At 36.6% G+C, this 72,089-nt stretch overlaps 2 protein-coding genes across 2 annotated transcripts; both read left to right on the forward strand.

Annotated features, from left to right (window-relative positions):
* The first annotated feature begins 7,231 nt into the window (after positions 1-7,231).
* Positions 7,232-26,628, forward strand: LOC135156647 (peroxisome assembly protein 10-B-like). The gene is made up of 5 exons (XM_064109508.1): positions 7,232-7,320; positions 14,472-14,597; positions 22,053-22,133; positions 22,913-22,989; positions 23,997-26,628. Exons 2-5 carry the CDS (start codon positions 14,483-14,485, stop codon positions 24,063-24,065), a joined length of 342 nt encoding a protein of 113 aa, XP_063965578.1. The 5' UTR covers positions 7,232-7,320; positions 14,472-14,482; the 3' UTR covers positions 24,066-26,628.
* A 7,037-nt stretch (positions 26,629-33,665) lies between these two features.
* On the forward strand, positions 33,666-42,235 carry LOC129276759 (peroxisome assembly protein 10-A-like). Its single transcript, XM_054913166.2, has 4 exons — positions 33,666-33,965; positions 34,703-34,866; positions 35,336-35,474; positions 37,381-42,235. The coding sequence occupies exons 1-4, from the start codon at positions 33,666-33,668 to the stop codon at positions 37,453-37,455; spliced, it is 678 nt and encodes a 225-aa protein (XP_054769141.2). The 3' UTR covers positions 37,456-42,235.
* The last annotated feature ends 29,854 nt before the right edge of the window (positions 42,236-72,089 follow it).

Below are 72,089 nucleotides of genomic sequence, written 5' to 3' on the forward strand. Positions count from 1 at the left end.
ATCAAAGAAACATATTGTTGAAAGTTTGAGGAAGATTGAATGAATAATAAGAAAGTTATGAGCATTTGAATATTGAGATCACTAATGCCATGTTGATCTTCCCATTGGCAATGCGACCAAGATCTGTGATATGTCACACACGTACAACTCCCTCATTACTTTAGTACTTATTTCACTTATTCTCACTTTTATAGTATATCACAAGGTGAGGTGTTCTCTTTATGAGAGGACAAGTCCGGGGACAAGTACAGAGGTTTCACAACATTATATCATTGATGAATCGTTTGTCATATGATGAGAATGATCGAGCAAAAAGAGATGTTTTGGGGTATATTTTCAGTGTCCAAAAGGGGAGAGTTGTTCATCTGTGACATCATAGATCTTGGTCGCATTGCCAATTGGAGGATCTCCATAGCATTAGTGATCTCGACATTCAAATGCTCATAACTCTTCTATTGCTAGTCCTATTTTACTCAAACTTTTGTTGATCTTATTCTTTGATTTTACTGCTTTCACAAAAGCTAACTTGCTCCAAGAGTTTCATTCTCCTTTAAGAAAGTTATGACATTTTAAAGTTTTGCTTATTTGTCATAAGACAGTGAAATGCACAACTCAAAGAGGCAGACGATGGTGTCCCTCACTCACTATTTCTTTTGGGTTTTTTTTGTTTGAATTATACAATATTTCATTTTGTATAGATTTGACAGTGAGGACCAACTTGACTGAATCATACAATATTTAAAGGTCAAGTCCACCTCAGAAAAATGTTGATTTGAATCAATAGAGAAAAATCAGACAAGCACAATGCTGAAAATTTCATCAAAATCGGATGTAAAATAAGAAAGTTATGACATTTCAAAGTTTCGCTTATTTTTAACAAAATAGTTATATGAACGAGCCAGTTACATCCAAATGAGAGAGTCGATGACGTCACTCACTCACTATTTCTTTTGTTTTTTATTGTTTGAATTATACAATATTTCAATTTTTACGAATTTGATGATTAGGACCTCCTTGCCTGAAGCACATGCAAAATGTTAAAATAATGGAATTCCACGTGTTCAGGGAGGAATGAAACTTCATTTCACATGACAATGACAAGAAAATCAAAATATTTCATATTTCATATAATAAAATACAAAAGAAATAGTGAGTGAGTGATGTCATCGACTCCCCCATTTGGATGTAACTGGCTCGTTCATAAAACTATTTTGTTAAAGATAAGCGAAACTTTGAAATGTCATAACTTTCTTATTTTACATCCGATTTTGATGAAATTTTCAGTGTTATGCTTGTTGAATTTTTCTCTTTTTATTCAAATCAAGTTTTTGTTGGGGTGGACTTGTCCTTTAAACAATGCTCATTCCACATGTTCAGGGAGGAATTAATCGTTGTTTCACTTGACAATGAGGAGAAAAATAGAATATTCCCTATTTCATATAATAAAATACAAAAGAAATAGTGAGTGGATGACGTCATCAGTTTCCTTATTTGCATACCGACCAGGATGTGCATAATAACTGTTTTATGAAATTAAGCAAAACTTTAAAATGTCATAACTTTCTTATTTTACATCCGATTTTGATTAAATTTTCAGTGTATGCTTGTTGTTATTGTTGTTGTTGCTTTTTTCTTCTCCTTATTCTTTTTCTTCCGTGATTCTTCTCTTTCGTATATATATATATATAGGCCTATCCCGGGGGGGCCACTTACATTGACGAGTGGATACCATGCGCGACCAAAAAAACACGTAAAAAGGATGTCTTTTTCACGATAGGGCACGTTACGTACGTAACGTGATAAGGGTGTCAAAAACACAAAAATAATGAAAAAAGGGTATCTATTTCGCTAGGAAAATTACGTGTTTAGGGTCGAATTCGCGGGGATGATAAAACAAAATTAAAATGTTTTATAAAGGATGTCCTTTTTGCCCCAAAACTTCGTGTTTAGAGTCCGATTTGCGCGAGGTGTAGAAGGTGGGGTCGTACTAAACCAAATAAGGTAAAGTCGACGACCGAAGGACCCGTAACAATAAAACATTCCTGTACTTGTTTAGGGGTTCATTTCAGGGAACATTTGCCAAGAGTATCATTTTGTTACCGATACTTGTTAAGGGTAGGGTTTCACACGCCAATACTTGTTAAGGGGCGCATTTTCAGAATAAGGAAATTACGTGTTTAGGGTGCTTTTCGAGACCCCATGGTCGCGCATGGTATCCACTCGTGAATGGAAGTGGCCCCCCCGGGAGGCCTATATATACAATTGAGGCCATACACCCATGGAATTCAGTGAAATTTGTTCGCTTGCCAAACATCATAAAATTTAATATATATTTAGAAATATAAAATACTACCATAACGAATTTGGTTTCAAATGAAAGAGCGTATTATGCTCTTTCTCCTGATTTGAATGCCGTTGGGATTAAAGTATATTTCAGGTGGAATTTTCTTTAAAGAAAAAAAGTAATATTCGTGCCAAATGTATTCTATTGTTTGTCATTATGTTTTCAAACTTCGTTTCATAGAAATATATAAATGTCATATGTATGATTTAGATTACATTTTCTATCACTATATGTCACCACTGAAAAAAGGTGTAATCTGATATGTTTGTGTAGAGAAGTAACTAGCACAAATATGAAATGTTTTTGTCAAGTTTTTATTTTTGAAAATATGAAGATTTTTGGGGAAAAAAGACACCTTATTATTTTTCAGCTCCTAATGACAAAGCAATGTGATAAAGGGGCTTGACATACTCATTTTTTTAATATCAAATTCGTCATGATAGCACAAATATTTTATAAGATACAGTAAATTGTATGATGTGTGGCAAGTGTCAACGTACCTTTCTTTGAATTTCTTGGGTTTGTGTAAACTTCTGGCCTCAACTGTATATACATATATATATATATATATCATTATCCATTTCTTTACAATATATATATATATATATATATATATAGAGGCATCTGGATAAGACTAGACCGTCCTATAAGTGGACACTGATGACACCTATCATCATGAAAAGGAGTCTTCCCGCGAACTTTGGGAGGACAAATATGCAGTTTATGCTAAGATTGCATTAAAAATCAATTGAATTTCTAAAGTCCAGTGGTCACGTTCAATAGTGGGGGACCGGTCGTGATTTCGTATATAAACACGACCCACTTAACGAAAGAAAAAATAAAATTTTTATCTCATAGGCTTTCGGTAAGGGACTAAGGGTAAGTGGTCACTTTTTTTTTCGTAGTGGGTTAGTGGAGAGCGGGGCGAGTCCGCCCCATTTTTTCACGCTCTAGCTTCTAGAATATCGTCATTTCTGTAGTAGGCCGTGCTTTAGGCCCGGGGGGGGGGGGGCCACTTACATTGTCGAGTGGATACCATGCGCGACCAAAAAAACACGTAAAAATGATGTCTTTTTCAAGATAGGGCACGTTACGTACGTAACGTGATAAGGGTGTCAAAAACACAAAAATATTGAAAAAAGGGTATCTATTTTGCCCGGAAAAATATACGTGTTTAGGGTCAAATGTGCGGGGATGATAAAACAAAATCAAAATGTTTTATAAAGGATGTCCTTTTTGCCCCAACACTACGTGTTTAGAGTCCGATTTGCGCGAGGTGTGGAAGATGGGGCCGTACTTAACCAAAATAATGGTGTCTAAAGGTAAAACCGACGACCGACGGACGCGTGACATAAAAATAAAATATATCTGTACTTGTTTATTAGGGGTTCATTTCAGGGAATACTTGCTAAGAGTATCGTTTTGTTTCCAATACTTGTTAAGGGGTGCATTTTCAGAATATGGAAAATACATCGCTGTACTTGTTTAGGGGCTCAGTTCTGGGAACAAGTTGCCAATAGTATTTGTTTCCAATACTTGTTAAGGGTAGGGTTTCACACGCCAATACTTGTTAAGGGGTGCATTTTCAGAATATGGAAAATACGTGTTTAGGGTGCTTCTCAAGACCCCGTGGTCGCGCATGGTATCCACTCGTCAATGGAAGTGCCCCCCCCCCCCCCCGGGGCTTTAGGATGTATAGAAGTAATACATTGTATTAGTTTCGGCGAGGACATGCATACTGGACCATGGGTATAAAGAAAAAAAATTCGCTGCTGGGTGAACCTGCCCTACCCTGGGACAACTTCGCCGGTGGCGAGTTACAGAGATAAAATGAAAAAAAAAATGATGTGTCAAGACACCAAACATGTTACACATATATAATCTATATTTGAACAACAACGACTACTAAAGTTCGATAATCTATGACAAGTTATATGATTAAGCACATATACCGACATATACTTGCATGTCATGTCATGTTTATGAGGTTATTTTTGTAGGCCTATAACGGGGCCTGTAGGGCGGATCGACCTGCCCCGTCACAAAAGGAGCGAACTTGCCCCAAGGGTAGCCATTTATTTTCGCTTGTTCTTTGCAAAGTGTACAACATATTATGTTGATTATCAAAAGGCCCGTGGCGGGCTCATTTTTACAAGGCATATTTAAGTAAGCAAATCACACCTTTCTAACAAAAAACAAAAAAATTATAATTACATTTATTGTCGGCTATAATATTAAAACAAATGATTTTTTTTAATGGCCTCGAAATAAACGATCGAGTCGCTGTAATTTTCTGGAATTCCGAGCAGATGACCTCTCGTCAAAGAGTAATTAGTTAATTGCTACCTTTGAGTGACATTACATGATCAACAAAACTTAAATCCAATCACAGTAAAGATGCACGTGGTGCAACGGACTCATTTGCACTCACTTTTAAAAATCAATTTGTAATATTCAAACAAAGCAATGTAAGCTTAATTAATGTCCAAGCTGAAATATATGGTTTGTACATTTACTTTAGATTATCATATTTTAAGCTCCATAAGCTATTAAGCAACCGTTAAGCGTATTTTTTGTGGCATGAAATGATTTTTTTCCCCAAGTCTACCCCTCACCTTATTTTATTCAGTTGTCTTGCTCCTCTTCTTTTTTCCTTTTCTTTTTTCCCCCTCTTTTTTTTCTTCTTTTTTTCTTCCCTTTTTTTGGCTCTGCCAATCGGGGGGGGGGGGGGGGCTAGCCCCTGGATACGCCTATCATTGTATTCATGTCATTATTTGTTTTCTTGTATAGGCCTATAATTATGTTTATTTATTCAAGTTCATATTTGTATTTTCATTTAAACAGAATAACATTGTCAGTTTCAGAACGACTTTCCCTATTATAATAGCTAGCCCTGTACGCACAACATATAATTTGTTATAATTGAATCAGGAATCTTTACATAATCAATAGCACAATTAAGTATTCACATATACATATCTATATAAATATTGAACCCCCCCAAAAAAAAAACACTAGCGTACCTAAGGGGGGGGGGCAGACTGCCCCCTGACGAGTCACAACTCATGCAGATGATGCAGGGGATGTCCCTCCCCCCTGACGAGTTACAACTACTAAAGTTCGATAATCTATGACAAGTTATATGATTAAGCACATATACCGACATATACTTGCATGTCATGTCATGTTTATGAGGTTATTTTTGTAGGCCTATAACGGGGCCTGTAGGGCGGATCGACCTGCCCCGTCACAAAAGGAGCGAACTTGCCCCAAGGGTAGCCATTTATTTTCGCTTGTTCTTTGCAAAGTGTACAACATATTATGTTGATTATCAAAAGGCCCGTGGCGGGCTCATTTTTACAAGGCATATTTAAGTAAGCAAATCACACCTTTCTAACAAAAAACAAAAAAATTATAATTACATTTATTGTCGGCTATAATATTAAAACAAATGATTTTTTTTAATGGCCTCGAAATAAACGATCGAGTCGCTGTAATTTTCTGGAATTCCGAGCAGATGACCTCTCGTCAAAGAGTAATTAGTTAATTGCTACCTTTGAGTGACATTACATGATCAACAAAACTTAAATCCAATCACAGTAAAGATGCACGTGGTGCAACGGACTCATTTGCACTCACTTTTAAAAATCAATTTGTAATATTCAAACAAAGCAATGTAAGCTTAATTAATGTCCAAGCTGAAATATATGGTTTGTACATTTACTTTAGATTATCATATTTTAAGCTCCATAAGCTATTAAGCAACCGTTAAGCGTATTTTTTGTGGCATGAAATGATTTTTTTCCCCAAGTCTACCCCTCACCTTATTTTATTCAGTTGTCTTGCTCCTCTTCTTTTTTCCTTTTCTTTTTTCCCCCTCTTTTTTTTTCTTCTTTTTTTCTTCCCTTTTTTTGGCTCTGCCAATCGGGGGGGGGGGGGGGGGCTAGCCCCTGGATACGCCTATCATTGTATTCATGTCATTATTTGTTTTCTTGTATAGGCCTATAATTATGTTTATTTATTCAAGTTCATATTTGTATTTTCATTTAAACAGAATAACATTGTCAGTTTCAGAACGACTTTCCCTATTATAATAGCTAGCCCTGTACGCACAACATATAATTTGTTATAATTGAATCAGGAATCTTTACATAATCAATAGCACAATTAAGTATTCACATATACATATCTATATAAATATTGAACCCCCCCAAAAAAAAACACTAGCGTACCTAAGGGGGGGGGCAGACTGCCCCCTGACGAGTCACAACTCATGCAGATGATGCAGGGGATGTCCCTCCCCCCTGACGAGTTACAACTGATACAGGGGACGGGGGCCCCCCTTTTGAGAAGCCAAATTAATAATTTGTAATGTAAAAATCCTTTTTTCTTTGGTTGAATACCTTTTTTTTTTGCTTGTCAATTTTTTTCTGGTATGAAATCCTTTTTTTGGGGGGTTGAAGACCTTTTTTTTTATTGCTTGTCAATTTCTTTTCTGGTATGAAATCCTTTTTGGGGGGTTGAAGACCTTCTTTTGCTTGTCAAATTTTTTTCTGGTAAGAAATCCTTTTTTTTTTTGGTTGAAGACCCTTTTTTTTTTTTTTTTTGCTTGTCAATTTTTTTCGCGGACGAAAAATTTGCCCCGGCCCCTTCTGGAAACAATAATGGTTTCAAAATAAACGAAACCCCCAAAACAAAACCAAAAGCCGAATTCGAAAAAAAAATCTAATGAAGTTCGTCGTAAATAACATGCTTGTATTTGATTGTGCTTTTTTAAAGAGGCGAATTTAGAAGCTACTAGTATATATTATTATCATCAAAATAATGGTTTCATAATTATCAGCTTGGACTTTTCCTTTTTTGATTTGTGTCTTCAATTCGCTTGTAGAAGTTAACAATTTGGCGGTTGTTCGTAACTTAGGAAATGAGAGGTGTCAGATGATTTGATGATTTACTCTTTTTAAAAGACAATATAGGTAATTTAACGCTTGAAAATTGTTAATGTAGTAATCTCATCGATGTTTTACACGTTTGAGTGACGATGTAGTGGATATTATACTTCATTTTACACCTTTTTTGGGTGTCTTTTTTTTCCCCGAAGTCTAGAAGCTCAGTCATGATCACGCAAACGGCGTCGCACGAGTGACTGCCGGCTCACTGCGAGGCATATCATGCGTTCAGCGCCCGCGCCCGTCGGCTGAGCTGAAGTGATGAGCTCGGAGACGGAGTCGGAGAGCTCCGCGCTGGCGACTGGACAAATCATGATGAAGACAGTGAAGATAAAACGGTGGGTTGGGTAGGCGCAGATAGCCAGGAGGCTTCTAGAGAGTAAAAAAATAATTTACTAATGTATGTGCTTATTCTCCACGAAGCCAGGGATTCCATTCCATTCATCTGCATGTACCCGGTACCGGTAGTACGGTACTGCCAAAAAACCTGAGTGAAAGTGAAACTGCCCACGGGCCGAGATTTTTAATTCTACTTGAATTCTAAAAGATCTAGCCCTACCCTAAAAATAAATTATGTAAATGGGATAAAACTTCATTTCCGACATTTCTACGCTATCAATTTCAGTAATAAAATGCCCAAATATATCAGACACTTATGTCCCAACACTAACAGACTAACATAACAGTAAGTGAGTAACAGTAGGCCTAGAGGCTAGACCACTCACACAACATGCGAGGTTAGTAAATTAGTATACTAACCTCGCACAACACATGTGATTTCATAGTGCATTTTGACGTTTTCATTCATCACACGAATGTGAGGGACTAAACTACGCCAAGCCTTTCAATATTTGTCCACTGTTAATCTTGATCGTATGATTTAAGTATATTTGAAAAAGGAATTATAAATTAAATATTAAGGTGTTTTTATCGCTTACCTCCAAATCTCAACCAGGATACTTTGTTTGATCCGTCCTTGGTGTGTGTGTGTGTGTGTATTTGAGTTTTGTCAGACGTGTATCAATCATAGTCATCCTCATACTGCGGTGGAAATTACGCAAACAACAATCGAAATGCGAAATTTTCCTATCGAACATTCTCGATTCAAGTCGTAGGGGAGGGAGAAAGGAAAGAAAAGAAGAGAAAGGAAAAAGCGAGAAAGGGAATGGAGGGGGCGGGAAAGGGAAGGAGAGACAAGAAAAGACAGATCAGGGGAGGGGGAAAGGTAAAGGAGAGAGAGGGAAAAGGAGACCATAAAATAGAAAGAAAACAAAAGAAAGGAAGAGGGGAAGGGAGAGGGAAAGAAAAATGGAAAGAGCGAGAAAAGAGTAGGGGAGGGAGAAAGGAAATAAAAGAAGGGAAAGGAAAAGGAAAAGCGAAAAAGGGAAGGGAAAGGGAGAGAAGAAAAGAAGGGAGAACGAAAATGGGGAAAGGGAGAAGGAGAGGGGATGATGAAGGGGATAGGAAAATGTCAAATTTGAAGATCTGAATATTAACACTAAAACAAAATTAGACTTCCATGTTTTATTTATAAAAATACCATCTTTTTCATGATTATAAAGGTTCAACGTCCCTGTTCTAGGTCTAAACTTCAACATAAATCTACTGGCGCTTCGCGCTTGAATTCTGGAGGTCATTCCTCTTTTAAAAGTATAGGTAATCTGTCGGACTTTTCAAATCCCAAATTTAAATCTTAAGCGCAAATACCCTCGCATTATTTTTCATTTAGATACAGTCCTGTCATCAATATCAAAAACTCTAAGCGCGAGCTTCGCGCTGGCATCATTTTTGTAAGTGACATTTATGATGTTCATATTTTAAAAATGTCCATTTGTTGAGGTTTAAATGTCCAAAAGTTCAGCGCTCGCATAATTTGTAAGGTAAATAGGCCTACCCTTTTAATTGTTATACAAAGGCGCTTATACAACGTCCAGAATGCAGTTCGGAATATTGAAAATAACTATTGGTCCCGCTATTTCTGCCCGTGCGACAAGCATTTATCATTTTGAATCATGAGATTCACCTTTAAAATATGATGAAAAAGTATCGTTAAGACTGAATTAAGAAAAAAAGAAGCTCACGTTTCACGCTTGCATTTTGATCCGTTAGCTTGTGATAATAATGGTGACTTCGTTAATATATCTTAGCGGACATGTCCACCTTTTGGTGCTTCAAGAAAAATAAACACAACACACAAATAATAATAGAAAACGAACAAGAATAAAATAGATAGTTACCTATCCCACTCATGAATTCTTATTTAACAGTCCCCAAAACGTCTTTTTTTCGTGTTAGCTTATTTCATATACATATATATATAGGTCTCCTCATCATGGTTATAAAAAGTGCTCAGAATGTTTTATTTTCAAGTCCTTGTATCAGAATTTTCAGCTCGGGCAGCTCTATCGCATTTTGATTACTATCCTGTTGATTTATTTACTTGAACAAAATATTTAAAATGTCCAGCTTTTAGAACAGATATCAAAAAAAGGTATTCACCTTTGATCATAGATGAGGAAGAAGAAAAAAGTGCAAAAAAATAGGAAACAAACTAACGAATTAATGTGACATAATTTTTCTTCATTTCAAGGCGTGTGTGTGTGTGTGTGTGTTTGAGTTTTGTCAGACGTGTATCAATCGGATATGATTTTTTACGTCTGGGACCGACCTTTAACGTCACCATCCGAAAGACGTGACCAGGGCTCGAACCTCGAACCTTTGCATCAATTTGTAACTTCTCCGCATAGCTTGGATTACAGGCGCATGCCACAACGCCCAGTCAAGGCGACTCTTTACATTTCATCATCGCTGATGGCGCTACAATAGAAAATACCGCTTGACAGCAAAAAAAAAAACAGAAAGAGGAAAATAATGCTGAGCGTCTAAAATGCAGCTAGCAGTACAAGCTGCAGAACCGTAAACAAACATCTTGTGAATAATATCGCGCGCCCTCTTTAAGCAAAAGTTTACAACCACGATGACCCTGCGGTATCTACTTGAAGATCACGAGAAAATGCTTTTTTTTCCTTAAAAACACACCAAAGAGAAGACAAGAAACGATCCACATGGTTCGGTAAGTGTCATAGCACAATTAGAAACATTATTTTAAAAGGAATGGCATAGTTATTTTAGTAAAAAGGGTGTGAAAAATTTGCGTGCACCATGTGCATATGAATCCTTCGCACGCGAGATGCATTGATCCCATGAGTGGGCCTAGACAGTAGAGGCGCACGGCCAATATTGGAGACTGTCTCCAATGTGGGAGATTATCTCCAATATCAGAGACTTTTGTAAAGAATTTGGGTATCCAATTTCAGAGACAGTCTCCAGTTTTGGAGACCAATTTCCTTTGTTTACATTTGCTGCAAAAGGATTACCTTGGCGGAACAATGTGATAAGCAGATTCCTCGTGAAAAATTACCCCTTTTCACCGTCTACTTTAAAAATTCACCGTCTACTTTTGTTTTGATAAGGATTTTTGTTGTCAATCACACACAAAACAAATGGGCTTCTGACCTCAGTGAGACAAAATTTTGGGTGGAAAAAATCATGCTTTTGTTGGTGTTGTTTCTTTTGTCCTTTTGCAAAGCAAATCTCCAATGTGGGAGATTGTCTCCCCTATTGGAGAGAGTCTCCCATATTGGCCGTGCGCCTCTACTGCTAGAGGCGTTTTTTTCATTACCAACATCATAATCATCCGCTTCGATCCTCATCATCACCACCCTCATCATCACCATAAAAAACCGTGTCTTTATTAAAGGAGAAATATATTGATCATGAATATGGCCTTATTATATATCAGTGGAAAGGTAATGATGTGAGGATTACCATTAGGTCATTCAAAAATAACGAAAATAATACATAAGGTGGAAATCGCCAATTAAAAAGCGCTAAAATGCCTCTCCGAAATATGCCTCGCATCGGTCTCTGAATTGACTCGAATTTGATGACGTCACTGTCTGTACATGAGGCGTGATTGGCTCTCCCACGTCAAGCTCCACTTGCATGCAAAACCTGTTGCGAGGGTACGTTTTCTCCACACTGACACTGAATACTTCGATCATGAAATGAAAGAAAACCCAGAAATTTATCTAGATTTGGATTTTCAAATTGATGATTATGAAGATGAAGAGAATAATGATAAAGTTTCTAACTCTAGAAAAACAAAGTGACGTGGATGGTGGTAAATTAAGGGAATTACGCCAGTGATGATGAGTAAGACAATTCAACTTGCAAGCCGATTCGCTACCAACGCATGCAGCTGCTAGCTGCACCGCGGGTCAAATCCATGAAAATGAATTCCATGCAGCATGACCACATCCAGACAGAGTCTCTTTCCTCTATCAACAGCATAATGAGAAGGAAAATAATAAAATAACTGTACTTACAAATAAGTGAATATATCCGAACCTAGGCTGAAGGTAAATCAACTCAAGGAATAGCAGCAGACGATATGCACCGACGATGAATTTCACGTGGCTGGAATAGATTGTCACTCGTTCTGTTAGATAAAATTTCTATCTCATTATTTTGACTAAATTACGAAACTCAGAGAATTAGTATTCTACATAAAAATTAAGTTACACCTGGTACTATTTTTTGAATTACGATAAAATATTTTTGAAGCAAAGAAATTGAGGTAAATTAAAATAAGATATAAAGGATCATCCACTTAGCCGCATGCGATTGTAAACAAACAATCAAAAGCACATGGCCAGCTTGCTCCACTGAACTGAAAATACGTATTTTCAGTTCAGTGGCTTGCTCGCCCATAGAGTTGGAGCGTAGCTTTATCCAACTCTATGTGCTCGCCTTGCTGATTGTTCACAATCGAATGCGCGAGCTAGGCGGATGATCTTTTATATCTAATTTTAATTTACCTCATTTTCTTTGCTTCAAAAAGGTTTTATCGTAATTCAAAAAATAGTACCAGGTGTTACTTAATTTTTATGTAGAATACTAATTCTCCGAGTTTCGTAATTTAGTCAAAATAATGAGATAGAAATTTTATCTAACAGAACGAGTGACAATCTCCCAGCCACGTGAAATTCATCGTCGGTGCATATCGTCTGCTGTTATTCCTTGAGTTGATTTACCTTCAGCCTAGGTTCGGATATATTCACTTGTTTGTAAGTACAGTTATATCAATATATTTTCATTCTCATTATGTTGTTGATAGAAGAAAGAGACTCTGTCTGGATGTGGTCGTGATGGAATTCATTTTCATTGATTTGACCCGCGGAGCAGCTATCAGCTGCATGTGTTGGTAGCGAATCGGCTTGCAAGTTGAATTGTCTTACTCATCATCACCGGCGTAATTCCCTTAATTTACCACCATCCACGTCACTTTGTTTTTCTAGAGCTAGAAACTTCATCATCATTCTCTTCATCTTCATAATCATCAATTTGAAAATCCAAATCTAGATAAAATTCTGGGTTTTCTTTCATTTCGGGATCGAAGTATTCAGTGACAATGTGGAGAAAACGTACCCTCGCAACAGGTTTTGCATGCAAGTGGAGCTTCACGTTGGAGAGCCAATCACGCCTCTCGTACAGAAAGTGACGTCATAAAAAATCCCCAATTTCGCGGACGTAATTCTGCGTGTTTGAAGCATTCAGAGAGAGAACTTTAAACTATCAATTAACTGAGTTCCATCGGTCTCCATGATAAATGATTTACACCATCGTGTTCTCCTTATTTTCTCCTTTAATTTGATATATGATTATCAATTTTTACGATTTTCAATATAGTTCTACTTTAAATAGACTCTACGGACATTTCTTTTTAAAAAATGACGTTACCCTTATCTTTTTATCGATGTCAATATCTTATCATTTCAAAGGACAAAGGCAACATTAGTCAAGAGTCTATGTAATAATTGCTAATTTTACAGGAATGTTTTTTTTTTCTTCAATTTTCATTTCACAATTTGGAGATAATTCACCTAGAAATATTGCTGAATGAACGTTGCAGAGATTTAGCACCCACCCTATTTTAAGGTTTTTTTTGTTTAAAGTGACATTGGCGCGACCACATCATTCGCGTTGCAGTGGTTATTACGCATGGATATGTAGCGAATCGTTTTTGCTTCAGTTCAGGCCTAGATATATGCAAGATAAAATTTTATCACAGATAAGATTTTAAATCTCATCTTAGAGATAAAATGTCACCTCAGAATACCAATTCATTTTTAAGAGATGAAACAAAATATTTTGAAGATAAAATGACCTCAGAATACCACCCCTGGACATACATTCCTACTGTAACTCCATATGGCATGGTGGTGAATGGTATTAAAACTATTACCAACCACTTTTTATAAAGTCAATCATCAAAATTACAACAAAAAAACCCTGTGCCTATGCCACGGCATGCATGTCAGTAAGTTTGTATGGGGATGATAACAACAATATGAAATCAAAAGTAGGTCCCTAGACGGCGATTTATTTTTGTAAGTAAGATTTTTGGGGGGGTCTAGACCTACACAGTGCATGGAGAGGGGACATTTTTAATGAGGAATTCACTTACAAATCTATCACATTTTTGTTTATCTGCCAAGGCAAGATAATGCTACTGCCGCCAACGTAAATAAAAGAAATGTGTCATGTTCATCAGGAGACTGTCTTTGAAATTAGATGTAGTTCTACCAAAGTAATACTGGAGTTTGTAGGCTACATCGTTTACTTTCCATCAATAGAGGGCCTCAAAAATATAAAATTGAGCATGTGATGCAAGCTAGTGAACATAAGCGGGACAATTTGCCTTCATGCCTGAACACTTATTGTTGCTGAGCTTTGTCTGACAATGAGATCTATTTCCATGTCACCTGTAATAATAATAAAGGAGCATTTATATTGCGCAGCTACTATATTCTGCTACGCATAACAAAATGAATAATGCAAATTATAGAGTATTACGGAAAAGAAAAGTCTTCAGATGCATTTTAAACATACTAACTGCGGATGATTCCCTTATAGAGTGTGGGAGTATATTCCATAAATTGGGAGCCGCGTATGCAAATGCTCTATCACCAAGGGTAGGTGTTGATCTTCCAGAAGAATATTTCGAGAGAGTGTTATCTTTCGAGCTGATGACTTCAATTGTAAGAGTGCAAGGCTGTCTTCTTCTAGTGTGTAGGCCTAATGATATTCAACTATTATTTTCATTCATTTTGTAGGCTTTCCTGGCATGGCAACCTTCCAGTCAGCAGGTCAGGCCGAGATCATCAGAAGCAGTCAGAAAGATGAAGTTTATCAGACACAGCTGAGAGGCAGTATCCATGATGTCGTCCAGTCACTAATAGGTACATCACTATATAAAGCCGCCCCTCCCCCATCACACTTGTTCAGAATCGGCAGGAATCAAGCAGAATCTTTCGTGCATCTTATATAATCTTACCAGTTCATTGGGTCAATCCATGTCAAATCAACCAATGCTTGTCACCCGACCCCCTTCGATTTTCTTTAAACTCGCACCAAATGTTCCCCCAAGTGTCTGACGGAAAAATCTGAAATATTTTGCCCCAAGGTCAAACGGTTGCTAAGATACGGCCTCCCTTAGCAACCAATGCGTGGCCAAACAACCAAATTTCAAAAAAATTTACTATTTTTGATTGACTGCTGCAACCAAGTTTGATGAGGTAGAGTGCTTATTTTCTGTAAATTGGAAGAACGTATTAGTCTTAACATGCACAGTATATTACGGCACGGATCTGACCAGCCGTTATTGCGCACGAGGTCACCGAAAATGGTGTTAAGCGTCCAAGTCAGTGATTTTGGGTGCATGTTTGGAAGCTCATAACTTCCAAATTCAATTAGCTTAGAGCCCAATATTATGCATATTTGAAGACTACCACTTGCTCAACAGACCTACAAAAAATTGGCCTAAACGTGCGCGTCGATCTCTTGTAGGGCGCCCTCAAAGTTGGATTTTTTCTAAAAGTTGCCAAGTTCAAGGTCACGGATCACCCCTCGTCCCATCAAGGAGCAACACCAATTTCTGTATACTGATAGACAATTACCTATATTTTCACAGGATACTTAAAATTTTTTGTGACCGAAATGTTCAATAGCTGGTTTACGCATTCGAAAATGGTCGTAAACACCCCCAAACCAATGTAAAACGATACATCCAGGTTTATCAGCACATTTCAAATTGCAATAAATCAGAAATGAAAAGCCAACAAATACTGGTATTGTCTGTAATGGTAGTCTGTAATTAGTACTAAAAGGATATGCATCACAAATAGTTTGACAAATTGGCAATGACCTTGAAAAATACAGCTGAAAATCATCAAAAACAATAAATCAGGTCGATTTTCTGTGATTATAGGGCGCTAAACTGTATTTACAGGTACTTTCACTTGTGTGTCATTTCAACACAAATGATGATTTTAAGCTGATATTTTCAAATCTTGTTCCTTTTAGGTTCTTCATTAATATCCAAATAATACATAAAGCAATATCTTTACCTTTTGACCTTGACATTGATCTAAAAATAGCTGTAAATGCCTTAAAATTAGCATATTCACAACACCCGTGAGCTTGACAACACACTTCAGAATTGATTTTCTCATAGACTAAAATCCTGATTATGTTGATATTTGCAGTGTTGGTAGTCCATAATGAGCACTTGGGTGATCTAGTATTAATTCATTTGTTTTACAAGACAATGACCTTGAAAAGATGGCTGAAATTCACCCAAAATTGTTAATATGCCAATATCTCATCGTTAGAGGTTGTTTATACCGACTTTCACTTTTGTGTCATTTTAACACAAATGATGATTTTAAGCTGATAATTGCAAATCATGTTCCTTTCAGCTTGAATTTTAATATCCAAATAATACATAAATTCATTTCTTTATCTTTTGAACTTGACATTGATCTAAAAAAAGCTGAAAATGCCTTAAAATTAGCATATTCACAACACCCGTGAGTTTACAACACATTTCACAATTGATTTTCTCACAGACTGAATGCCTGATCATGTTGATATTTGCAGTATTGGTAGTCCATAATGAGTACTTGGATGATCTAGTATAAATTAATTTGTTTTACAAGACAATGACCTTGAAAATATGGCTGAAATTCACCCAAAATCTTTAATCCGCCAATTTCCCATCATTAGAGGTTGTTTACACCGACTTTCACTTATGTGTCATTTTAACACAAATGATGATTTTAAGCTGATAATTGCAAATCATGTTCCTTTCAGGTTGTATTTCAATATCCAAATAATACATAAAGTCACATCTTTATCTTTTGACCTTGAAATTGATCTAAAAATAGCTGAAAATGCCTTAAAATTAGTGAATTTTATGCTATTTTTAGATCAATTTCAAGGTCAAATGATAAAGATGTGACTTTATGTATTATTTGGATATTAAAATACAACCTGAAGGAACATGATTTGCAATTTACAGCTTAAAATCATCATTATTTAGTGTTGAAATGACACATATGTGAAAGTCAGTGTAAACAACCTTTAACGATGGGATATTGGGGGATTAAAGATTTTGGGTGAATTTCAGCCATCTTTTCAAGGTCATTGTGTTGAAAAAAAAGGAATTAATACTAGATCATCCAAGTACTTATTATGGACTACCAATACTGCAAATATCAACATGATCAGGCTTTTAGTCTGTGACAAAATCAATTCTGAAATGTGTTGTAAAACTCATGGGTCTTGTGAATATGCTTATTTTAAGCATTTTCAGCTATTTTTAGATCAATGTCAAGGTCAAATGATAAAGATGTGACTTTATGTATTATTTGGATATTAAAATACAACCTGAAAGGAACATGATTTGCAATTATCAGCTTAAAATCAACATTTGTGTTAAAATGACACATAATTGAAAGTCGGTGTAAAACTGTAAACAACCTCTAACGATGAGATATTGGCGTATTAACAATTTTTGGTGAATTTCAGCCATCTTTTCAAGGTCATTGTCTTGTAAAACAAATGAATTAATACTAGATCCTGTAAGTACTCATTATGGACTACCAATACTGCAAATATCAACATGATCAGGCTTTTAGTCTATGAGAAAATCAATTCTGAAATGTGTTGTAAAGCTCACGGATGTTGTGAATATGCTAATTTCAAGGCATTTACAGCTATTTTTAGATCAATGTCAAGGTCAAAAGGTAAAGATATTGCTTTATGTATTATTTGGATATTAACGAAGAACCTGAAAGGAACAAGATTTGCAATTATCAGCTTAAAATCATCATTTGTGTTGAAATGACACACAAGTGAAAGTACCTGTAAATACAATTTAGCGCCCTATAATCACAGAAAATCGACCTGATTTATTGTTTTTGATGATTTTCAGCTGTATTTTTCAAGGTCATTGCCAATTTGTCAAACTATTTGTGATGCATATCCTTTTAGTACTAATTACAGACTACCATTACAGACAATACCAGTATTTGTTGGCTTTTCATTTCTGATTTATTGCAATTTGAAATGTGCTGATAAACCTGTATGTATCGTTTTACATTGGTTTGGGGGTGTTTACGACCATTTTCGAATGCGTAAACCAGCTATTAAACATTTCGGTCACAAATAATTTCAAATATCCTGTGAAAATATAGGTAATTGTCTATCAGTATACAGAAATTGGTGTTGCTCCTTGATGGGACGAGGGGTGATCCGTGACCTTGAACTTGGCAACTTTTAGAAAAAATCCAACTTTGAGGGCGCCCTACAAGAGATCGACGCGCACGTTTAGGCCAATTTTTTGTAGGTCTGTTGAGCAAGTGGTAGTCTTCAAATATGCATAATATTGGGCTCTAAGCTAATTGAATTTGGAAGTTATGAGCTTCCAAACATGCACCCAAAATCACTGACTTGGACGCTTAACACCATTTTCGGTGACCTTGTGCGCAATAACGGCTGGTCAGATCCGTGCCGTAATATACTGTGCATGTTAAGACTAAAAAGTTCTTCCAATTTACAGAAAATAAGCACTCTACCTCATCAAACTTGGTTGCAGCAGTCAATCAAAAATAGTAAATTTTTTTAAAATTTGGTTGTCTGGCCACGCATTGGTTGCTAAGGGAGGGCGTATCTTAGCAACCGTTTGACCTTGGGGCAAAATATTTCAGATTTTTCCGTCAGACACTTGGGGGAACATTTGGTGCGAGTTTAAAGAAAATCAAAGGGGGTCGGGTGACAAATTGTCTGAAAATTGGTTGATTTGACGTGGATTGACCCCATTGACAACAAAGGGCTTACAGGAAAGGCTGACTGGGGCCCGTAACAGAAAACTTCAATCATCGTAGAACATATTTTACAAGAGATAGCATTGACTACAAGGTACAATTAATCATGAAATCGAGCATATAATTAGGACTAATTGCTAATCTTTATGTTCTGGGCTCCTGGTGTTTTGAGAGGAGGATTCCTGCTATAATACATGATAAAGACACTCTTGTCCTCTGCCATTATAGTGTGTGAGTAAAAATAAACTTGACACCTCAAAAATCCCTTATTTAAGAAAAAAAAAATATGTCATAAACACATTGCCTCAAAGAGTTTGTTCTCCCAAATAATTTGATACCATATTTACATGGTATGTGTTAACACTTGGATGATCAGGAGGTATTTTTTGCAGTGATGTAAATTTTGATTGGCACCAAAGTAAGGCATGACTGCAATGAATCAATCCAGATGTCAATGATGTCATAATCCTACAAGAGTTGCATTAAAATCCATTTCGAAACACTTTTTTGGTAATTTACATTATAATTGTTTGATATTCACTTTTGAGTACCTGGTATCAATTCTCAAGTTAATTTCATGGAAAAGGGATTTGCAAATATGTTTATTAACTCGTGTAGGATTATGACATAAGTGGCATCTGGAGTTCATTCATTGCAGTCATTGCAGTCACTTTGGTGCAAATCAAAATTTACATCACTGCCAAGAGTACCTACTGATAATCCAAGTGTGAAGACATACCACTTCACTATGGTATCATATTATTCAGAAGGAAAATACTCTTTCCAGCCACATATAATGATTACCCGGTATGCATTCATGACATATTTTTATATTGAACTGAGGATTTGTGAGGTGTCAAGTTTTTATTATTTTTTTTTACTCACATGGTATGAGTAAAATATGTCGGACAATTCTTTTTTGTGAGTTTTTACATTCGGCCAATGCTAAATTTTACTGTACAATCACCTCAGACTACAGTTTTTAATCATGGGCCACATAAAGGCCTTTAATTGTTCAAGTTTACTTCTTCAAGCAAAAACAAAAAGTTTGTTAATGACAATCTTGATTTCCATCTGTAGAGACGAAATTGTGAAAAACTTTGCCCAGTGTACAGGTATTGACTGAGAGTGCAGTGGTGAAAAAAAAACCAAAAGTAGTCTTTTCCATTCTAAAGACAAATTCCCAAAGAAGAAATACCAGTCATTTCTACAGCCATACCAGCGCATACATGTACATGTATAACCACATTGTTTTTTTTGGGGGGGGGATATGCAAAACGTTTTTTTGAGAGATTAAAAGAACACCAAAGAACTCTATTAAAGATTGAAGAGACCGTTCCATTCACCCAAATGCTAAACATGCCCTCCATTCAGGACATGATATGGGACAATGGGACAATACCTTGTATTTGACTTTAAAATTAACAGCTGGCAAATTAAAGTGAATCTGTATGGATAAAAGTGAATTTATCCAGCTCTCAATATGGACTAAAGCTATTCATTGTTGCTCATCTTGATAGTAACATCTGGTGAATAAAGATCAGGGGTCTATGTAGATAAAAAAAAAGGATTAATTAATCCAGCTCTAAAATGTACTTAAGGTATTCATGGTCACCTTTATTGAAAGGTCAGAGGTCTATGTGGATAAGAGAGGATTAATCCACCTAAACAGGGAATCTGTGTACACATTGGTGCACCTCTCTTTTGTCCAGTGATCACAAGATAACAGGGAGCGTGCAGTCAGTCCGCAAGCCCCTGTGTTAATGAGCAAATGAGCAAGATTTATCCAAGTCCTCTCGTGGCTGAATTCATGTCCCTGCAAAATCTCGTGAATTGTGAGACTTTCTTTCTCAAAGAATTTAACCACTTTCTCCTTGAGTAATATTGATTATTTTTGTACCATGGGCAAGAGTAAATGTTACCCTTTTATATTGGTCATTTCTTTTGAATGAAATATTTTGATAAATAAGTGAATTTTTTACCTGGAAAGATGCATCAAACAGAATTTTCTTCCTCTGTTTTCACTTGCAAATTGTGCAACATTTTGTGTTTTAGGCACCAACATTATTTATATCATCAGAAAGCTCAAACTCTATACATTCTTACAATGTCACTCTTGATATGTGGCATCTTTTAGATGGGTCAGCAGCCAGTTATTTCCATCAAGATGCAAGACGAGATTTCTGAAATTTCTGAGTAACATAAAATCCAGAGTTCTGATTGGCTGAATACTGTTTTCAAAACAAACAGGCGCGGGTAATTTGAAGAGATTACCACATGGTGGGTGTGACCTTGCAGAGGCCCAGTGTGGGGAACATTGGAATTTGCGTGGGTAAGTGGTCTGTATGACCAATCATAGCGCAGTATTCTTGTTTTTGAGCTGCAAAATGTACTTGGCCTATGAAAAGCTGGCTGCTGACCCATCTAAAATACATCTTCTTATAAAAATTATATCATATTAAAGCATAGATCTTCAGCTTTATCATGATTTAAAAATCATTTGTGCCCAAACAGAAATTAAGTGTGAAAACAACAACTTTTGTTGCATGAAAAAAATATTTTGTTTCATGTTTTAGATCAAAAGTTTTTCCTATATTACAACATTCTTTTAAAAATCCAAACACATGACCTAAAAGAATGATTCTTCTTCTTTACAAAGATACCAAAAACATGAAATTTTGTCAATATTTAGAGCAGCAATGGCCGAATAAAAAGATGTGTTTTGGTTCGCACCAAGCTCATTAACTATGCAAAAACCCTCTTGTCATGAATATCACTTGGATAAAAGAAGCTACTTTTTCAGGGCTTGCGGACTGACTGCGTGTAGGAAATATGTGACTGGTCACTTTGGTTGAGAGAGTACTCAGGAGAGGATGGACGCTTGTTTTGTACTTGTAGATTTCCTTCCTCTGGTCTTGGAGATAGGCGGCAAGCCGCAGAGTGATAAAGGATTCAGGTCCTCTCTAGATGGTGCTGTCAACATAGGTGGATTTTTAATCAGCGACATGTCAACGAGGAAGCAGAGGAGGAGGGCAGGGAGTGTGAGAGGATGCGAGGATGAGGGGGTCATTTCTAGTGAAATCATTTAAGACGAATGCAGGCAAGTCAACGTTCTCAATATGATGTAGTACATGTAGGTCCAAACACTGCCAAGAAGACTGGACATGAGGCAAGAGCAAGGACATGAGGCTTTAATACATAAGAAGTAGGATGGTACAAGTTTGAGCTGGTCCTGCACAGTGGCTGCCAGGCCCACAATCAATTGGGCAAAACAAATATTTGGACAATTTTTGTTTCTGATTTCTTTTTCGAACTATAAAATATGAATTCTTGATTTTGTTTTTTGAACATTTCATTATTCTTACAGTTCGAATACTACTTCAAGTTGCTGAAAGTAAAAGCAGCGTGCTAATATGCAAAGATTTCACACGATCCTGCTATTCCAGCATTATTTGATCATCCCCAGACATTGAAACTGTTATGTATTTATTTGTGTCTCCATTATTTGTACTTTTTTTCTGTGTTTAGGTGCAAGATTTTGGGTGAGATGGAGAAAGGAGCTGGATGTTGTCTCTGATGTGTTGTACTTTGGACTAACCACAGTAGCAGGTATTTTTTCTTTTCTTATTTATCCCACACAAGCTGAAGGAAAATATGTTTACTATGGGCGCATTATACCTTAATGCCCCCCCCCCCCCCCAGGAAAAAAAATATACATATATATATTATTTTTGTCAGTTGATATGACTTAAAATTACCTACAGTTTAGTCAGTGCATTTACTGGTATATGATAGAATATTTCCTTTTATTTTTTTATGAGTGTTATCTTAAGCATGAGCTTCTTTATGTGCAATACTTATATTTTTGGGGGATAATAATAATATGGATGATAAAAATAATAGTAATATATTGATAATGATAATGATGAAAATGTAAGATTATATGGTCATAATAATAATTATAAAAATACAGTACATTGGTGATTGTCTTCATTAAAACTTATAATATATAATTTACCTCAAGCATGTGATTACTATTTTTATGTACTTTGAAATATTTAATGATTTTGATTTCAGTTAATATTCTTTCATTTTTAATTATGTTGCATATTGCATTTGTATACAATGTAATTCCTTTTATGTTTGAAAATCTATGATTCGGTCTTTGGGCCGCAAATGATTTTTTTTTTCAATAAACCATTTCTACTCAACTTCTACATTTGGCACTGAAAGCAAATTATAATTTCAAGCTTGTAATAGCTTTACCCCATGCACAGACAGTGGTTCGAATAAAATCTGTGTTTGGTAGGTATGAGTTTGGATGAAGTGTTAATGCAGCATTTTCATTTTGCTGATCCCCAAATATTTCACTCTTTTCTTTGTTCTAGGCTTTCAAACCCTTGGTGAAGAGTATGTGAATATACTTCAAGTGGATAATACTAGGAGAGCCATTCCATCATTGCAGGTGAGTAGTGTTGTTTATTATTATATAATCAAGCTTCAATACAAATTTTTATCCAAGGGGGGGGGGGACAAAAGGGGGTTAATTATTGGGAAGGGAGAAGTAGTTCTTTGTTATATGATTAGGGGCTGTCATTACTATTAACAATAAAGGTTTTATTAGTTGAGATTAAATCAGTGAATAGGGTTCTTAGAAGGTGGGTATGAAATACATTTTCTTTTCTTAGCAGAAGTATCCGATTAGCATAACAATGCTTGCGTGAGGAGTGTCTGAATTCCTAAACGATTCGGAATTCACTGACCGAGTTCGACACAGCACAGTACGGACGTCTTATTTTCAACGCTTCTTCCACGTGTTAAACTCTATAGGCCTTATCGTAATAGATCTACGTTTGGATTCGATGTTAAATATAAAATAATGGCGAATCAAGAAATTAACCTCGGGTTATGCCACAAATTAAAGGCAGTTTCAGAAAATTTTACTCAATAATCTGGAGTCTCTTCGCCTTCTTGTAAGCAATGCTACAAAGGAAGCATTGGCTCGTTTAAAGATTGGGCTGGCTGTTTGATTATGTTGATTCTCGATACATTGCCCGGGTCAGCGGAGCTTCTACAACTAAAAAAGGGCGTCGGAGATGTCTTTCGAAAGGTAATAAGGTTCAATATGAATATAATTCTAGAGGCCAGGAGGAGTTGGATAAGAAATTTGCCTTATTAGAGTAAGGTAAGCAGCGGGCGCAGCCCTTGCTTTGCTGAAGTAAGGTATTGCAGATATAATTAAAAGGAAGAAACATATCAGAAAAGCAGATGAATCTGAAGCAGGTTAGTGAGATAAAGATGAATGAAAATTCCAAACTAGGCTATTGCTTTTGAAATTTATGAACGGTTGTACATAATAGATATGGCCTTATGTTGTTAATGGAAGCTGTTCGTTTTTCAGCGGAATTACTTTATGACTTAATTATGGGAGATTAATCAAATAAATATATAGAGATCATTTTTATATTTTAGGTTGGTCCGCATTGGATGAATACTGATGAGGGAGAAAAGAATGAGGCAAGCTCAGGCTTGTGTAAATAGAAAGCGTAAGTTATTTCGTTCAACAAACAAAGGTTATATTGGGCAAGAATGTTGGAAATTTTCAAGGTTCTTCTACTACTTCCGACAACTTATTTCGTATACCCTTTGGGTCAAGAAATCGATATTCGCTTGGCAGTGTCGCCAACTTATATGTACAAAATAGTTGGCGCGGGTATGCAAGTTGCCTCAGACCACCGACGAACGTTTTGCCTGTGGTAGACATGGGCACTGGAGAAGTTGCCCAGGTATCAGGAAGCAAGATCCCAGCAAGATTCATCCTTCAGAGATAACAATGCTCAACAGAGTTAAATGATCCATTGATCATGGTCAAACTGAGCAAGGTAAATGTCAGTTTTGTTCTGTATTTGACGAAGTGTGGTATTTGAGAACTGAAGAGTAGAATGATCAGAAGGGCGTAGCAAAGGAATCTATTCTTGATTCTACCTAGTCCATAATTATATGTTAAGAAAAGATGTGTTATTTTGGTTGAATTCCACCTCTTACTAATGAACCTAGACATAGATATGACACAGATCAAACAATCTGGAATATATTGACTACTCCTGGTCCGTCAGCGGGCCCTTCTAAATTAAGAAATATAGAAACAGAGCATTGTTGAATTTGTTTCGGTTGGGAAACATCGAGTAACGTTAGTGTTGATTCGACAAGATGTGCAGGGTAGGAGGAAGAATTTTATTTGAGAAATTATGAGTATGATCAATGAAATTCAGAACCTTTGGTTAAAGGTAGATTGAATGCTTCCTTACAATTTGGAAATCAACTGATGCATCTCAATTTGTTGTAGATGTCAATGAACATGGTTACAAATTACCTTACAATAAGATGATAAGTCAGCATTGACATCGATCCCGATTTCGTTTCTGAAGCCATTAACGAATTATTATTAAAAAGGGTTTGGTTGTTGAATCCACCACTACACCCCATGATGTTACCCCCTTTCAGATTCAATTCAGAGTTCAGATATAAAAAGAGACTGATTCTTGGTTAACGTTATGTCAACTAACACTTGTGGAAGAACACTATTATACTTGAAGACTGGAATGTAGTCATGTCTTATTTAAAACAGGGAGATTTTATGCTTTCCTTTGAACTTAAGCAAGGTTATCATCATTATTACATTTTTCAAGTGCATGAAAAATTGTAGGCTTTAGTTGGGATTTTGGTAGTGGTACAAGGTTTTTCTCCTATTTAGGTGTTGTCATTGGGTTGGCAACAGCTACCTTTGTTTTCATTACACGATTTAAGCCTATCGTTAATCATTGGCGTATAGAAATGGTATTTTCATTTTTTTTTGTATATAGATGATTGGGTCGTGCTGCTTCCTTTGATTCGTATGATACTATGGTCAAGACGGTGAAAAATGACTTACTTGAAGCAGGTTTGATACCAAATGTTGAGAAATATCTCAATGGACTCCTGTCCAGTGTTTGGATTGGTTAGGAATACCACGGGAAAGCAGAGTAGCTTATATAAAGATTACTGAAAGAAGGATGAAGGATCTTGAGTTATGTTCAGATTCATTTCAAGCAGAATTGCCTGAGGTTTCAGCACGAAAGATCGTAGTTATAGTTGGAAAGATACATTGTATCCAGTGTTTGGCACAGTTACTCAAATTAAAAACCAGATTTATGCATCACGAAATCATCCGGAGGGTACATTGGGATAGGACATAATGTGATCAATAGTGATGAATTAATATTCGTGTTCTTCTTCTGGAGAAGAATTTGCATATTCTTAACGTAAACATTATTTCTGCTTATTCAGTTCCACAGACTTTCATCTATTCTGATGCAAGTCCATCAGGCTGCGGGGCCTGGGTTTCTGAGTGCGCAGGCATGAAATGGGATGAGATTGGTTTGAGTTTGAAATGGTTAAAAACTCCACTTGGAGAGAACTCAAGTCAGTAAGTATGACACTGCAAACAGTTGTATCTCACATGAGACATAAAACTGTCAAGGTCCTCTGTGATAATAAAGGAGTAGGATCGATTGTAAATAAAGGAAGTATGATTGCAGAATTGCATGAGATGAGTTTACACATCTTTGAGTTGTGTAAAAGAAACAACATTAGTCTTCACGTTCATTGGGCTCCCAGAGAGGAGAACTGTTTTGCAGATGCATTAAGTCGCATGATAGATTTTGATGATTGGGGTGTGTCAGATGAATTTGTCGGATTTTTGGACAAAATCTGGGGCCCTCACACTGTGGACAGACTTGCGGACGATTTTAATTTCAAAATTAAGAAGTTCAATTCTAAATATTGGTGTCCCCTAATAGATCATGTTGATCCCTTCTCATGTGATTGGTCGGGCGAGAATAATTGGTTGGTTCCACCTATCGAATGTATAGCATGTATATAGGGCAAGTACTTAAGCATCTGAAGGTTTTGTTCTGCTAGGGGGACTTTGGTTGTTCCCTTCTGGCCGTCTGCACCCTTCTGGCCGATTCTTTTCTCTGAACAAAGTGATTTTCGTTCCTTATTCTCTGAATACTTCAAAATTGATAATCCTCAAGGAATTTTCGTTCAAGGCAGAAATAATAATTAAAAAAAAAAAAAAAAAAAAAAAACGGTTTGTGAGAGATGGCTGACATGAATGCTGGTATGTAATAAATCCATTTGATGGAGGTTAATTCAAAATTATACTGTTGGAATGCAACATGTAATTTTTACACGGCCGCATGGCAGATAGCTGCATAGCTAGGATCCACTTATGCTGCAGAGCAAATAAGTGGTGATGGAAATTGGAGAATGTTATGATTATGTAAAAGGATAACCATCGTAAAGGTTGATAAGGAATTGATATGAGATTTCATTCTCAAATTAGTTATAATTTACTGGCGGCGGAGCTCAGAATGAAGAAATTGGTGATGATTGAAAACATTCAAAGTCTCAAAATTACAGAATTCTTGTGAATGAAATGTTTCAGAAAGTTTTTTGCAAGTGTTTTAAGGCAAAAATAAATATTTTCGCAAAGGAAATGAATCCCAAAGCTATTGTTTTGCTAAGCCTTCAAGACGATTGAAACGAATTATGATATGGAATTGTGATCTAATGAATTTCATACTGAAATTTTAGTGAAAATATAAAACCACCTGGTTTGAGGATAGCTGCATAGTTAATGTTTAATTTTGCTGTCATGGCTGTAAAACGTATTAGAAGTGATTAAATTTTGAGAATTTGATAAGAATGACTGAACTTGAGAATTTATCACAATTTGAATATATTGTGTTGAGATAAATATATACCAGCTTATAAGTTTTGTTTAATTTTTCTTAAATCCAGAAATTCTCTTCAGGAAGGATATGATATAACTTTGAACAAGGTCTTGACAGCTTCGAGAGCTGATAACACTATGAGTAAATACAACAGAGCGTTGAATACCTGGAGAGATTAGTGTAAGCAAAATAAAGTAAATTCTGACACAGCAGAACCAGAAGATATTAGTCGCTATCTTATTCATTTGTATCAAAGAGAAGCTCCTTATTCGAGGATAGAATCGGCTTTTTACGCCATTAAGTGGCATTTTGACTGCAAGCCAAGGATGAATGTTAATCCCTGTGATCGCAAGTTCATACATATTGTTTTACAATGTTTAAAGAAATTACTAAACAAACCGATCGTTAAGAAAGAAGTTATAACCCCAGACATTTTGAAAGCAGTTGTTGAGAAGTATGGATCTTCAACGAGTCTATTAGATATTCGATTATGTGCTATGATTTTGATTTCCTACGCAGGCATTCTACGATTTGATGAAATGATACATATTCGTAAATGTGATTTAGACTTGTATTTGTCTCATGTGAATACTTTCATCATGAAAAGTAAAACCGATATTTACAGGCAAGGAGCATGGGTTCTTATAGGTGCTACAAATTCCCCACCTGCCCCGTATTAGCTTTGAGGAAATATTTGATTGCAGCGGGGCTTAACGATGCCTCTGATGAAGTATTTCTTTTTAGGCCTCTAAATTACTGTAAATCCAGTAATAGTTACAAGTTAAGACGTGGACAGTTGTCTTATACTAGATGTTTAGAATTATTGAGAGAGGCGTTGGCGAAAGTAGGGTTGAATCCAAAGAGTTTTGGCATGCATAGCCTCCGAAGTGGCGGAGCCACAGCAGCAGCGAACTTTGGTGTTCCAGACAGGTTGTTTAAGAAACATGGTAGGTGGAGGTCGGAGACTGCTAAGGATGGATATATTAAAGACAATATGAAGGATTGTCTTTCAATTTCTATGAATTTGGGGCTTTAGAATTATTTTTATACCGGGTAAATTAGCCTCAGCCTAGTATGATTATACGTATAACTTTGTTAAAGATGGATTGTAGGCGTTCGATGAGATTGTTGAATGAGACATGTATTATTATCATTATACATTTAAAGTTGGTTAAATTGAAATGATTGCGTCGTGTAACTCATTTTCTTGTTTACCCGTTCTTTGATTGACTGAGAGGGGGAGCTATAAGTTTAGCTTGTCTTGCCGTCGAAGCTTGGTGCTCCCCTCGAAACAGGTATGTTTTTTGGAAAGTATATAAATGTTTTCTATTTCAGGTGTTGATGTTGTTGCACTGGTTGTGCTTAAGGATAGTGAGGCGTGACTGAAAATAATTTATTCACGATTGAGAGTCGAATTAGGGAATAACATAAAATGAATGGTTCTTGGGGCCTTTTCACATGAGAATCTTGAATCATCATTGTAATGATGAATGCAATTTGTCTTTAGAATCATTGTTCCATTCACATGTTCACTCAAACTGTGATTTGAATTCAAATTCCTGAGCAAAGGTGGTATTGTGTCCTTGATGACTTGTAAATCAAACCCAATCAAAGCACTGCATTGCAAAAAAGAAACTATGATGAGTGCAGAGATGCCAACCGTTCCGGATTCGCCGTATTTGTTCCGATTTTATTCCTCCAATTACGGTGTTACGGCAACAATAAAAAGGTTACGGAAAAAACAACTACAATACATGTGTATTGTGTATTGCTTTGCTGTGCATGTGTATATATGCGTGTATTGTGTATTGTGCATGTATATGCGTGTATTGTGTATACATGTATCGTGCATGCAGCGTGTGTGTGGCCAACGGTAAACCAACGGGAGTTTCTCTACTATAATTTATAAACGCGCGCACTGCCTATAGTAGAGCGGATTAGCTCCAAAAATCACAACAATTGTGCAAATTTTGACTAAAGCATGAAACTTTCACAAGTATTAGTATATGCCATAAGATTTATTTTAAAGATGGGAGGTAAATTTATAAATGCCATTTTCGGCCGTTGCCATGGCAACGGATTAATTTCTCCAAAACAACATACATTCCCATATAAATGGTAAATAAACATGATATAGATGACCAAAATGATAATTTTCAGGATCCCAATTGAATACATATGAAATTTAGAAATATTCAAGATCATCAAGATAGTTCCAATTGGTCCGTTGCCATGGCAACGGCTTGTTTTTCCCCAGAAAAATAAACATTTTGATTAAAAAAAGTTGTAGAATATGATATATCTTTAATTTCCCCTAATTTTACAGTGCTTAACAAAGATATTTTGGTTGCTAAATGTGTAAATTACATCTCAAGCCATTGCCATGGCAACCAAATAACATCTAATTTACACAAATAACATGGTTGTCAAGACAATGGATAGGTGGAAAATACAATTGGAATTGACTTAATCTGTATGCTTAAGTTTTGACCCCCTCATTTGAACAAAAAATACAAAATTGTTCTGCAGGAGTTCTTTATAAAGATAAAATATTATGTTGCTTTGGAAATGCTTGAATAGAATTTAAAAAGGAACAATTTTACAAAGGGCCCGTTGCCATGGCAACAGCTTATTTCCCTCTAGAAAGGTAAAAATATTGATAAAAATGTAGAATACATGTACGGTATGATCATCATTCCATTTTCCCCAATTTCAAGGTACTAATCGAGATATGTTTGTGACTAAATTTATAAATATAACATCTTAAGCCATTGCCATGGCAACCAAATAACATCTATTTTTTTTTAAAAGTGGATGATAAGGTTAAAAACAGGTGAAAGATACAATGAATATTAACTTAATGTGCATTCGTAAGGTCTGACCTACTCAACTAATTTAGGGGAAAATAATACAGTCAGTGTTCTGCTTGAACTAATTAAAATAATAAACATTGATGTTGCCTTGGTAATACTTGAATTCAACGATAAATATCAATGTTCCAAATGGCCTGTTGCCATAGCAACGGATCATTTACCCAAGAACAGTAGCAGTTTTGATTTTTAAAAAGGACTGTATAATCTGATTTTTCTTTCATTTCCCTTAACTTTAGGGTAAGAATAGATATGTTTGCTGTTAACATGCAAATAACATATAAATCCATTGTCATGGCAACCAAGTAACATCTAATTTGAAAAAAAAATTAACATGGTTGACATGATAATGGACAGGTGGAAACTGCAATTTATAACAATTAACTCAAGGTTTGACCCAGTCATTTAATTTTGAACAAAGATTACAATGTTTCGCATTAGTTCATTAGAATGATGAAATTTGAGGTTGCCCATGTTATTTTTGTAAATTAGATGTTATTTGGTTGCCATGGCAATGGCTTGAGATGTAATTTACACATTTAGCAACCAAAATATCTTCGATAAGCACTGTAAAGTTAGGGGAAATTAAAGATAAATCATATTCTACAACGTTTTTTTAATCAAAATTTTTACTTTTTTGGGGAAAAACAAGCCGTTGCCATGGCAACGGACCAATTGGAACTATCTTGATGATCTTGAATATTTCTAAATTTCATATGCATTCAATTGGGAGCCTGAAAATTATCATTTTGGTCATCTATATCATGTTTATTTACCATTTACATGGGAATGCATGTTATTTTGGAGAAATTAATCCGTTGCCATGGCAACGGCCGAAAATGGCATTTATAAATTTACCTCCCATCTTTAAAATAAATCTTACGGCATATACTAATACTTGTGAAAGTTTCATGCTTTAGTCAAAATTTGCACAATTGTTCGGCTAATCCGCTCTACTACTACTACGTTCATTGAGTTATGCTTTTATCAAGGCTTTCTGATTAGAATTATCGATATCCTGGCCAATCAATGCGAGCGACAAGTTCCGAACGCACGCACATAGACAAGCACAAATCAGCGGCACGAATCGCGGTATAATAGCGACTGGTAAATACGACTGTAAAGATGATGACGTCATCCAAGATGGCAACTTACGATGACCAACGAAGGAATCGAGGATGACTAAGTTTTGATCATCATTTGAAAGGAATTAGCGGTAACTGCGGTCTAAGGTACGATGTTTCTGAATTTTATATATTTTCTCGTAAGTTTGGATGTAATTATTTTTTCATAATGTGACATTTGATGTACCAAAAACGATCCGAAAATCGGGTTTCCGCCGAATGTTAGATCTAACGTTACTGCTGCATGCTGATACGGAACTCAGGGAGCTCCGGCCCGAAAAGCGGGCCGGAGCTCCTTGGGTTACGTACGTATCAGCTAGCCCAGAGCTCCCTGGGTTAGCTGATACGTTGTCTTAATGTACGGGCCAACAACTCTTCAGTCTATGTATTGGTGAGTGGAGCCAACGCGGTTCAGCTGAACAACCAAAATACAGAGACTGAAGCTTTTGGTCTAGCGTTCTATGAGAAACACACAACTAACTACCGTCAGTTTTTCAAACCTAATTGACTTCAAAGTCATCGTTCACAACAAGGTAAGAAGCCACTTGGTCCTCCCCCCTCCCCCCTCCCCCCTCCCCTAAATTTGAGGTGGGGGCAGACCCCCCCTCCTAATTTTTTTTTTTTTTTTTTTTTTTTTTTGTTGCTTGTCCAATTTTTTACCTGTGACATGTGTCCATCCCAAAATTAAAGGTGGACCCCCTAAATTTTTGTTTCTTGGACACTGTCCCGGCCCGCGATGAGTTTCAGTATTTTTGGAGGACACCTAGTGGCATCCCTGTATAAACGATGCTACTTCGCGGGATGTTCCTGAGAAACTCCCATTTGTTCCTGACAAATATGGTAAATATTCCTGACAACCATTCCTTTAGGTTGGCATCTCTGTGAGTGCATGACAATTGTATTATCTACGGAAGTGCTTGAAAGGTCACGTAAGCTCTGCCCCTCAAAAGATGTTTTGGAGGTCAACCCTTCCAGACATAACATTTTTACTGTAATTTGAGTGAAACTTAACTGGGATTCACCTCCGGAGTAGAATTTGAACTCGTGATTAGCGTTTGTGATTCTAGTTAGGTTTCACACGTGCTAAAAATTCGGCATTAGAATTATTTTTCGCTGGAATCATCATTCAAATTACGATTTTGGTACCATATGAAAGGGCGGTTAGAAGGGGGTTCTTGACATAAAAGTTATGGTTCTTATATAAGCCTGTTCACGGTTGTAAACTGCGCACGAGCAGAAAAAGGTCATTGGAGACAACCATGAAGGTGGCTTTCAAATTCACTGACATAGGCATTTGTGATTTGATGATTATTCATGTATTCCTTTAAAAATATTTATCACATCCAAGCTGAAGAGTAATAAATAGAGCCTTCATAATCACTGGTATTTGACAGTAGCCTAAACAATAGTCAAATGTGCCAAAGGCAGACAATAAAACAGATTTCCAAACTTTATCCCTGATGTACTGTTCTAGTCACCTGGTCTATACAATGCCTTTTGTGCTTAGAATTTGAATACTCTACCGATAAAGCTTACGCAACATCTACATTTGAAAATGATAGTGCTTATCCTAATGAAAAATCACAAAGGTCATTTGAGAAAAGTTGATCATGAGCTAACCGTGAACTGGCTTATTGGGGCTATATACATTATGAAGTCTAGACTATGTAGTGATTTATGCAATCGCTACTTGACAGTAGAGTGACCAACCATTTCTCTCCCTGTTCTCTTTCTTTCTATATCGTTTTGTTTGTCTCTCTCTGGGTATTTGTATTTATCTGCAAACTTCCACTTTTTTATTAATATTTAATGAAAATGCTTTGAAATTTTTCATGGAACTTTTAAAAAAATGTAAGTTTATGTAGCTGTATTTTTTTTTTCTCTAATGATGTAAGACTCTCTCTGACTTTGACCTCTCCTTAAAAAATTGAACCAGGCAAATCTCTTGCATAGCAATGACCAGGATATGCTTTCTTAATACTGCAACTTTGGGGTAATTTGATGACTCCTTTCAGCAAAATTCTGTATTGCGGTAGTGCTTCAATACTCTAACTGTAATCCTGTAATTCTAAGAAATAAACATTCTTCATAGTAAATACCCTTCTCTTTGTGTTTGAGTAGGATCATATAATGTTAATGAGCTACATGTGTGCATCACTTTGAAGCAGAGAATATAAGCTAAGATGTTTTTAACTATCTAAAAACTATCTAAGAATCAATTTATGTATAGCGAGCCCTGGTATTTTTCTGATGGTCTGGACCCATTATCCTAAAGCTTAGCAATGGATCATGGAGCTTATTTGTGTTGCATACTTGTGGCAAAATTTGACTATGGTACTCAACAATAAAAAAAAAAGATATATATTTCTAATGTCTTTTTCAATTGCTGAATTGAATTCCATCTGGCCGTCCTTACAGAGACGTTTAGGTCTAGTAGCTCTTCACATCGGTGCCCCCTATCTCCTGGACAAGAGCTTGACCCGGCTCTCCTACCACCTTGAAGCAGGCTACAGGATACCCAACCTCTCTGATGATGTCAACAACCGGCTACGTCTTTGGTTGCCCTCCGTCAGGCGTGCATTGACCTTCGTCAATCGTATCCACATGGCTGTTTTCTACCTACGAGGGCTCTTCTATCACATTGCCAAGAGATTTTCCGGAGTGCAATATGTGAGTTTTTGTTTTGTTTCATACTGCCCTAAGTCACCTTGGATTTTTGTTTTAAACAGATGAGGTCTTTGATCTACAAATGCTGTGGATTTTCATTGCAATAGCAATTGCTCAAGTTGAAAAGATAGGACATTAATGCTGCATTGACTGGCCATAGATCCTAGTTGTACAGATGTAGAATAAATGAAATATTCCCATATCTGATATTTTGCAAACTGATAACAAATGATTGCAAATGTAACAAATTGCTGTGCTTAAATTTATTGAAGATAAATAATTTGATACTTTTATATTGATATTATTCATGCTGCCACCATTGTACATTGGCTTCATGGTATTACTTTGGCAATGGAGTATCATTACATCTTCTAATTTAAAGGACAACAGTGTTTGGAATATGAGTGCTAGGGAAAGCAGGACTAGGGCTTTTGCATTTATTTTCCCTTTCAACCCTCTGAGAGATTCCTCTCACCTCGGTCGTTCAAAGGCCAATGTAGATGAATTCCTTGCTGAAGGGTAGGATTCTAATCCTCAACCTTCTTTGGAGGCGAGAGTTTAAATCATTAGACATGGTGCTTCCAATGGTGATCATTCTTGGAATTATATGTGATCGTTCTTTGACTTACAGTGGTTGTATTATTTGAAAATCTTGCAAAATCTTCATTTTTTTCACTGGTATGCTAATTTTCTATTGAGAATTCATGATTGTCCTTTTGTATTTCCTGTCCATTACAAAGCTTCAAGTCAGAAGGAGTGCAGTATCCCAGGCCCTGCAGAAAAGCTTTCACATTCTTGGCTGGTTATCAGGTATTCAGCTCAGTGTCAGTCTGCTATGGCATGCATTACAACTCAGAAACATGATGATCCACCAGTCTGGGGAAGAATCTGAGGAAGAGGACAGGTATTAAAGCTTTGTGTATTTTTTTGGTGGCCATCAGCCCCCCCCCCCCAAACAAAATGCTGAAAGATTGGAAAACCACTGATAATTACCCCCAAAAATACGTTTAGAAGAATAAAATTTTATTTACATGTACACATTGTTTCATGTGGGGAAAAAATCACAAGTTTGAGTTTTACAGTTATATTGTGCATATTGCAGAGTACATGCAAAATGAATTCAATTAAAAATATTTGAAAGTGGGTCCTCCTGTGCAAAATTACCTCAAAAAATGTATAAGTTTTCAGAGTTTTAGCAACTCATAACTGAAGGGAATATGAGTGATATTTTATCATAATCAAAATCTCTATTTCAACATTTTTTTTCTCAAAAAGTAACACATGTAAATTTATATGCACAATCCATCTTGACTTAGTTTAAGAAAAAAAAATGTATTCACAATCTAATAATGTTATCTGTGTCCTTAATGCAGTAATCCTGCCAATGATGCGCAGGTTGTTGACCCAAGATGGCGCTGTTCACTATGCCTGGAACGTCGTAAGAACACGACATGCCCTCCCTGTGGTCATCTATACTGCTGGCAGTGTATCATGGAGTGGTGTCGAACAAAGGTGAATAATCCTTTATCTCCTTTACTTTATGTTTCAGGGAAAATATAATAATAATAATAATAAAGAGTATTTCTAAAGCGCCAAATCCACATTGATTATGTGCTCAAGGCGCTGAAAATATACTTGGTATATTATTACCCTGGCTGTAGCTGAGCGGCCATATAGGCGCTAAAGCATTCAAGGAATAAATCCTACCGGGTACCCATTCACCTCACCTGGGTCGAGTGCAGCACAGTGTGGATAAATTTCTTGCCGAAGGAAATTACGCCATGGCTGGGATTCGAACCCACGACCCTCTGTTTCAAAGTCCGAAGACTAATCCACTGGGCCACAACGCTCCACATTATGTGGGGGCTCAGGGCGACTTTTGCTCCTGAAATACTTGAAAGAGCACTGCAATGTTAAAACGTATCCCATGTCCAATGATTTAGGCAGTAGGTTGTGAAAAAGTAGCTCCCAAAAAAAAAGAAAAAAAAAATCTTTTTTTTTGGGATTTTGATGGTGATTAAGCCATTAAGATCTCTTTATTACTACTGCCTCTGCCTAAAAATAATCAAAGAAAAGTAAAATTTCATCATCATACCTGTGTTATTCATTTCTAAAATTTTTCTCCCCCGCCACCAAGAAAATATTTACGAAATGATTTGTAAAATTGTTTAGAACAGTACAAAGGGGTATTCATTGCAGATAAACTGGCAACATATTGAGTTTATATGCATCTAGTACATGTAATTTCTCTTTTTTTTTTTTTTTTTAAATGATGTATCAGTTCATTGTTTGTATTTGTATGTGTGTTGGTAGGGTTGCCTAGCTTCACAACATGCTATCCAAATCAGACCTGCTACCCACCTAAAAAAGAACCTTTCCCATTAAAAATATAACTGGATCTCGCAAAAGCAGTGATATTATTTTGATATGTTCATTGTATAAAGTGCATGGGTATTGGTATACTTATACTTTGATTGTACAAATTGCAGATATACAATGCCATCTTGGTATTGTAATATAGAATATGCAATAATTTCTACAATTAAAGGAGAATGAAACCCTTGAAACTAGCTGAATCCATATCAAAGAGAAAAATAAAAGAAACATATTGTTGAAAGTTTGAGGAAGATTGAATGAATAATAAGAAAGTTATGAGCATTTGAATATTGAGATCACTAGTGCCATGTAGATCCTCCCATCGGCAATGCGACCAAGATCTGTGATATCACACACGTACAACTCCCTCATTACTTTAGTACTTATTTCACTTATATTCTCACTTTTATAGAGTCTATCACAATGTTAGGTGTTTTCTTTATGAGATGACAAGTACAGAGGTTTCACAACATTATATCATTGATGAATCGTTTGTCATATGATTAGAATGAGCAAAAAGAGATGTTTTGGGGTATATTTTCAGTGTCCGAATGGGAGAGTTGTACGTGTGTGACATCACAGATCTTGGTCGCATTGCCAATGGGAGGATCTCCATAGCATTAGTGATCTCGACATTCAAATGCTCATAACTCTTTTATTGCTAGTCCTATTTTACTCAAAGTTTTGTTGATCTTATTCTTTGATTTTTCTGCTTTCACAAAAGCTAACTTGCTCCAAGAGTTTCATTCTCCTTTAAGCATAAATGTAGGTCTATGCCAAGTCATGTACCAAAAAGAATTGCATAAAGGTTACCATTATGGTAACTTTGCCATCCAATGGTAGTTTGTCTGGAATCCTTGATTTTGTTTGGTTTGTGATCAGCGTTACCATGGTAGTTACCAGTTGATGGCAAATTTACCATAATAGTAACTTTTACGCAACACGGCTCTGGTTTGTCAGCTATAGAGAAGTAATTTTTCTCATTGTTGCTGACTGTATTTTGTAGGATCCAGATTTGATTTTCTGATTTGTCTCTTTGCAGCCGGAGTGTCCAATATGCAGAGATGGCTTCCACGCGTCGAGACTCGTCCGTCTTCAGAACTATGACAAGAGATGACAGGAACCGTCTTCAGAACTATGACAAGAGATGACAGGAGATCTTAGAAGATTTAGCCGACCAGCATTCCATGATTATTGCCAAAGTATCAAGCTAAGATTGGTTTTATGTGCCAAACTTCATCAGTACAAATGCAGAATTATGCTTTAGTATTTTTATTTTGAATCTGTGATTGGGTAAGGGGAGTGGTGGTGATATTGATGGGGGAGGGGGGGGGGGGGTAACAGAGAGCTATTCTCTTTTGTAAGTACCACAAGTTCGAATGGGCAAAATGGGTGATTACAAGTTCAGTGTTAACCTTTTGGTGTTGGTGTTGGGTCAGTTTTTATATTAGAATAACACCAAGCATAGAATGAAAATGTTCTGAAATCTCACTCACTAGGTGTTGAGCTGTTGTATTTTGATCTGGAATCTGAATTGGTTTTGGAGCTAGGAAACGCAAGCCAAATTCTGCTAATTCAAACATCAACACTAGACTTGAAATCTGTTATTTCATGATTTCATTCATGACTATTTACTAGAGTGCATCCCCACTGCATGTTCTGGGGCCCCTTTGCTTAATGAGTTGTAATCGGTCGCAACTCAAAAATCAATCGCAAATTAATTTTCAACCAATCAAAATTTTGCATCTAGGACTTGTGCTTGATTTTTTGAGTTGGGATTTTAAATGCAACTCTTTCTTAAATGAGTGATGTATAACAGTATGATGATGGGTCATACACCACATTCATTGATGAATTCAATAGACTTCATGTCACACTGATCTTTTGGTGTAGTAGCGCTCAAATATAAGTCAGTTTAATTGACTGAGAATCATGCTTATTTCTAATGAAAAAAAACCCTTTAAGTCAGTGTAATTGACTGAGTTATTCTTAACTTTTATGTGGAACAGCTCCCACACGTATAAGCCAATTTGATTAACTTTGAGTCACACTTGTCTCTGAGAAACAGCATCCAAATGTGAGTCAGATTAATTGACTGAGTTGCTTAGTGGAACAGCTCCTTCATATTTTAGTTAGTTTGATTGCCTTGGAGTCACAATCATCTCTGAGACACCGCCCCAAAATTAATGTCAATTTTCATTGAATTGACTTTGAGTCACTTTTCTCTTTGTGAAACAGCTACCAAATGTAAGTCAAATTAATTGACTCTGAATCACAAATTTTACTCTGAAACAGCACACAAATGTTAGATTAATTGACTGAGTTACTCTTAACCTTTTTTATGGAGCAGCTCCCACATGTATAAGCCAATTTGATTAACTTTGAGTCACACTTATCTCTGAGAAACAGCATCCAAATGTAATTCAGATTAATTGACTGAGTTGCTCTTAACCTTGTTTGTGGAACAGCTCCTCAGATATAAGTTAGTTTGATTGCCTTTCAGTCTCTGAGACATTGCCCCCACTAAATTAATGTCAATTTTCACTTTATTCACTTTAATTTGATCTCAAGCTTGAAAGAGAGCACGTGCAGTAAATAATTACTTCCGGGGCATTGTTGATTTCCATGCTCAGTTCTTCGTCGATATTTAATGATGCTCTTCCAAAAAACCCGATAAAATTTCACAAATTAGTTTATTTTTTGTGATTTTTTTATCTGGACACGATCGAGCGTTCCCTCGAAGGTAAGTTTACCGCATATTATGGTTTGATTCGTAGTTTAAAAGTGACATTTTCGGACTGATCCGAAGGGTTTTCTGTTGTTTTCTCAGCAGCTTGTTGCAGTCGAATAATGTATTGACTGAACTCTGTGAAGATTTTATGTGAGCGATTGCTTGCGTTTTCTGAATATATTTTTGAAAATAGGCCAAAACATGCTTTGCGAATGAAAATTTTCTGTAGAAAACTAAACATATTACGTAAGAGTTTTTGCTGAACCCCAGAAAAGCGGAGCAGCGAAATGAGATTTCTCTCAGCCGTGCGAATTACGTTACATTATGTCGCATGTCTCTCAGCTTGAGCCCGAATCTCGGAGAGATATTTACGACAACTGATCGAGACCACCTGTTCTTTTAACCTTCAGGCGCGAATTTTAAATCCAGCAGCGGATCTCCCTCTTCAAAGGGCTTGACAGAGTCAGTAGTCCATTTGCTAGTAGGTCCATGTCTTCCAAAAGAATTGAGTAGATGATGTGAGTTTTTTTCCACGTTCTGATCACCTCAGGGCTCGCAGTTATTTCTCTTTTAACATGTCTTTGATACCAACATTCAGATTCTTTAAGTTAGATTTTGTCATTTTTTTTTTACACTTTCTCTAGTGTGAAAAAAAGCGAAACACATCATCATTAACTTTGAAAAGACCACCTCTATTCTGTAAATTTAGCCATGTCATTGAATAGGATAAGAAAGAAGGAGCAAAAGTAGTAAGTTCATCATTCACTTGCCACTGCTTCAGAAGGGTAACATAATCTCTTGCCTGTTGAGACTTCATTTTTTTTAATACTTATTTATGAGAGAAAAAGGTACAAATCCTGCAATATACCTTAACACCTGCATGTCATGATCATTGTGAGATGTTGTCATTGCAGTTGCTGGCTCTTTATCATGCACATGTAGGTCCTTAATGCACTGGTTGATGACAACATCTCCCAGGACAGTTCTCAGTACATATTGATGGAGTAAGTTTTTCACTATCGCCTTTCCTCCGACACCCAACAACGTATCGATTCCCACTTCCCTTTCGCCTCTTTACTTGTTCGCAATTTGTGGAAAACAGTCCAAATCTGCATTAGCCCTGCTTGAGAATTGAGTGCACCTTGTCCTGCCTCAATGGTGCCCAGTATGTCTTTTAGTAAATCATGACAAAAGTCAGTAAACTTCTCCATTGTTGCCTCTTTCAAAATCCTTTGTGCTAGATGGACAACCTCACCACCATATCCAACTGGGATGTTGAATTTGGAGTCAACTACAGCTTTCTCAAGTGTGCATTTCACTATGTCTCCTGCTGAATTTAAAACCGTTTCACTGTCTACCTCGGGATGGAATCTTGTTTTTATTACTGTGAGGATAAAACTAGAACTGCAATCGTTTCAGAACGATGTGCATGCATTGACGCGTCTGATTGAAAGGTCAAGTCCACCTCAGAAAAATGTTGATTTAAATCAATAGGGAAAATCAGACAAGCACAATGCTGAAAATTTCTTCACAATCGGATGTAAAGTTATGACATTTCAAAGTTTCGCTTATTTTTAACAAAATAGTTAATGAACGAGCCAGTTACATCCAAATGAGAGAGATGATGATGTCACTCACTCAAAATGGCGCATGCACTGTCATGCATGAATGATTTTAGAAAATGAAATAAGAGGTACACAATAATGCATCATGGACAACATGTCTACCAAATCGGAATAAATTTGGATGAGGAGCGGAGGCAGGGGAGGACTAACAAAAATTACATGTTAATCAAAGTGGATTTTGGTACATTTTGCCCTCCATAGGAAGTTACATTCTCGAGTCAAACAGATTTCGTCCATTTTTAGACCATATGGCCGCTCAACAAAGAGAGAGAAGGGAGAGAAAGACACAGAGAGAGTGATATGAATAAGCATACAAATTTCCCTGACAGTTCATTAACGTATCTCAGTGTAAAGAATGAAGCAGAACGATGTGCATGCATAAAACGTTATGCCATAGACATTGTGTACAATTCTGTTGTTGATAATGTGTGCATTGTGAGTAGTATACCATGTGTTCAGATTGGCTTATCTTGAAATTTTCTGTTGTAACCTATGTCGTATTTGGTATCACTGGATAGAGCATTCCCATGCGGTGACATTGATACCACTTTTATTTGTGCGCAAGCAATAGACCGGAAGTAAATGCCATATAAAGAAAGACATTAAAAATGACAGTTTTGCACAATAATCTTAAGCTGACGTCAGCTCTGTGTCAGTTTCTGTTACAAAAGGTTGACGAACGGTTGAAGTATATATCAATACTCATATCTGACAAATTAGAAAGGATAAGCTTCAAAAATAAGGAAATAAGAGCAAGTTGAAGTTGTGGTGGCATTATAGTGCATTTTTGCGTATTTTGCTGATTTTCGGGAGCATTTTTCAGATATTTTGTCAGTGGTAAGCTATATATTTTTCTAAATGGCATGAAAGGGCATATCTTGAACACCCTAAATTTAAAAAAGGGTACGGGTTTGGCCATGCATGACGCAATGAGGAGCATTCAAAGGTAAGCGTTTTTGAAAATTTAGAGGGCGCTATTTCAAAAACGGAAGGTCAGTGATGCGTAAAAACTATCTCGAATGTATGATATGGTACCAGTATCAACACTTGAAAATATGAGCTCAAAATGAATAAAAACAAGAAAGTTATGGCCATATTACGATTTTTTGACTTTACATTTCAATAAATATGAATTTTTTGAAGGAAGGCTATTTCGAATTTCAATTTAGGACATGAAGATGGCATTTTGAAGGTCAAGTTATACGTCGCAGATGATGGAGCAACTCTTTGACTATCTATAGCAATTTGTTAGAAGTCTGTGGCATGCAGGATGCGGGAGTTAGGACGAGATTAGTAATGGTATGCAAATGGACTTGAAATTTACAAAATGGCGTTAAACAAATGGGATTTTGTGGAAGAAGAAGAAGAAGACGACGGAATAGGAATACGGAACAAGAACAATGCATTGTCGCCATTGGGCGTCAATGCAAAAAGACATCTAAGGATAATATTTAAAAATATTATCAGCATTTATAGCACTTCGTCCTTCTCTATGTCCTAAAAAAGCTATAAAAAAAACCCAACAATATGAGGATAATGTGAAAAAGAAAAATATAAACTGCATTTATCGCCAAGACCAACAAAAATGTCGGATTCTCCATCTCCTAAAATACTACATCTATAATAATAATACATCTCCTAAAAATCGGCAGAGTACGAGTGTGGTGGTGAATTGATACTGCGACTACCCTCGCTCGGCGACGTACATGCCCATGCCCCAGCCTGGCCCCGGCGCTGGCCGGTGCATACATTGGTGGTTACGATGCAAGTTTTCTCTGTATGTAACGTGCACACAGGCATCGGTGAAGCGGAGCAGCGAAATGAGATTTCTCTCGGCCGTGCGAATTACGTAACATTACGTCGCATGTCTCTCAGCTTGAGCCTGAATCTCGGAGAGATATTTACGACAACTGATCGAGACCACCTGTTCTTTTAACCTTCAGGCGTGAATTTTAAATCCAGCGGGGGATCTCCCTCTTCAAAGGGCTTAAAGAAAAAACGTTTTAATATTCACTTTATGTGCATGTTAAAGTCAAGTGTAGCTTATATGTTTTATTATTCTTCAGTTGATAACATCTTCTATTTTGTTAGATATGCCATTAGATACATTACATATATAGAAGCCCTATGCACCTGTCCCTCACTGCAAATGCAGCGAGCTTGCGATACAGAACTGGGATTTAGGTCTGTTAGCACCATTTTCCAACTCAGATGAGCGATTCAGAATTCGCAGAATCATTTTTTTTTAGGTATTTAAAAAAAAAATAGATTTCTTTGGTTAATGTTTGCATTTTAAGCCAAGACGAAACTTATACCAATTTTGGTCCTACACACTCTTTGTGATAATTGGAGGCATCATACCTCTGGACATTGAAATTTGTTGATCTTTTAAAAAAGGGATTAGTCTTCCCGGCCAATGCTGGATACTGCCCTCAGACGTGATTTTGTCATCTACGTCAGAGATCCCTCAGATGACTTAGGCTTGGCTTTTGAGGACCTCAAAACCCTCGCCTCGAACACCTCACTAGAAACTGACTCTCGGTCAGATTTGCAAGGTAGCTGAATGGATGCCTTGTGAAGCTTCTCCGCGAGGCTGCGTGTCATAGGCATGTTGATCGTCCTGCGTCCTACGGACGTTTCGGTTGATTTGGCTGCCGACACGCTTGAATCCATAGCCTCCGGCTGTGGGTTCACCTTGCTCATGTGAAACGATGGTTGAACAGTCTGATTTGTTGCATCAATGAGCCACATGCTTGATCTCTTTAGTAGTTCCAGCTTCTGCTGTGTAGTATGCACCAAACTTCTTTCAGTGCACTAGATGTCATAACGAAAATATGAGTAAAGCTGAAAATGGCACAAATTTCTGTGGCAAGATTGATTTTTGTACGATTCCTGCCAGCGCTGTACAAAGTACATGTCCATGAGTTCCTCCGAGTCAATATTGTGCAGCCTTGCTGAGAGGGCCATCTTTTGCCATAAACACCTTGGTTAGCTTTGATGTTTATTTGTGGGCGTTGATATCTAGTAATGCTATTGGACCCTCCTGAATACAAATGATGCTGGGTCAGTGCGAGCTATTGGACAGGCAGTGGAAGTGTCCTACCAATTGTCGTCCTTAATTATTTCAAACTCAAAGAAATAATACAAATAATGTATAATATAACAGAAAATACATATTTAATGAAGAAAAGAAATGTATGTGTTAAATGAAATGAATGTACATGTAGAAATTTAAGGCAAAATCCAAATTTGTATTGATAATTCGAATAAGAATTGGACCTGATATACAACTATTGATGAATATGTACGACATGGAACCTAATTGAAATATTATTACATTGTCGCATGGGCTATCAGGAAATAAGAGCACAGTATTAGCGTCTAAAAAATTCATGTAAGATGAATATTCCCTGAGCCTATAAAAAATATAAAAAACCATCCATCGAATACAAACCTGGTTTCATCTCTTCATCAGCTTAATCCAGGGCTTCTTTTCCTTAATGCCCTATTAAGTATGCGTCTCCTCCTTGTTCTGATCAAACTTACCCCGATGCTTACCCTCTTTATCCTGTGTTTATCTTCCATCTGCAAACAAATGGTTGTGTGAATTCCCATTTTGAGATTTAGTTTTTTGAAAATTCTGTAGCGACTAGACTCTGCGCCACAGTTGATCTCAAGGCCTGCAAGGTTGACTACAGTGCGAACAACATTTGGACCTCTCCTTAGGTGTTTAGGACACCTCTTTCAGATGAGAACATCAAAGCTCTCATTCTGCTTCTGGTGACACTTGCTTGCATCACTCGCATACTGCTGTTCAGAATTTTTTTTTTTTGCCAATGTGCCATGTCTGGCGTCCTGGAAATTTCTGGCTCATTATGGTACTGATTAAAATGAAACCAACAACTTGTCGCAAATTCCGCATACAATTTTGTTGCGGAGCATCTCTCCTTCCAACTCTTGGTAGTCACAGTCTGATATCAGTGCTTTCAGATCCGTCAAGTATGCACTGAATGTTTCATCACTACGTTGATTGCGAGAGTTAAATAAATATCTGACGACTGACATGTTCTTTCTAGGTTGACAGTAGTCACCAAACTTCTTCTTGAGAGGCTCTACCTTTCTGACTTCAGCCGACTCAAACTCACACGTCTTCAAAATTCTCTGTGCTGTCGCTCCCGCGACGTGAAGAAAATTAGCATATCGCACATCATCTCCTTTCTTGCTCAGTTCAGTTGCTGTTTCATAAAGTTCATAAGCACTAAGCCAGTCCTTCCAATTTGTAGCTCTACATTTCCTTGGAAGCTAAGGGGTCCTGGGGTTTCAACCCTGCCATTTTTGCTAAGAAAAGTTATCACCAACTTCTGACACCATGTGAAGTATTCATATACTTATTAGACACTGGTATCAGCCACATGTCTGTAACTATAAGAGAGACAAAGAAGACGCCTGACTCAGGAGATGTGCAGAGTAAGAGTGAGGGTTTATTGTTACACATGTTGTTTGTTACAGCAAATTGCACCATAAGGTTCACAAACTTTTGGCAAAATTTTGGATTTAGACAGTTTATACCAAGTGATCCTAAAATGGCTTTAGAAATTGTCCCTGAATGATTTATTTGTCATTGCAATTGGTTTTTAAATAGTTCCCTAAGGCTAAAAATTGTTCAGTAATGCCTCATTTCAAGTTAATTATAGCTACTTAAATAATCCAACCTGTCATTATTTATTTACACAAGCCCTTCTTGTTAAAGGGGAAGATGTGATGTATTGCTTTTAAATCCATACCAAGTATATGAGTGGCACCCCTCACACTCGTAGGCATGCTGCCCAACTTGATGATGTAACAATCACTCTCTTTGTCTACTGGAACCAAGGAAAGCCCAGAGAGGCTGTGTCAATAAACCCTCACTCTTACTCTGCACATCTCCTGAGTCAGACGTTTTCTTTGTCTCTCTTATAGTTACAGACACGTGGCTGCCACCAGTGTCTAATAAGTATATGAATACTTCACAAAAACAATTCAAGATATTCTTTTCTTTTCTCTTCAGCAAGTGTTTGCTATCAGTAACAAAGATTTGTTCAGTTTTGATATCATGATCCACATTTACGGTAGAAATTGGTATTTATATTCAACCACTTGAATGTCTGCTGTTGACAGGTTCTTCCCTTTCAAGAAGTGCACAGTTGCACACTTTTTATGAGGATCCAATGTCCACAATTCTTCCAACTGGAGGGACTTTTGTCTTTGAGGAGAAGACAGAAATCCAGTCCCATCTGCAGGCATTTTGAGCTGCAAAATTCAGAAGAAACGAGTAGTGTTTTTTGTTTCTATTTCTGTTAATCTCTTCATGTAGTTTTTATCAAACATATTTCAAGTTTGCGATTTCAGTGCAAGCCTATACAAGGCCCTGTGAATTAAATATTGATATTTTGAATTTATTTAGAAATGATAATGGTTTTAATTGTTTCAAAATTATATTTCTTAGAATATGAAACTTATATTCAGATAAAAGTTTAATGTGAAATTATAAGTACCAACTGAAACTGTACATTCTTGGGTCTTGGGCGAGAGAAGACTGATTTTCCCATTGGCTTATCTGGGTGAGCTTTTTTATATTGTCTGTAAAGCACGCCAACAGGTCAGTCCAGAACATGGAGAGGTTTGCCAGTTTCGGAAGTAATCTGCCATAACATACATGTACAATTTCATCAAAATATTTAAAACAAATCATTCTTAATCAATACAACATAGAATAGCAAAATTTGACAAAATCATTTATTACATGTTCATGCAAAAATGTTTACCTACTTTTTGTTCAGTGGGCAAGGTGTCTATAATTTTTATAGTTCAGGGGGTACTGTACATGTGCTTTCTTCCTGTACCATGAAATTTCGTTGTCTTAACTATTCCTTTCTAGACCTCTTCCGAAAAGATCTTCCCACAGAAATTCAGTCAAAATGCAGTCCATCATGAGCAAAAAATTGTGAAGAAAAATTAGAAAAAATTCCAAAAAGAGGTAGACAGAGAGTAGAGATGAAGATTGTACAGTAGCTCACAGTCCCAAACAGGGTAGAATGGCACCAAAAATCATTTTAGACAAGGGATACTTATCCTAAACAGTCGTATACAATTTTGTATAGGATTTTTTGTCCCATTCCCAGACACTATTTGACAGATTATTTGTTCCAGCATGCAACAAAACGACTTCCATGTCATTAACATAAAAAATATCATTTTCTTTAATAAATGTCCTTTAAGATGATACAGTGCCTCTAGGTAAGACAAAAACTTTACAATTAATATCTCGGTTGTCTTGTAGACTTCGAACAATGGATTCACCATATATATACATTAGAGGTTTAAAAGCATGCCAACAGGTCAGTCCAGTACATGGAGAGGTTTGCCAGTTTGGAAGTAATCTGCCATAACATTTTCATCAAAATGTTTACACAAATCTTTTATCAATGACAACATAGAAGAGCAAAATTTGACAATATATTACATGCACAAAAATGTTTACCTTCTTGGTCTTCAGAGGACAAGGTGTCCATAATTTCTTTAGTTCGGTGGTACATACTTTCTTCCTGTACCACAAGGTTGCATTGTCATATAAATTCAAAATAGGCAAACATGTATCATTTCACACTATGCATAGGGATTTGTGAGGAAACCGTTTGAATTGATGTAGACTACATGTATATTTTTACAGTCACAGTAACTCACACAAACTTCTGTTTGCCAAAGATCCAACACATCCAACCTGCTCCTCATAAAATAAAATGTTGGTAAACTTAATAGCATAATTATCACAAGAGGGGAGGGGCCTGGCCTGGCTGGGGAGATGATCTTGCCTAATACTTGATCTTGTCTAAAACTTGATCTTGTCTAAAACCTTTTTTTATTTTAGGAAAAGGCGGAGCACTTGAGAACAGACGAGGGTTCTCAAAACGGGTGAATGAATAGATCTTCTTGTTGAATAACAGCGTGCATAGTGTCGTAATCTTTCCAATCTTTTATCCCACATTCACCATGTTCTGCATCATCAATTTTGGCTTAATCTGCCAAAGAATACAATTAATTTCTATTATCGATTACAGATCCAATGAATAAAACCGAGACAACTTACTTTGTGGATATTCTAAATCAGATAGATTTTCTACTACTGTTTTAGTGTTTGATCCTTACCTTTTTCCTCACACGGGCAGACATCTTCCTCTTCCCACCACCAGTGGCAAGACTCTTAGTCTTACTCATGCCACTGCCAGCATCAAGCTCTGGCTCTTCTTCAGCAAGGCCATGGATGTGGACTTCTGATATACTAGATGCACCTTGATCTAGTACTACTGATGGTGGCAATGTTGAACTTGTTGGAATCTCCCCACCCGAGGGCGAGGCGCAGATTGCTCCCGTCTGTTGCATTGCCATTGTTGGGGCAGGCACAAACCACTTGGGTGGGAAAGGATGCTCAGCAACAATGACAGTGGGGAAAGCATCCTTTTTTAGGTTAGGTGATTTTTTTCGTATTCCATGTTTATACATTTGCACTTCAGTGTATACGTAGTCCTCTTTCACGAAATGGCCACTGCACAAGTTAATATGTTTGTACGATCTGGCTTCAAACTTGCGTTTACGTTTGATGAACTCGATCCAGGACTTCTGGGTGCCGGTGAATCTTTCTCCTGGCTCTACTGGCATTTTCCCTGGCATCCGATGTACAAAAAACCCATCAAAGATGGTGTTGCTACAACCTCCTGCATTGCAGCGAGAGCCACATTTTCTCTTCTTCCGTGCCGGCCCAGGGCCAGGCTCGCTGTCGCCGGCCGTCGACGACGGCACATCCATACTCGAATCGAGATTTAACTTCTAAGTTATAATTTATCGTTAGTTTAGAAGATAGCTAGCCTACGGCTACGTACCAAACAAAGGCAAGCCTCGGCTGCAGCTAGCTGCAGTACTACTTAGTTACTACTGACTGAGTACTAGTACGTCTAGGCCTACTGTTATACAAAGTTGGAAAAAAAAAATCAAGTCCACGACGTCCAGGCAGAGTCTTTTCCTTCACTCAAAAAATCGGCTTCCCATGTACTTACAAAGAAGTGAAATAAACTCCGTATATAACAAAAATACGTCCGTAACAATAATTTCAGCATCAATTCACGATCACGAGCAGCATGCAATAGCAGACGATAAGCAACGACGGTAGTGAAACATGTGGAATAGAGACGCGCTCGTTCTGTTAGATTGAATATTGATCTCCTTCTTCTGACAAAATTACGAAATTTGAGGATTTCGTTATTCATGTAAAAATATGTAATTAAACATGATTAATTTTGAAATTATGTTTAACACCTTTATTAATAAAATATTTCAGATAAATTAAAATAAGAAAGAAAATACATGTATCAACCCCAACATGCGTAGTTCGATACTGAGATGTAAACAAACCAGCTCGATGCGGCCGAGACACATATGCGCTGCACGTGCAGCTAGCCGGCTTTGTGTACAAATGTTGTTGTGAAACCATTTCACCAGCACCAAGCCCCATATCGCCTCCATCGTATAAAACATTTGTTATGAAGGACCGCAATAAGGTAGACTTCGATTTCAATTCATCCATCCTCTAATATAAATTACTTCATAAATCAATAGTAATATAACTGACTAACATTTTTCGTAAAGTGTAAAAATATCCAAATTTGCCGAGCATTAATTGCCATGGCCTTGCTCATTGGCATTGGCATTGGCATTGCAGTGCCTGGGGAGGTAAAGTGTAGTCTAGAATATCTAGATTTATTCAGAGATTATATCTTAATAGAATTGTATCCTCACTAAAAGTGGATCTATCCTTTTTCTTCATAATGTTATTTCGCAGCAAATGTTATTATTTCCGTTCGCTTGACCATATAAATGTAAGTCAATGTAGGAGAAAAGTTGCAATGCACACACATAGTCAATATCCACACAGGGACAACACCAGTACATTGAACACGAAGTGACGTCATAAAAAATCACCAATTTCGCGGACGTAATTCTGTGCTCCGGAGCATTCAGAGAGAGAACTCTGAGTATCGATTATCTGACTTTCATCGGGTTCCATGATGAATGAGTACACCATCATGTTCTCCTGATTTTCAGCTTTAATTTCATATATAATTTGCCATATTTTGTGATTTTCAATATATTTCTCCTTTAACTATTCCTTTCTTGACCTCTTCTGAAAAGATCTTCTTTCCAAAGAAGTTCAAATGCAGTCCATCATAAGCAAAAAGATCATCATAATCACAAATTATCATCATAAGCACAAATTGTGAAGAAAAATCCAAGAAATAACATTTCCAAAAAGAAGTAGACAGAGAGTGGAGATGAAGATTGTAGAAAAGACTAGCTTGGTACAATAGCTCACAGTTCCAACAGGGAAGAATGGCACGAAAAATCATTTTAGACCAGGGATACTTATCGTACTGTATACAATTCTGTATAGGATTTCTAATCCTAGTCCCGGACACTACTTGACAGATTATTTGTTCCAGAATGCAACAAAACGACTTCCATGTCATCAACATAAAAAATATCTTTTTCTTTAATTTATGTCCTTTAAGATGATACAGTGCCTCCAGGTAAGACAAAAACTTTACAATTAAGTTGTCTTGTAGCCCTCGAACAATGGAGTCATTATATTTATGCACTTGACCCCGAAGCAATGCCTTTTGGCATTTCCTCCTCCTAGTTAACTCTGACTTCCAGTTCCGTAGATTGCTTTTTTAGCAATTTCTCCCACTCAACTAACTTGTTCTCCAATTTCTCCAGATTATCTTTTGAAGCTGTCTTTCCCTCTGGTCCAAAACGCTGATATTTTGTTTCAGATTCTCTTCTTGAACTCCCTTTCCAGCTCCTCTGCAGTACTGCTATCGTTTTTTCTTTTGTTATTCACAGATGTATCCAGTTTTGTGTTACACCTGAGTTTTCAATTCATGAAAACAAGATTTTTGGTGTTAGTTACGATTTCCATATTTGTGGTAAAATATATATTTCCTCCAATAAGATAACAAAGTAGTGGTGGCAGAGGTCTTTGTGCCAATAAAAGTTTTATTGAACTCAAATTTTAGAAAGTCTCTGTCTTGTTGTGATAAAGTAGACAATCAAGTATCATAAACATTACTGACCCTTACCAAAGCTTTATCTGCGCTTTGTTCTCCTGAGCTTACTTGTTGTTCATGTTCAGACAAAGCTTATATACTTTGCTGGATTGGTTTACTTTACTGTAACTAGCCTGTTTGAAAGTTATTTCCCCTGACAGTAGTTTGGAGAGGGTGGTGTTCACCTCCTCCTTTGATCTGATGGCTTTTAGAGAGAGAAGGGTGGAAGGCTTGAGCAATGTTGATGACTGGGCTTTTATTGATTTCTGCTTCCATGCTTTCATTACTTGATCAATCAAGGACCAGATGTCGGCTGGTTGACTGGCAAGAAATGTATGGATGCGGTATTTCATTTGAATAAGTACCTGCCTCCTTTTCGTATAGAAATATTTGCCTTTGACTGGGGTAATTTCTGTTTTTGAAGAATTTAGGCTGTGCATACACTTCCCAAAATCGCAGATGGTTATATTATGATTCCCATAATCAGAAAGTGCTCAAATTCTCTGATTAAATATACCTAATGAGGTACCTGGAGATAACTGTTTACTGGTATCTAGGGATATCATAATTGCCAGATATAAAGCTGTCTCTTGTTTCTTTTCTAAAATTCTAGAAATCCACCTTGGTATGTTTTGGTAGGTTCCACAGGCGAGTCCACATGCGAGTCCACAGGCGAGTCCACAGGCGAGTCCACAGGCGAGTCCACAGGCGAGTCCACAGGCGAGTCCACATGCGAGTCCACAGCACGACGTTTTCTCTTTTGTTTTGTTCCTGCAACATGCATATGAAAATGAAGTATATTTAGTTGACAAACTACACTATTTACGTACATGTACTAGTACTCATGGTATTCTTGGAGTTCTACTTTGGCACGAATCCAACCATAACCGATAATGGTCAGAAACCCATGTCCAAAATTTGTCGTGTCACTCACGCACCGTTTTTTAATCATAACTTACTTGACAAATTGTAGAATTCAAATCCAACTGGTCATGGCACATACCAGTCCTACATTATACATAATATGGTAGTCATGATCCATTCATAACCTCCAAGTGGGAAGATAGGTGCCCTTCCAACTCTCAGATTGTCGTGTCACTCACGTTTAAATATGACCACATGCAAGTCCACAGGCGAGTCCACAGGCGAGTCCACAGGCGAGTCCACAGGCGAGTCCACATGCGAGTCCACAGCACGACGTTTTCTCTTTTGTTTTGTTCCTGCAACATGCATATGAAAATAAAGTATATTTAGTTGACAAACTACAATTAATAGCAATGTCTTGAAACAAAAAAGGGCACTAAGTGCCTAGTTGTAAGTTAGGATGCCCGAGGAATTTGACACTCTAGTGAACGAATAAATATCTATGTTCATCCACGAACCGGTACTTTATAACCGGCAAAACTTCATAAAATTATACTTTGGAAAATAGACATGGTCCAAAATTGCCTAAGACGCTAGCAAGTTCTGTCAATAATGTATCACACAATCTGTATGGGGTAGTAACCTTTGTCAAATAATATACCACACAAAACAGCAAAATATGCATTGCCCACATTACTACACAACACAAAAGCCACAGAAGCCTTCCGAATCCGGTAGAATACTACACCTTACAAACCCACACAGTTTCACAGTTGTATGGTACTGTATCGTGTAGTAGGGTTGGGGTTAATAAATTTTGTTTTGTTAAATTTGGGATAAAATTGTGTGGGTTGCAGGGTTTTGAGCAGGTCGGTCGGGTAACCCGGAAACAAACACTTATTTTTGTGTTGTCTAGCATTAGCGATGCAAAACATGCAGGAGATGGCATTAAGTTGTGTCCAAAGAACTACAAAGGCATGCATTTTACCTTTAAGGGTTCGTATAGAAATATTTGCCTTTGACTGGGGTAATTTCTGTTTTTGAAGAATTTAGGCTGTGCATACACTTCCCCAAAATCGCAGATGGTTATATTATGATTCCCATAATCAGAAAGTGCTCAAATTCTCTGATTAAATATACCTAATGAGGTACCTGGAGATAACTGTTTACTGGTATCTAGGGATATCATAATTGCCAGATATAAAGCTGTCTCTTGTTTCTTTTCTAAAATTCTAGAAATCCACCTTGGTATGTTTTGGTAGGTTCTTAAGCAAGATGAAATAATTTTAATAACAGTAATTATTCTAATAATAACAACAACAAAAATAATAACATGATGATTAATAAAATTATATTTAAATTAGGGGTTCATTCATAAGATTTTGGGTATGAACGTAGCATTATTCCCAGTTTTGTGTTTGTTTTAATAGAATTATATCTATACTATAAATATTGCCACTCAAAACATAATTATTTTTGAGAAGTACTATAGTAGAATAAAACACAAAACGACTCAGAAATGTCCGTCCGTGACTCTGCATTATGCACCCCTACGACCAAAATGGTTTGTTCCAGGACATAACGACTGCTCCAATTTTTTTCACCCATGTTCTACTAACTAGAGATGTTGTTGAAAAATCTTAGACAGGTTTCATTACATAAAGCTAAAATAATTTTTTTTCACAAACATGCCAACATTAAACCGATCAGGCTCTATAAGCCTCTGGGAACAGTAAGAAGCACATATTTGAAATAACCAAAGCCTCTTCTTCACGGTCCATGTATTTTTTTTCACACACTATTCTTATTTTCCACAAAATTTTGCCCAAAAGACAGCTACGTGCATGAGCTCATTACGTACCTTTAAACCATATTGTTCCCGCACTGACTGTGCGCCCTGTGGCTGTTTTCAAAACAAACCGGTCATCTGGGTTGTGTTTTCGCAAAGTAATAATACTTGCGAGCACGTTTCTTTTGGTTGACGGATCCCTAACATGATATAAAAGAGGTCGAGAGGCCATTTCTTTTGGTGAATCCATCCTCACATGAAAAGAGCTGAAAAGAGAGATAGAGAAAAAACAAACAAACATAAAACTGTGTCAAAAACTCTTATAGAAATTGGCTAGTATGGATTGGGTAATATGTTTGAGAATAAACGAGAGCCCGCGAACAGGTATTTTGAGGGTGTCTGTCGCTATCTGGCGGCATTTATCCATGGGATAATTGGATGGATTTTAATCCTGGTTGGAGAGAATTGTGCCGAGATCCCTCTAGAATAGAGGAGAGCTTGGGGCCCGGTATATCTATGGGATAATCGGATGGATTTTAATCCTGGATGGAAAAAATTGTACCGAGATCCCTCTTTCTTTCTTGTTATTAAAATTCATGAACTTTAACATCTTGGCTTTCAAATGACACCAAGTTTGTCTTATTTGAACCATTTTGAATTTTAAGTCATGAGTGATCAAATAGCTTGGACTTGCCCTTTAACTGACAGTTGATTATGTCAAACTAATATACTGTTGAGTTTATAGCTATAATTTAACGTTTGACTGAAAAATTGCGATTTTCTTCTAAAAGAGACCGGCGGTCCACTTTAGAAAACAAAGAAAATAAAAAAATAATTGTTACGTTTTCGTTCCTTATTTCCAAACTAGAAGGTTTTTAGACCTGAAACTTTCCAGGAATTCTTCAGATGTCAGAAGTCATCTGCAGATGATATTTCATTGAGATTTGGAGCACTTGCAAATGAGGGCTACTGCCTTTAAGCGACAATTTAATTTTGGTTTTGTCGGTACATTTTGGGTTTGTCGGTACATTTGGGTGTCTTTTTGGTCTGCTCCCTTATGGAGCAGATCAACATGTAACTGCAAATAACTACAAAAACATATCTTTAGAACTACATTCATACACTTTGATTGATGCTAGAGGGTGCTTGACACTCTAGTGAACGAATAAATATCTATGTTCATCCACGAACCGGTACTTTATAACCGGCAAAACTTCATAAAATTATACTTTGGAAAATAGACATGGCCCAAAATTGCCTAAGACGCTAGCAAGTTCTGTCAATAATGTATCACACAATCTGTATGGGGTAGTAACCTCTGTCAAATAATATACCACACAAAACAGCAAAATATGCATTGCCCACATTACTACACAACACAAAAGCCACAGAAGCCTTCCGAATCCGGTAGAATACTACACCTTACAAACCCACACAGTTTCACAGTTGTATGGTACTGTATCGTGTAGTAGGGTTGGGGTTAATAAATTTTGTTTTGTTAAATTTGGGATAAAATTGTGTGGGTTGCAGGGTTTTGAGCAGGTCGGTCGGGTAACCCGGAAACAAACACTTATTTTTGTGTTGTCTAGCATTAGCGATGCAAAACATGCAGGAGATGGCATTAAGTTGTGTCCAAAGAACTACAAAGGCATGCATTTTACCTTTAAGGGTTCGTATAGAAATATTTGCCTTTGACTGGGGTAATTTCTGTTTTTGAAGAATTTAGGCTGTGCATACACTTCCCCAAAATCGCAGATGGTTATATTATGATTCCCATAATCAGAAAGTGCTCAAATTCTCTGATTAAATATACCTAATGAGGTACCTGGAGATAACTGTTTACTGGTATCTAGGGATATCATAATTGCCAGATATAAAGCTGTCTCTTGTTTCTTTTCTAAAATTCTAGAAATCCACCTTGGTATGTTTTGGTAGGTTCTTAAGCAAGATGAAATAATTTTAATAACAGTAATTATTCTAATAATAACAACAACAAAAATAATAACATGATGATTAATAAAATTATATTTAAATTAGGGGTTCATTCATAAGATTTTGGGTATGAACGTAGCATTATTCCCAGTTTTGTGTTTGTTTTAATAGAATTATATCTATACTATAAATATTGCCACTCAAAACATAATTATTTTTGAGAAGTACTATAGTAGAATAAAACACAAAACGACTCAGAAATGTCCGTCCGTGACTCTGCATTATGCACCCCTACGACCAAAATGGTTTGTTCCAGGACATAACGACTGCTCCAATTTTTTTCACCCATGTTCTACTAACTAGAGATGTTGTTGAAAAATCTTAGACAGGTTTCATTACATAAAGCTAAAATAATTTTTTTTCACAAACATGCCAACATTAAACCGATCAGGCTCTATAAGCCTCTGGGAACAGTAAGAAGCACATATTTGAAATAACCAAAGCCTCTTCTTCACGGTCCATGTATTTTTTTTCACACACTATTCTTATTTTCCACAAAATTTTGCCCAAAAGACAGCTACGTGCATGAGCTCATTACGTACCTTTAAACCATATTGTTCCCGCACTGACTGTGCGCCCTGTGGCTGTTTTCAAAACAAACCGGTCATCTGGGTTGTGTTTTCGCAAAGTAATAATACTTGCGAGCACGTTTCTTTTGGTTGACGGATCCCTAACATGATATAAAAGAGGTCGAGAGGCCATTTCTTTTGGTGAATCCATCCTCACATGAAAAGAGCTGAAAAGAGAGATAGAGAAAAAACAAACAAACATAAAACTGTGTCAAAAACTCTTATAGAAATTGGCTAGTATGGATTGGGTAATATGTTTGAGAATAAACGAGAGCCCGCGAACAGGTATTTTGAGGGTGTCTGTCGCTATCTGGCGGCATTTATCCATGGGATAATTGGATGGATTTTAATCCTGGTTGGAGAGAATTGTGCCGAGATCCCTCTAGAATAGAGGAGAGCTTGGGGCCCGGTATATCTATGGGATAATCGGATGGATTTTAATCCTGGATGGAAAAAATTGTACCGAGATCCCTCTTTCTTTCTTGTTATTAAAATTCATGAACTTTAACATCTTGGCTTTCAAATGACACCAAGTTTGTCTTATTTGAACCATTTTGAATTTTAAGTCATGAGTGATCAAATAGCTTGGACTTGCCCTTTAACTGACAGTTGATTATGTCAAACTAATATACTGTTGAGTTTATAGCTATAATTTAACGTTTGACTGAAAAATTGCGATTTTCTTCTAAAAGAGACCGGCGGTCCACTTTAGAAAACAAAGAAAATAAAAAAATAATTGTTACGTTTTCGTTCCTTATTTCCAAACTAGAAGGTTTTTAGACCTGAAACTTTCCAGGAATTCTTCAGATGTCAGAAGTCATCTGCAGATGATATTTCATTGAGATTTGGAGCACTTGCAAATGAGGGCTACTGCCTTTAAGCGACAATTTAATTTTGGTTTTGTCGGTACATTTTGGGTTTGTCGGTACATTTGGGTGTCTTTTTGGTCTGCTCCCTTATGGAGCAGATCAACATGTAACTGCAAATAACTACAAAAACATATCTTTAGAACTACATTCATACACTTTGATTGATGCTAGAGGGTGCTTGACACTCTAGTGAACGAATAAATATCTATGTTCATCCACGAACCGGTACTTTATAACCGGCAAAACTTCATAAAATTATACTTTGGAAAATAGACATGGCCCAAAATTGCCTAAGACGCTAGCAAGTTCTGTCAATAATGTATCACACAATCTGTATGGGGTAGTAACCTCTGTCAAATAATATACCACACAAAACAGCAAAATATGCATTGCCCACATTACTACACAACACAAAAGCCACAGAAGCCTTCCGAATCCGGTAGAATACTACACCTTACAAACCCACACAGTTTCACAGTTGTATGGTACTGTATCGTGTAGTAGGGTTGGGGTTAATAAATTTTGTTTTGTTAAATTTGGGATAAAATTGTGTGGGTTGCAGGGTTTTGAGCAGGTCGGTCGGGTAACCCGGAAACAAACACTTATTTTTGTGTTGTCTAGCATTAGCGATGCAAAACATGCAGGAGATGGCATTAAGTTGTGTCCAAAGAACTACAAAGGCATGCATTTTACCTTTAAGGGTTCGTATAGAAATATTTGCCTTTGACTGGGGTAATTTCTGTTTTTGAAGAATTTAGGCTGTGCATACACTTCCCCAAAATCGCAGATGGTTATATTATGATTCCCATAATCAGAAAGTGCTCAAATTCTCTGATTAAATATACCTAATGAGGTACCTGGAGATAACTGTTTACTGGTATCTAGGGATATCATAATTGCCAGATATAAAGCTGTCTCTTGTTTCTTTTCTAAAATTCTAGAAATCCACCTTGGTATGTTTTGGTAGGTTCTTAAGCAAGATGAAATAATTTTAATAACAGTAATTATTCTAATAATAACAACAACAAAAATAATAACATGATGATTAATAAAATTATATTTAAATTAGGGGTTCATTCATAAGATTTTGGGTATGAACGTAGCATTATTCCCAGTTTTGTGTTTGTTTTAATAGAATTATATCTATACTATAAATATTGCCACTCAAAACATAATTATTTTTGAGAAGTACTATAGTAGAATAAAACACAAAACGACTCAGAAATGTCCGTCCGTGACTCTGCATTATGCACCCCTACGACCAAAATGGTTTGTTCCAGGACATAACGACTGCTCCAATTTTTTTCACCCATGTTCTACTAACTAGAGATGTTGTTGAAAAATCTTAGACAGGTTTCATTACATAAAGCTAAAATAATTTTTTTTCACAAACATGCCAACATTAAACCGATCAGGCTCTATAAGCCTCTGGGAACAGTAAGAAGCACATATTTGAAATAACCAAAGCCTCTTCTTCACGGTCCATGTATTTTTTTTCACACACCATTCTTATTTTCCACAAAATTTTGCCCAAAAGACAGCTACGTGCATGAGCTCATTACGTACCTTTAAACCATATTGTTCCCGCACTGACTGTGCGCCCTGTGGCTGTTTTCAAAACAAACCGGTCATCTGGGTTGTGTTTTCGCAAAGTAATAATACTTGCGAGCACGTTTCTTTTGGTTGACGGATCCCTAACATGATATAAAAGAGGTCGAGAGGCCATTTCTTTTGGTGAATCCATCCTCACATGAAAAGAGCTGAAAAGAGAGATAGAGAAAAAACAAACAAACATAAAACTGTGTCAAAAACTCTTATAGAAATTGGCTAGTATGGATTGGGTAATATGTTTGAGAATAAACGAGAGCCCGCGAACAGGTATTTTGAGGGTGTCTGTCGCTATCTGGCGGCATTTATCCATGGGATAATTGGATGGATTTTAATCCTGGTTGGAGAGAATTGTGCCGAGATCCCTCTAGAATAGAGGAGAGCTTGGGGCCCGGTATATCTATGGGATAATCGGATGGATTTTAATCCTGGATGGAAAAAATTGTACCGAGATCCCTCTTTCTTTCTTGTTATTAAAATTCATGAACTTTAACATCTTGGCTTTCAAATGACACCAAGTTTGTCTTATTTGAACCATTTTGAATTTTAAGTCATGAGTGATCAAATAGCTTGGACTTGCCCTTTAACTGACAGTTGATTATGTCAAACTAATATACTGTTGAGTTTATAGCTATAATTTAACGTTTGACTGAAAAATTGCGATTTTCTTCTAAAAGAGACCGGCGGTCCACTTTAGAAAACAAAGAAAATAAAAAAATAATTGTTACGTTTTCGTTCCTTATTTCCAAACTAGAAGGTTTTTAGACCTGAAACTTTCCAGGAATTCTTCAGATGTCAGAAGTCATCTGCAGATGATATTTCATTGAGATTTGGAGCACTTGCAAATGAGGGCTACTGCCTTTAAGCGACAATTTAATTTTGGTTTTGTCGGTACATTTTGGGTTTGTCGGTACATTTGGGTGTCTTTTTGGTCTGCTCCCTTATGGAGCAGATCAACATGTAACTGCAAATAACTACAAAAACATATCTTTAGAACTACATTCATACACTTTGATTGATGCTAGAGGGTGCTTGACACTCTAGTGAACGAATAAATATCTATGTTCATCCACGAACCGGTACTTTATAACCGGCAAAACTTCATAAAATTATACTTTGGAAAATAGACATGGCCCAAAATTGCCTAAGACGCTAGCAAGTTCTGTCAATAATGTATCACACAATCTGTATGGGGTAGTAACCTCTGTCAAATAATATACCACACAAAACAGCAAAATATGCATTGCCCACATTACTACACAACACAAAAGCCACAGAAGCCTTCCGAATCCGGTAGAATACTACACCTTACAAACCCACACAGTTTCACAGTTGTATGGTACTGTATCGTGTAGTAGGGTTGGGGTTAATAAATTTTGTTTTGTTAAATTTGGGATAAAATTGTGTGGGTTGCAGGGTTTTGAGCAGGTCGGTCGGGTAACCCGGAAACAAACACTTATTTTTGTGTTGTCTAGCATTAGCGATGCAAAACATGCAGGAGATGGCATTAAGTTGTGTCCAAAGAACTACAAAGGCATGCATTTTACCTTTAAGGGTTCGTATAGAAATATTTGCCTTTGACTGGGGTAATTTCTGTTTTTGAAGAATTTAGGCTGTGCATACACTTCCCCAAAATCGCAGATGGTTATATTATGATTCCCATAATCAGAAAGTGCTCAAATTCTCTGATTAAATATACCTAATGAGGTACCTGGAGATAACTGTTTACTGGTATCTAGGGATATCATAATTGCCAGATATAAAGCTGTCTCTTGTTTCTTTTCTAAAATTCTAGAAATCCACCTTGGTATGTTTTGGTAGGTTCTTAAGCAAGATGAAATAATTTTAATAACAGTAATTATTCTAATAATAACAACAACAAAAATAATAACATGATGATTAATAAAATTATATTTAAATTAGGGGTTCATTCATAAGATTTTGGGTATGAACGTAGCATTATTCCCAGTTTTGTGTTTGTTTTAATAGAATTATATCTATACTATAAATATTGCCACTCAAAACATAATTATTTTTGAGAAGTACTATAGTAGAATAAAACACAAAACGACTCAGAAATGTCCGTCCGTGACTCTGCATTATGCACCCCTACGACCAAAATGGTTTGTTCCAGGACATAACGACTGCTCCAATTTTTTTCACCCATGTTCTACTAACTAGAGATGTTGTTGAAAAATCTTAGACAGGTTTCATTACATAAAGCTAAAATAATTTTTTTTCACAAACATGCCAACATTAAACCGATCAGGCTCTATAAGCCTCTGGGAACAGTAAGAAGCACATATTTGAAATAACCAAAGCCTCTTCTTCACGGTCCATGTATTTTTTTTCACACACTATTCTTATTTTCCACAAAATTTTGCCCAAAAGACAGCTACGTGCATGAGCTCATTACGTACCTTTAAACCATATTGTTCCCGCACTGACTGTGCGCCCTGTGGCTGTTTTCAAAACAAACCGGTCATCTGGGTTGTGTTTTCGCAAAGTAATAATACTTGCGAGCACGTTTCTTTTGGTTGACGGATCCCTAACATGATATAAAAGAGGTCGAGAGGCCATTTCTTTTGGTGAATCCATCCTCACATGAAAAGAGCTGAAAAGAGAGATAGAGAAAAAACAAACAAACATAAAACTGTGTCAAAAACTCTTATAGAAATTGGCTAGTATGGATTGGGTAATATGTTTGAGAATAAACGAGAGCCCGCGAACAGGTATTTTGAGGGTGTCTGTCGCTATCTGGCGGCATTTATCCATGGGATAATTGGATGGATTTTAATCCTGGTTGGAGAGAATTGTGCCGAGATCCCTCTAGAATAGAGGAGAGCTTGGGGCCCGGTATATCTATGGGATAATCGGATGGATTTTAATCCTGGATGGAAAAAATTGTACCGAGATCCCTCTTTCTTTCTTGTTATTAAAATTCATGAACTTTAACATCTTGGCTTTCAAATGACACCAAGTTTGTCTTATTTGAACCATTTTGAATTTTAAGTCATGAGTGATCAAATAGCTTGGACTTGCCCTTTAACTGACAGTTGATTATGTCAAACTAATATACTGTTGAGTTTATAGCTATAATTTAACGTTTGACTGAAAAATTGCGATTTTCTTCTAAAAGAGACCGGCGGTCCACTTTAGAAAACAAAGAAAATAAAAAAATAATTGTTACGTTTTCGTTCCTTATTTCCAAACTAGAAGGTTTTTAGACCTGAAACTTTCCAGGAATTCTTCAGATGTCAGAAGTCATCTGCAGATGATATTTCATTGAGATTTGGAGCACTTGCAAATGAGGGCTACTGCCTTTAAGCGACAATTTAATTTTGGTTTTGTCGGTACATTTTGGGTTTGTCGGTACATTTGGGTGTCTTTTTGGTCTGCTCCCTTATGGAGCAGATCAACATGTAACTGCAAATAACTACAAAAACATATCTTTAGAACTACATTCATACACTTTGATTGATGCTAGAGGGTGCTTGACACTCTAGTGAACGAATAAATATCTATGTTCATCCACGAACCGGTACTTTATAACCGGCAAAACTTCATAAAATTATACTTTGGAAAATAGACATGGCCCAAAATTGCCTAAGACGCTAGCAAGTTCTGTCAATAATGTATCACACAATCTGTATGGGGTAGTAACCTCTGTCAAATAATATACCACACAAAACAGCAAAATATGCATTGCCCACATTACTACACAACACAAAAGCCACAGAAGCCTTCCGAATCCGGTAGAATACTACACCTTACAAACCCACACAGTTTCACAGTTGTATGGTACTGTATCGTGTAGTAGGGTTGGGGTTAATAAATTTTGTTTTGTTAAATTTGGGATAAAATTGTGTGGGTTGCAGGGTTTTGAGCAGGTCGGTCGGGTAACCCGGAAACAAACACTTATTTTTGTGTTGTCTAGCATTAGCGATGCAAAACATGCAGGAGATGGCATTAAGTTGTGTCCAAAGAACTACAAAGGCATGCATTTTACCTTTAAGGGTTCGTATAGAAATATTTGCCTTTGACTGGGGTAATTTCTGTTTTTGAAGAATTTAGGCTGTGCATACACTTCCCCAAAATCGCAGATGGTTATATTATGATTCCCATAATCAGAAAGTGCTCAAATTCTCTGATTAAATATACCTAATGAGGTACCTGGAGATAACTGTTTACTGGTATCTAGGGATATCATAATTGCCAGATATAAAGCTGTCTCTTGTTTCTTTTCTAAAATTCTAGAAATCCACCTTGGTATGTTTTGGTAGGTTCTTAAGCAAGATGAAATAATTTTAATAACAGTAATTATTCTAATAATAACAACAACAAAAATAATAACATGATGATTAATAAAATTATATTTAAATTAGGGGTTCATTCATAAGATTTTGGGTATGAACGTAGCATTATTCCCAGTTTTGTGTTTGTTTTAATAGAATTATATCTATACTATAAATATTGCCACTCAAAACATAATTATTTTTGAGAAGTACTATAGTAGAATAAAACACAAAACGACTCAGAAATGTCCGTCCGTGACTCTGCATTATGCACCCCTACGACCAAAATGGTTTGTTCCAGGACATAACGACTGCTCCAATTTTTTTCACCCATGTTCTACTAACTAGAGATGTTGTTGAAAAATCTTAGACAGGTTTCATTACATAAAGCTAAAATAATTTTTTTTCACAAACATGCCAACATTAAACCGATCAGGCTCTATAAGCCTCTGGGAACAGTAAGAAGCACATATTTGAAATAACCAAAGCCTCTTCTTCACGGTCCATGTATTTTTTTTCACACACTATTCTTATTTTCCACAAAATTTTGCCCAAAAGACAGCTACGTGCATGAGCTCATTACGTACCTTTAAACCATATTGTTCCCGCACTGACTGTGCGCCCTGTGGCTGTTTTCAAAACAAACCGGTCATCTGGGTTGTGTTTTCGCAAAGTAATAATACTTGCGAGCACGTTTCTTTTGGTTGACGGATCCCTAACATGATATAAAAGAGGTCGAGAGGCCATTTCTTTTGGTGAATCCATCCTCACATGAAAAGAGCTGAAAAGAGAGATAGAGAAAAAACAAACAAACATAAAACTGTGTCAAAAACTCTTATAGAAATTGGCTAGTATGGATTGGGTAATATGTTTGAGAATAAACGAGAGCCCGCGAACAGGTATTTTGAGGGTGTCTGTCGCTATCTGGCGGCATTTATCCATGGGATAATTGGATGGATTTTAATCCTGGTTGGAGAGAATTGTGCCGAGATCCCTCTAGAATAGAGGAGAGCTTGGGGCCCGGTATATCTATGGGATAATCGGATGGATTTTAATCCTGGATGGAAAAAATTGTACCGAGATCCCTCTTTCTTTCTTGTTATTAAAATTCATGAACTTTAACATCTTGGCTTTCAAATGACACCAAGTTTGTCTTATTTGAACCATTTTGAATTTTAAGTCATGAGTGATCAAATAGCTTGGACTTGCCCTTTAACTGACAGTTGATTATGTCAAACTAATATACTGTTGAGTTTATAGCTATAATTTAACGTTTGACTGAAAAATTGCGATTTTCTTCTAAAAGAGACCGGCGGTCCACTTTAGAAAACAAAGAAAATAAAAAAATAATTGTTACGTTTTCGTTCCTTATTTCCAAACTAGAAGGTTTTTAGACCTGAAACTTTCCAGGAATTCTTCAGATGTCAGAAGTCATCTGCAGATGATATTTCATTGAGATTTGGAGCACTTGCAAATGAGGGCTACTGCCTTTAAGCGACAATTTAATTTTGGTTTTGTCGGTACATTTTGGGTTTGTCGGTACATTTGGGTGTCTTTTTGGTCTGCTCCCTTATGGAGCAGATCAACATGTAACTGCAAATAACTACAAAAACATATCTTTAGAACTACATTCATACACTTTGATTGATGCTAGAGGGTGCTTGACACTCTAGTGAACGAATAAATATCTATGTTCATCCACGAACCGGTACTTTATAACCGGCAAAACTTCATAAAATTATACTTTGGAAAATAGACATGGCCCAAAATTGCCTAAGACGCTAGCAAGTTCTGTCAATAATGTATCACACAATCTGTATGGGGTAGTAACCTCTGTCAAATAATATACCACACAAAACAGCAAAATATGCATTGCCCACATTACTACACAACACAAAAGCCACAGAAGCCTTCCGAATCCGGTAGAATACTACACCTTACAAACCCACACAGTTTCACAGTTGTATGGTACTGTATCGTGTAGTAGGGTTGGGGTTAATAAATTTTGTTTTGTTAAATTTGGGATAAAATTGTGTGGGTTGCAGGGTTTTGAGCAGGTCGGTCGGGTAACCCGGAAACAAACACTTATTTTTGTGTTGTCTAGCATTAGCGATGCAAAACATGCAGGAGATGGCATTAAGTTGTGTCCAAAGAACTACAAAGGCATGCATTTTACCTTTAAGGGTTCGTATAGAAATATTTGCCTTTGACTGGGGTAATTTCTGTTTTTGAAGAATTTAGGCTGTGCATACACTTCCCCAAAATCGCAGATGGTTATATTATGATTCCCATAATCAGAAAGTGCTCAAATTCTCTGATTAAATATACCTAATGAGGTACCTGGAGATAACTGTTTACTGGTATCTAGGGATATCATAATTGCCAGATATAAAGCTGTCTCTTGTTTCTTTTCTAAAATTCTAGAAATCCACCTTGGTATGTTTTGGTAGGTTCTTAAGCAAGATGAAATAATTTTAATAACAGTAATTATTCTAATAATAACAACAACAAAAATAATAACATGATGATTAATAAAATTATATTTAAATTAGGGGTTCATTCATAAGATTTTGGGTATGAACGTAGCATTATTCCCAGTTTTGTGTTTGTTTTAATAGAATTATATCTATACTATAAATATTGCCACTCAAAACATAATTATTTTTGAGAAGTACTATAGTAGAATAAAACACAAAACGACTCAGAAATGTCCGTCCGTGACTCTGCATTATGCACCCCTACGACCAAAATGGTTTGTTCCAGGACATAACGACTGCTCCAATTTTTTTCACCCATGTTCTACTAACTAGAGATGTTGTTGAAAAATCTTAGACAGGTTTCATTACATAAAGCTAAAATAATTTTTTTTCACAAACATGCCAACATTAAACCGATCAGGCTCTATAAGCCTCTGGGAACAGTAAGAAGCACATATTTGAAATAACCAAAGCCTCTTCTTCACGGTCCATGTATTTTTTTTCACACACTATTCTTATTTTCCACAAAATTTTGCCCAAAAGACAGCTACGTGCATGAGCTCATTACGTACCTTTAAACCATATTGTTCCCGCACTGACTGTGCGCCCTGTGGCTGTTTTCAAAACAAACCGGTCATCTGGGTTGTGTTTTCGCAAAGTAATAATACTTGCGAGCACGTTTCTTTTGGTTGACGGATCCCTAACATGATATAAAAGAGGTCGAGAGGCCATTTCTTTTGGTGAATCCATCCTCACATGAAAAGAGCTGAAAAGAGAGATAGAGAAAAAACAAACAAACATAAAACTGTGTCAAAAACTCTTATAGAAATTGGCTAGTATGGATTGGGTAATATGTTTGAGAATAAACGAGAGCCCGCGAACAGGTATTTTGAGGGTGTCTGTCGCTATCTGGCGGCATTTATCCATGGGATAATTGGATGGATTTTAATCCTGGTTGGAGAGAATTGTGCCGAGATCCCTCTAGAATAGAGGAGAGCTTGGGGCCCGGTATATCTATGGGATAATCGGATGGATTTTAATCCTGGATGGAAAAAATTGTACCGAGATCCCTCTTTCTTTCTTGTTATTAAAATTCATGAACTTTAACATCTTGGCTTTCAAATGACACCAAGTTTGTCTTATTTGAACCATTTTGAATTTTAAGTCATGAGTGATCAAATAGCTTGGACTTGCCCTTTAACTGACAGTTGATTATGTCAAACTAATATACTGTTGAGTTTATAGCTATAATTTAACGTTTGACTGAAAAATTGCGATTTTCTTCTAAAAGAGACCGGCGGTCCACTTTAGAAAACAAAGAAAATAAAAAAATAATTGTTACGTTTTCGTTCCTTATTTCCAAACTAGAAGGTTTTTAGACCTGAAACTTTCCAGGAATTCTTCAGATGTCAGAAGTCATCTGCAGATGATATTTCATTGAGATTTGGAGCACTTGCAAATGAGGGCTACTGCCTTTAAGCGACAATTTAATTTTGGTTTTGTCGGTACATTTTGGGTTTGTCGGTACATTTGGGTGTCTTTTTGGTCTGCTCCCTTATGGAGCAGATCAACATGTAACTGCAAATAACTACAAAAACATATCTTTAGAACTACATTCATACACTTTGATTGATGCTAGAGGGTGCTTGACACTCTAGTGAACGAATAAATATCTATGTTCATCCACGAACCGGTACTTTATAACCGGCAAAACTTCATAAAATTATACTTTGGAAAATAGACATGGCCCAAAATTGCCTAAGACGCTAGCAAGTTCTGTCAATAATGTATCACACAATCTGTATGGGGTAGTAACCTCTGTCAAATAATATACCACACAAAACAGCAAAATATGCATTGCCCACATTACTACACAACACAAAAGCCACAGAAGCCTTCCGAATCCGGTAGAATACTACACCTTACAAACCCACACAGTTTCACAGTTGTATGGTACTGTATCGTGTAGTAGGGTTGGGGTTAATAAATTTTGTTTTGTTAAATTTGGGATAAAATTGTGTGGGTTGCAGGGTTTTGAGCAGGTCGGTCGGGTAACCCGGAAACAAACACTTATTTTTGTGTTGTCTAGCATTAGCGATGCAAAACATGCAGGAGATGGCATTAAGTTGTGTCCAAAGAACTACAAAGGCATGCATTTTACCTTTAAGGGTTCGTATAGAAATATTTGCCTTTGACTGGGGTAATTTCTGTTTTTGAAGAATTTAGGCTGTGCATACACTTCCCCAAAATCGCAGATGGTTATATTATGATTCCCATAATCAGAAAGTGCTCAAATTCTCTGATTAAATATACCTAATGAGGTACCTGGAGATAACTGTTTACTGGTATCTAGGGATATCATAATTGCCAGATATAAAGCTGTCTCTTGTTTCTTTTCTAAAATTCTAGAAATCCACCTTGGTATGTTTTGGTAGGTTCTTAAGCAAGATGAAATAATTTTAATAACAGTAATTATTCTAATAATAACAACAACAAAAATAATAACATGATGATTAATAAAATTATATTTAAATTAGGGGTTCATTCATAAGATTTTGGGTATGAACGTAGCATTATTCCCAGTTTTGTGTTTGTTTTAATAGAATTATATCTATACTATAAATATTGCCACTCAAAACATAATTATTTTTGAGAAGTACTATAGTAGAATAAAACACAAAACGACTCAGAAATGTCCGTCCGTGACTCTGCATTATGCACCCCTACGACCAAAATGGTTTGTTCCAGGACATAACGACTGCTCCAATTTTTTTCACCCATGTTCTACTAACTAGAGATGTTGTTGAAAAATCTTAGACAGGTTTCATTACATAAAGCTAAAATAATTTTTTTTCACAAACATGCCAACATTAAACCGATCAGGCTCTATAAGCCTCTGGGAACAGTAAGAAGCACATATTTGAAATAACCAAAGCCTCTTCTTCACGGTCCATGTATTTTTTTTCACACACCATTCTTATTTTCCACAAAATTTTGCCCAAAAGACAGCTACGTGCATGAGCTCATTACGTACCTTTAAACCATATTGTTCCCGCACTGACTGTGCGCCCTGTGGCTGTTTTCAAAACAAACCGGTCATCTGGGTTGTGTTTTCGCAAAGTAATAATACTTGCGAGCACGTTTCTTTTGGTTGACGGATCCCTAACATGATATAAAAGAGGTCGAGAGGCCATTTCTTTTGGTGAATCCATCCTCACATGAAAAGAGCTGAAAAGAGAGATAGAGAAAAAACAAACAAACATAAAACTGTGTCAAAAACTCTTATAGAAATTGGCTAGTATGGATTGGGTAATATGTTTGAGAATAAACGAGAGCCCGCGAACAGGTATTTTGAGGGTGTCTGTCGCTATCTGGCGGCATTTATCCATGGGATAATTGGATGGATTTTAATCCTGGTTGGAGAGAATTGTGCCGAGATCCCTCTAGAATAGAGGAGAGCTTGGGGCCCGGTATATCTATGGGATAATCGGATGGATTTTAATCCTGGATGGAAAAAATTGTACCGAGATCCCTCTTTCTTTCTTGTTATTAAAATTCATGAACTTTAACATCTTGGCTTTCAAATGACACCAAGTTTGTCTTATTTGAACCATTTTGAATTTTAAGTCATGAGTGATCAAATAGCTTGGACTTGCCCTTTAACTGACAGTTGATTATGTCAAACTAATATACTGTTGAGTTTATAGCTATAATTTAACGTTTGACTGAAAAATTGCGATTTTCTTCTAAAAGAGACCGGCGGTCCACTTTAGAAAACAAAGAAAATAAAAAAATAATTGTTACGTTTTCGTTCCTTATTTCCAAACTAGAAGGTTTTTAGACCTGAAACTTTCCAGGAATTCTTCAGATGTCAGAAGTCATCTGCAGATGATATTTCATTGAGATTTGGAGCACTTGCAAATGAGGGCTACTGCCTTTAAGCGACAATTTAATTTTGGTTTTGTCGGTACATTTTGGGTTTGTCGGTACATTTGGGTGTCTTTTTGGTCTGCTCCCTTATGGAGCAGATCAACATGTAACTGCAAATAACTACAAAAACATATCTTTAGAACTACATTCATACACTTTGATTGATGCTAGAGGGTGCTTGACACTCTAGTGAACGAATAAATATCTATGTTCATCCACGAACCGGTACTTTATAACCGGCAAAACTTCATAAAATTATACTTTGGAAAATAGACATGGCCCAAAATTGCCTAAGACGCTAGCAAGTTCTGTCAATAATGTATCACACAATCTGTATGGGGTAGTAACCTCTGTCAAATAATATACCACACAAAACAGCAAAATATGCATTGCCCACATTACTACACAACACAAAAGCCACAGAAGCCTTCCGAATCCGGTAGAATACTACACCTTACAAACCCACACAGTTTCACAGTTGTATGGTACTGTATCGTGTAGTAGGGTTGGGGTTAATAAATTTTGTTTTGTTAAATTTGGGATAAAATTGTGTGGGTTGCAGGGTTTTGAGCAGGTCGGTCGGGTAACCCGGAAACAAACACTTATTTTTGTGTTGTCTAGCATTAGCGATGCAAAACATGCAGGAGATGGCATTAAGTTGTGTCCAAAGAACTACAAAGGCATGCATTTTACCTTTAAGGGTTCGTATAGAAATATTTGCCTTTGACTGGGGTAATTTCTGTTTTTGAAGAATTTAGGCTGTGCATACACTTCCCCAAAATCGCAGATGGTTATATTATGATTCCCATAATCAGAAAGTGCTCAAATTCTCTGATTAAATATACCTAATGAGGTACCTGGAGATAACTGTTTACTGGTATCTAGGGATATCATAATTGCCAGATATAAAGCTGTCTCTTGTTTCTTTTCTAAAATTCTAGAAATCCACCTTGGTATGTTTTGGTAGGTTCTTAAGCAAGATGAAATAATTTTAATAACAGTAATTATTCTAATAATAACAACAACAAAAATAATAACATGATGATTAATAAAATTATATTTAAATTAGGGGTTCATTCATAAGATTTTGGGTATGAACGTAGCATTATTCCCAGTTTTGTGTTTGTTTTAATAGAATTATATCTATACTATAAATATTGCCACTCAAAACATAATTATTTTTGAGAAGTACTATAGTAGAATAAAACACAAAACGACTCAGAAATGTCCGTCCGTGACTCTGCATTATGCACCCCTACGACCAAAATGGTTTGTTCCAGGACATAACGACTGCTCCAATTTTTTTCACCCATGTTCTACTAACTAGAGATGTTGTTGAAAAATCTTAGACAGGTTTCATTACATAAAGCTAAAATAATTTTTTTTCACAAACATGCCAACATTAAACCGATCAGGCTCTATAAGCCTCTGGGAACAGTAAGAAGCACATATTTGAAATAACCAAAGCCTCTTCTTCACGGTCCATGTATTTTTTTTCACACACTATTCTTATTTTCCACAAAATTTTGCCCAAAAGACAGCTACGTGCATGAGCTCATTACGTACCTTTAAACCATATTGTTCCCGCACTGACTGTGCGCCCTGTGGCTGTTTTCAAAACAAACCGGTCATCTGGGTTGTGTTTTCGCAAAGTAATAATACTTGCGAGCACGTTTCTTTTGGTTGACGGATCCCTAACATGATATAAAAGAGGTCGAGAGGCCATTTCTTTTGGTGAATCCATCCTCACATGAAAAGAGCTGAAAAGAGAGATAGAGAAAAAACAAACAAACATAAAACTGTGTCAAAAACTCTTATAGAAATTGGCTAGTATGGATTGGGTAATATGTTTGAGAATAAACGAGAGCCCGCGAACAGGTATTTTGAGGGTGTCTGTCGCTATCTGGCGGCATTTATCCATGGGATAATTGGATGGATTTTAATCCTGGTTGGAGAGAATTGTGCCGAGATCCCTCTAGAATAGAGGAGAGCTTGGGGCCCGGTATATCTATGGGATAATCGGATGGATTTTAATCCTGGATGGAAAAAATTGTACCGAGATCCCTCTTTCTTTCTTGTTATTAAAATTCATGAACTTTAACATCTTGGCTTTCAAATGACACCAAGTTTGTCTTATTTGAACCATTTTGAATTTTAAGTCATGAGTGATCAAATAGCTTGGACTTGCCCTTTAACTGACAGTTGATTATGTCAAACTAATATACTGTTGAGTTTATAGCTATAATTTAACGTTTGACTGAAAAATTGCGATTTTCTTCTAAAAGAGACCGGCGGTCCACTTTAGAAAACAAAGAAAATAAAAAAATAATTGTTACGTTTTCGTTCCTTATTTCCAAACTAGAAGGTTTTTAGACCTGAAACTTTCCAGGAATTCTTCAGATGTCAGAAGTCATCTGCAGATGATATTTCATTGAGATTTGGAGCACTTGCAAATGAGGGCTACTGCCTTTAAGCGACAATTTAATTTTGGTTTTGTCGGTACATTTTGGGTTTGTCGGTACATTTGGGTGTCTTTTTGGTCTGCTCCCTTATGGAGCAGATCAACATGTAACTGCAAATAACTACAAAAACATATCTTTAGAACTACATTCATACACTTTGATTGATGCTAGAGGGTGCTTGACACTCTAGTGAACGAATAAATATCTATGTTCATCCACGAACCGGTACTTTATAACCGGCAAAACTTCATAAAATTATACTTTGGAAAATAGACATGGCCCAAAATTGCCTAAGACGCTAGCAAGTTCTGTCAATAATGTATCACACAATCTGTATGGGGTAGTAACCTCTGTCAAATAATATACCACACAAAACAGCAAAATATGCATTGCCCACATTACTA

The sequence above is a fragment of the Lytechinus pictus genome, chromosome 14 (genome assembly GCF_037042905.1).
Source record: "Lytechinus pictus isolate F3 Inbred chromosome 14, Lp3.0, whole genome shotgun sequence".
In the NCBI taxonomy this organism is placed as follows: Eukaryota; Metazoa; Echinodermata; class Echinoidea; order Temnopleuroida; family Toxopneustidae; genus Lytechinus; species Lytechinus pictus.

What these genes read in the sequence shown, in the direction of transcription:
- LOC135156647 (XM_064109508.1), top strand. Translation starts at nt 14,483, where the DNA reads ATGGCAACCTTCCAGTCAGCAGGTCAGGCCGAGATCATCAGAAGCAGT. An exon ending in TGGACTAACCACAGTAGCAG is followed by an intron (nt 22,134 to 22,912) that starts GTATTTTTTCTT and finishes TCTTTGTTCTAG; the next exon opens with GCTTTCAAACCCTTGGTGAA. An exon ending in GAGCCATTCCATCATTGCAG is followed by an intron (nt 22,990 to 23,996) that starts GTGAGTAGTGTT and finishes TTTATATTTTAG; the next exon opens with GTTGGTCCGCATTGGATGAA.
- LOC129276759 (XM_054913166.2), top strand. Translation starts at nt 33,666, where the DNA reads ATGTCTTTTTCAATTGCTGAATTGAATTCCATCTGGCCGTCCTTACAG. An exon ending in GATTTTCCGGAGTGCAATAT is followed by an intron (nt 33,966 to 34,702) that starts GTGAGTTTTTGT and finishes TCCATTACAAAG; the next exon opens with CTTCAAGTCAGAAGGAGTGC. An exon ending in GAATCTGAGGAAGAGGACAG is followed by an intron (nt 34,867 to 35,335) that starts GTATTAAAGCTT and finishes TCCTTAATGCAG; the next exon opens with TAATCCTGCCAATGATGCGC.